Here is a 71,131-nt window from a genome sequence, read left to right on the forward strand (position 1 = left end):
GAGGTGGGAGGACATCCGCCGCGGAACAAGGAAGACCGCAGAAACACTGCTGGGGATGGCCTCCCAACCTAGGAGGGGTGCCAGTCGCACCATGACCCCCCTGATGTCCCGGATCCTGGCGGTGGCCTACCCTGAATTGGATGGGCGCTTTAAGACATCACAGCAGACACAAGGGGGTGAGTATCAGCACATTCTCCTATCTTTCTGCGCAGTGGAGGCGTCTGGGTGGGGGAGGAGGGCTGTGGGTGACATTAGGCCAGGGCGCTTTCTGTAGTGTAGTCCTCTCCCTTAGGCATGGCCCTGTGCCCCCGGCCCCCACCTCTGTAGGGTGACAAGTACAGCCATTGAAGGTCCAGCATCTCCCATGTGCGCGTTTGACGTCTCTTGGCCTGTTGCCTTAGTCAGTAGTACTGAGTAGTGTACCCCGAATGCGCGGCTTAGTGCATTAGGCACCTGTGTCTGTCCTCTCCGCCAACGGTGTTGACATTGCATGCACACAACCTGGTCTTCTTTTTTCTCCCCCCACCCTTTCTCTTCATCTTCTTGTGCATGTGTGCATTAGCATCATCAGGCGGAGGAGATATGGCATCGGAGCACGAGGGAGCTGCAGGACACAAGGCCCCGGTGGGCCCAGGAACAGACACCGAGGGCACCAGTGATCCGGAGGGCGAGGGGAGCACCACGACGGGGACCGCTGGTGAGAGCAGCGAAAGCGACACGTCCTCGGATGGGAGCTCCCTAGGGGTGGCGGCAACATCCGTGCCCCCTGCCTCTACAAGTACAGCCGCCACCCAGCGCACCAGCCCCGCCCTCCCAGCAGCCCCTCAGTCTTCGCTCCGTGCCGGTTCGCCCAGGAAGGCGCGCGTCTCCTTCGCCCCAGGCACCTCAGCCCCTGCCCCTGTTGCCCCTGCTGCCCTCAGTGCGGAGCTCATTGACCTGGTAAGGACGCTCATTGTTGGGCAGACGACCCTTCTGAATGTCATCCAGGGTGTGCAAAGGGAGGTGCAACAGAGCAATGCGTACCTGGAGGGCATTCATTCGGGTCAGGCTGCCCATCAACGAGCGTTCACTGCTCTGGCCTCAGCACTGACGGCAGCCATTGTCCCTGTTTCCAGCCTCCCTCTTCTGACTGCCTCCAGCCTGTCTCTGTCTCCTGTTCCTCAGCCTATCCCATCCACACCATCAGACCAGCCTGCACACACCTCAACACCCAAGAGCAGCTCATCCAAACACAAGCACCACAGATCCCGCAAACACTCACCCGAGCAACACCCAGATGCAGACATGCCAACAGCCACTGCCACCCCTGTGTCCCCCTCCTCCTCGTCTCCCTCCTCCCTCCCTGTGACGTCTACACTCACACCTGCATGCACCCCAACATCAGCCAGTGCTTCCATCACCACCTCACCCTCCAGTACAGTCCACACTCGTGCAGTCACCACCCCCACTGCCATGTACACGTCCCCTGTGTCCTCTCCCACTGTGTCTGTCACCCCCTCTTCCAAGACACACAAACGCAGGCAGCCACCCACCCAACAGCCATCCACCTCACGACAGCCTACAGCACCAGCACCTTCACCCAATGACAGCACACCTGACTCTCCTACAACCACCTCCTCTACCTCCACTTCCATCTCCACTTCTCCTACCCTTTACCTTGGCCCTAAAAAACTTTTCCAGGCTAACCTTAACCTCTTTCCCCCCGATGACCTCCCCCATCCATCTTCAAAGAGTCCCAAGAGCACCGCAGCCACCACCAGCCCAGCTTCGGGTGTCACTGTTGTGCCTGGGTTCTGGAGCCCACCCTTTGCCAGCAGTGACACATCGATCAGCAGCAAGGACACGTCCAGCCCCCCCCCCCGGCAAGAGGACCCGCAAAACCAAGGACCGCCGTGCGAGGACCGACAGGGCTGCCCCCAAGGAGCAATGTGCGGCCACTTCACCACCCACACCATCTGGGGGAGGCAAGGGCCCGAGAGCCCCATCAAAGGAGCGGAAGGGCAGCAGGAGCGCGGAGAAGGTGGACCCCACATGCCACATCCCAGCTGGGAAGGAGGACACTAAGGAGGCCAGGAGTCCGTCCCCGAAGGGTCCAGAAACGTCACGGTCCGAGGGCGACTGAACAGGGAGTCCAGGCCAGGTCTGGCTCCCTTGACCTGCTGGATGGGCACCGCTGAACAGGGCCCGCGGTGCAGAAGAGCACCGCTGAACAGGGCCCCGCCGTGGAGATAGGCACCGCTGAACAGGGCCCGCGGTGCAGAAGAGCACCGCTGAACAGGGCCCCGCCGTGGAGATAGGCACCGCTGAACAGGGCCCGCGGTGCAGAAGAGCACCGCTGAACAGGGCCCCGCCGTGGAGATAGGCACCGCTGAACAGGGCCCGCGGTGCAGAAGAGCACCGCTGAACAGGTCCCCGCCGTGGAGATAGGCACCGCTGAACAGGGCCCGCGGTGCAGAAGAGTACCGCTGAACAGGGCCCCACCGTCTCAAGCACCGCTCCGCTGGGCCCTTCATTTCAAGCACCGCTCCGCTGGGCCCTTCCTGTCAAGCACCGCTCCGCTGGGCCCCGCCGTCTCAAGCACCGCTCCGCTGGGCCCTTCATTTCAAGCACCGCTCCGCTGGGCCCTTCCTGTCAAGCACCGCTCCGCTGGGCCCCGCCGTCTCAAGCACCGCTCCGCTGGGCCCTTCATTTCAAGCACCGCTCCGCTGGGCCCTTCCTGTCAAGCACCGCTCCGCTGGGCCCCGCCGTCTCAAGCACCGCTCCGCTGGGCCCTTCCTGTCAAGCACCGCTCAGCTGGGCCCCGCCGTCTCAAGCACCGCTCCGCTGGGCCCTTCCTGTCAAGCACCGCTCCGCTGGGCCCCGCCGTCTCAAGCACCGCTCCGCTGGGCCCTTCCTGTCAAGCACCGCTCCGCTGGGCCCCGCCGTCTCAAGCACCGCTCCGCTGGGCCCTTCCTCTCAAGCACCGCTCCGCTGGGCCCTTCCTCTCAAGTACCGCTCCGCTGAGCCCTTCCTCTCAAGCACCGCTCCGCTGGGCCCTTCCTGTCAAGCACCGCTCCGCTGGGCCCTTCCTCTCAAGCACCGCTCCGCTGGGCCCCGCCGTCTCAAGCACCGCTCCGCTGGGCCCCGCCGTCTCAAGCACCGCTCCGCTGGGCCCTTCCTCTCAAGCACCGCTCCGCTGGGCCCTTCATTTCAAGCACCGCTCCGCTGGGCCCTTCCTGTCAAGCACCGCTCCGCTGGGCCCCGCCGTCTCAAGCACCGCTCCGCTGGGCCCTTCCTGTCAAGCACCGCTCCGCTGGGCCCCGCCGTCTCAAGCACCGCTCCGCTGGGCCCTTCCTGTCAAGCACCGCTCCGCTGGGCCCCGCCGTCTCAAGCACCGCTCCGCTGGGCCCTTCCTGTCAAGCACCGCTCCGCTGGGCCCCGCCGTCTCAAGCACCGCTGAACAGGGCACCGCCGTCTCAAGCACCGTTGATGGTTCATTGTGCCCACCATGCCTCCTCCTTGACCAGTGGAGACTGTCATCCACCTGATGGACTGTGGCTTTGCACTCCCCAGGATGGTCCAGTGGGCAATCCACCCACTGCAGAGACTTGAGAGACTGTGGCTTTGCACTCCCCAGGATGGCCCAGTGGGCAGCCCACCCACTGTAGAGACATTGAGAGACTGTGGCTTTGCACTCCCCAGGATGGTCCAGTGGGCAATCCACCCACTGCAGAGACTTGAGAGACTGTGGCTTTGCACTCCCCAGGATGGTCCCGTGGGCATGGTGGCTCCTCGTGGATCTGGTGTCGTGGACTCATGTGGCTGTGGTGCCCCCCCTTCCCTTCCCCCTGAGGTGCCTGTAGTTTTTACATCTGATGCCCCTGCAGTGTTCTCTCCAAAGGACTCAGGTCTCCTGTGTGGGCTTTGCCCTTGTTTCTCAAGACTTTGGCCCACGGACATGCTGAATTCGTAGGATGTGCAGGACTTGGTACTTCAGTTATACACTGATGTGTATGTCATTTGTTTTGTTGTGGATATCTTTCATGGTTGTACGCTAATTTTCTGGAGCTTTTTGGTACATAAATATTTATTCCAAATATGATTATGTCCTAGCATTTTTCAGGGGTGTTTGGGTGGTGTCACTGTGACTTGGTGCTCTGCATTGGTGAGTACATGATTGGGGGGGGGGGTCGCATTTGTGTGTGCCCGTAACCTTTCGTCCTCCCCCTCCCGTGTGTCGTAGGTGCAGTACTCACCGTTGTCGTCTGCGCCGGACTTCGTACTCGTGGTAGATAAGAAGGTAGACGAGAGCAGGTAGGATGTTTAATTCGGGTTCCATGCTGTCCTCCGCACTCGTGGAGTGTGTTTTGGTGAGCGTTTTCCCGTTCGTAGTCTGTTTCCGCCGTGTTTTTATCGGCGGTGCTCCCGCCCCGGAAAAGGTGGCGGATTGGTGAGTTATGATAGTGTGGGCGGTACATTGTCTGCCGCCTGCCTGTTGGCGGTGACCGCCGCGCTGTTTGTCTGTACCGCCGCGGCGGTCGGAGTGTTAAGTTGGCGGGCTGTGTTGGCGGTTCCCGCCAGGGTCAGGATTCCATTTTTTGGACCGCCAGCCTGTTGGCGGGTTGGCCGCCACTTTAACACCGACCGCCAGGGTTAGAATCACCCCCTTTGTGTTTTGGGGCATTTCTTGTCGCGGTCACTAGGCCTACCCACACAAGAGAGGTACCATTTATATCGGGACACTTAAGGGAACGCTGGGTGGAAGGAAATTTGTGGCTCCTCTCAGATTCCAGAACTCTCTGTCACCGAAATGTGAGGAAAAAGTGTTTTTTTTAACCAAATTTTTAGGTTTACAATGGATTCTGGGTAACACAACCTGGTGAGAGCCCCAAAAGTCACCCCTTCTTGGATTCCGCTAGGTCTCTAGCTTTCAAAAATGCAAAGGTTTGGTTGGTTTCCCTAGGTTCTGGCTGAGCTGGAGGCCTAAATCCACAGGTAGGCACTTTGCAAAAAACTCCTCTGCTTTCTTTGAGAAAAAGTGATATGTCCGCTTTGTGTTTTGGGGCATTTCCTGTCGTGGGCACTAGGCCTACCTTCAAAAGTGAGGTACCATTTTTATCGGGGCACTTGGGGGAACACTGGGTGGAAGGAAATTTGTGGCTCCTCTAAGAATCCAGAACTCTCTGTCACCGAAATGAGAGGAAAAAGTGTTTTTTTAGCCACATTTTGAGGTTTGCAAAGGATTCTGGGTAACATAACCTGGTGAGAGCCCCAGAAGTCACCCCATCTTGGATTCCCCTACATCTCTAGTTTTAAAAAATGCACAGGTTTGGTAGGTTTCTCTAGGTGCCGGCTGAGCTAGAGGCCAAAATCCACAGGTAGGCACTTTGCAAAAAATTAATCTGCTTTCTTTGAGAAAATGTGATATGTCCACTTTGTGTTTTGGGGCATTTCCTGTCGCAGTCACTAGGCCTACCCACACAAGAGAGGTACCATTTTTATCGGGACACTTAAGGGAACGCTGGGTGGAAGGAAATTTGTGGCTCCTCTCAGATTCCAGAACTCTCTGTCACTGAAATGTGAGGAAAAATTGTTTTTTTTAACCAAATTTTGAGGTTTACAACGGATTCTGGGTAACACAACCTGGTGAGAGCCCCAAAAGTCACCCCTTCTTGGATTCGGCTAGGTCTCTAGCTTTAAAAAATGCACAGGTTTGGTTGGTTTCCCTAGGTTCTGGCTGAGCTGGAGGCCTAAATCCACAGGTAGGCACTTTGCAAAAAACTCCTTTGCTTTCTTTGAGAAAAAGTGATATGTCCGCTTTGTGTTTTGGGGCATTTCCTGTCGTGGGCACTAGGCCTACCCACACAAGAGAGGTACCATTTTTCTCGGGACACTTGGGGAAATGCTGGGTGGAAGGAAATTTGTGGCTCCTCTCAGATTCCAGAACTCTCTGTCACCAAAATGTGAGGGAAATGTGTTTTTTTAGCCACATTTTGAGGTTTGCAAAGGATTCTGGGTAACACAGCCTATGGAGAGCCCCACAAGTCACCCCGTCATGGATTCCCCTAGGTCCCTATCTTTAAAAAATGCACAGGTTTGGTTGGTGTCCCTAGGTTCTGGCTGAGCTAGAGGCCCAAATCCACAGGTAGGCACTTTGCAAAAAAACACCTCTGCTTTCTTTGAGAAAATGTGATATGTCCACTTTGTGTTTTGGGGAATTTCCTGTCGCGGTCACTAGGCTTACCCACACAAGTGAGGTATCATTTTTATCGGAACGCTTGGGGGAACGCTGGGTGGAAGGACATTTGTGGCTCCTCTAAAAATCCAGAACTCTCTGTCACCGAAATGAGAGGAAAAAGTGTTTTTTTAACCAAATTTTGAGGTTTGCAACGGATTCTGGGTAACACAACCTGGTGAGAGCCCCAAAAGTCACCCCGTCTTGGATTCCCCTAGGTCTCTAGTTTTTAAAAATGCACAGGTTTGGTAGGTTTCCCTAGGTGCCGGCTGAGCTGGAGGCCTAAATCTACAGGTAGGCACTTTGCAAAAAACTCCTCTGCTTTCTTTGAGAAAAAGTGATATGTCTGCTTTGTGTTTTGGGGCATTTCCTGTCGTGGGCACTAGGCCTACCCACAAAAGTGAGGTACCATTTTTATCGGGACGCTTGGGGGAACACTGGGTGGAAGGAAATTTGTGGCTCCTTTAAGAATCCAGAACTCTCTGTCACCGAAATGAGAGGAAAAAGTATTTTTTAAGCCACATTTTGAGGTTTGCAAAGGATTCTGGGTAACATAACCTGGTGAGAGCCCCAGAAGTCACCCCATCTTGGATTCCCCTATGTCTCTAGTTTTAAAAAATGCAAAGGTTTGGTAGGTTTCTCTAGGTGCCGGCTGAGCTAGAGGCCAAAATCCACAGGTAGGCACTTTGCAAAAAACAAATCTGCTTTCTTTGAGAAAAAGTGATATGTCTGCTTTGTGTTTTGGGGCATTTCCTGTCGTGGGCACTAGGCCTACCCACAAAAGTGAGGTACCATTTTTATCGGGACGCTTGGGGGAACACTGGGTGGAAGGACATTTGTGGCTCCTTTAAGAATCCAGAACTCTCTGTCACCGAAATGAGAGGAAAAAGTATTTTTTTAGCCACATTTTGAGGTTTGCAAAGGATTCTGGGTAACATAACCTGGTGAGAGCCCCAGAAGTCACCCCATCTTGGATTCCCCTACGTCTCTAGTTTTAAAAAATGCAAAGGTTTAGTAGGTTTCTCTAGGTGCCGGCTGAGCTAGAGGCCAAAATCCACAGGTAGGCACTTTGCAAAAAACAAATCTGCTTTCTTTGAGAAAATGTGATATGTCCACTTTGTGTTTTGGGGCATTTCCTGTCGCGGTCACTAGGCCTACCCACACTAGAGAGGTACCATTTATATCGGGACACTTAAGGGAACGCTGGGTGGAAGGAAATTTGTGGCTCCTCTCAGATTCCAGAACTCTCTGTCACCGAAATGTGAGGAAAAAGTGTTTTTTTTAACCACATTTTTAGGTTTACAACGGATTCTGGGTAACACAACCTGGTGAGAGCCCCAAAAGTCACCCCTTCTTGGATTCCACTAGGTCTCTAGCTTTCAAATATGCACAGGTTTGGTTGGTTTCCCTAGGTTCTGTCTGACCTGGAGGCCTAAATCCACAGGCAGGCACTTTGCAAAAAACTCCTTTGCTTTCTTTGTGAAAAATTGATATGTCCTCTTTGTTTTGTGGCATTTCCTGTCGTGGGCACTAGGCCTACCCACAAAAGTGAGGTACCATTTTTATCGGGACGCTTGGGGGAACACTGGGTGGAAGGAAATATGTGGCTCCTCTAAGAATCCAGAACTCTCTGTCACCGAAATGAGAGGAAAAAGGGTTTTTTTAGCCACATTTTGAGGTTTGCAAAGGATTCTGGGTAACATAACCAGGTGAGAGCCCCAGAAGTCACCCCATCTTGTATTCCCCTACGTCTCTAGTTTAAAAAAATGCACAGGTTTGGTAGGTTTCTCTAGGTGCCGGCTGAGCTAGAGGCCAAAATCCACAGGTAGGCACTTTGCAAAAAACAACTCTGCTTTCTTTGAGAAAATGTGATATGTCCACTTTGTGTTTTGGGGCATTTCCTGTCGCGATCACTAGGCCTACCCACACAAGAGAGGTACCATTTTTCTCGGGACACTTGGGGAAATGCTGGGTGGAAGGAAATTTGTGGCTCCTCTCAGATTCCAGAACTCTCTGTCACCAAAATGTGAGGGAAAAGTGTTTTTTTAGCCACATTTTGAGGTTTGCAACGGATTCTGGGTAACACAACCTGGTGAGAGCCCCAAAAGTCACCCCTTCTTGGGTTCCGCTAGGTCTCTAGCTTTCAAAAATGCACAGGTTTGGTTGGTTTCCCTAGGTTCTAGCTGAGCTGGAGGCCTAAATCCAGAGGTAGGCACTTTGCAATAAACTCCTCTGCTTTCTTTGAGAAAAAGTGATATGTCCGCTTTGTGTTTTGGGGCATTTCCTGTCTTGGGCACTAGGTCTACCCACAAAAGTGAGGTACCATTTTTATTGGGACGCTTGGGGGAACACTGGGTGGAAGGAAATTTGTGGCTCCTCTAAGAATCCAGAACTCTCTGTCACCGAAATGTGAGGGAAAAGTGTTTTTTTAGCCACATTTTGAGGTTTGCAACGGATTCTGGGTAACACAACCTGGTGAGAGCCCCAGCAGTCACCCCATCTTAGATTCTCCTACGTCTCTAGTTTTAAAAAATGCACAGGTTTGGTAGGTTTCTCTAGGTGCTAGCTGAGCTAGAGGCCAAAATCCACAGGTAGGCACTTTGCAAAAAACAACTCTGCTTTCTTTGAGAAAATGTGATATGTCCACTTTGTGTTTTGGGGCATTTCCTGTCGCAGTCACTAGGCCTACCCACACACGAGAGGTACCATTTTTATCGGGACGCTTGGGGAAATGCTGGGTGGAAGGAAATTTGTGGCTCCTCTCAGATTCCAGAACTCTCTGTCACCAAAATGTGAGGGAAAAGTGTTTTTTTAGCTACATTTTGAGGTTTGCAAAGGATTCTGGGTAACACAGCCTATGGAGAGCCCCACAAGTCACCCCGTCTTGGATTCCCCTAGGTCCCTAGCTTTAAAAAATGCACAGGTTTGGTTGCTTTCCCTAGGTTCTGGCTGAGCTAGAGGCCCAAATCCACAGGTAGGCACTTTGCAAAAAAACATCTCTGTTTTCTTTGAGAAAACGTGATATGTCCACTTTGTGTTTTGGCGAATTTCCTGTCGCGGTCACTAGGCTTACCCACAGAAGTGAGGTATCATTTTTATCGGAACGCTTGGGGGAATGCTGGGTGGAAGGACATTTATGGCTCCTCTCAGATTCCAGAACTCTCTGTCACTGAAATGTGAGGAAAACGTGTTTTTTTAACCAAATTTTGAGGTTTACAACGGATTCTGGATAACACAACCTGGTGAGAGCCCCAAAAGTTACCCCGTCTTGGATTCCCCTAGGTCTCTAGTTTTTAAAAATGCACAGGTTTGGTAGGTTTCCCTAGGTGCCGGCTGAGCTGGAGGCCTAAATCTACAGGTAGGCACTTTGCAAAAAACTCCTCTGCTTTCTTTGAGAAAAAGTGATATGTCTGCTTTGTGTTTTGGGGCATTTCCTGTCGTGGGCACTAGGCCTACCCACAAAAGTGAGGTACCATTTTTATCGGGACGCTTGGGGGAACACTGGGTGGAAGGAAATTTGTGGCTCCTCTAAGAATCCAGAACTCTCTGTCACCGAAATGAGAGGAAAAAGTATTTTTTTAGACACATTTTGAGGTTTGCAAAGGATTCTGGGTAACATAACCTGGTGAGAGCCCCAGAAGTCACCCCATCTTGGATTCCCCTACATCTCTAGTTTTAAAAAATGCACAGGTTTGGTAGGTTTCTCTAGGTGCCGGCTGAGCTAGAGGCCAAAATCCACAGGTAGGCACTTTGCAAAAAATTAATCTGCTTTCTTTGAGAAAATGTGATATGTCCACTTTGTGTTTTGGGGCATTTCCTGTCGCAGTCACTAGGCCTACCCACACAAGAGAGGTACCATTTTTATCGGGACACTTAAGGGAACGCTGGGTGGAAGGAAATTTGTGGCTCCTCTCAGATTCCAGAACTCTCTGTCACTGAAATGTGAGGAAAAATTGTTTTTTTTAACCAAATTTTGAGGTTTACAACGGATTCTGGGTAACACAACCTGGTGAGAGCCCCAAAAGTCACTCCTTCTTGGATTCGGCTAGGTCTCTAGCTTTAAAAAATGCACAGGTTTGGTTGGTTTCCCTAGGTTCTGGCTGAGCTGGAGGCCTAAATCCACAGGTAGGCACTTTACAAAAAACTCCTTTGCTTTCTTTGAGAAAAAGTGATATGTCCACTTTGTGTTTTGGGGCCTTTACTGTCGTGGGCACTAGGCCTACCCACAAAAGTGAGGTACCATTTTTATCGGGACGCTTGGGGGAACACTGGGTGGAAGGAAATTTGTGGCTCCTCTAAAAATCCAGAACTCTCTGTCACCGAAATGAGAGGAAAAAGTGTTTTTTTAGCCACATTTTGAGGTTTGCAAGAGATTCTGGGTAACATAACCAGGTGAGAGCCCCAGAAGTCACCCCATCTTGTATTCCCCTACGTCTCTAGTTTTAAAAAATGCACAGGTTTGGTAGGTTTCTCTAGGTGCCGGCTGAGCTAGAGGCCAAAATCCACAGGTAGGCACTTTGAATAAAACAACTCTGCTTTGTTTGAGAAAATGCGATATGTCCACTTTGTGTTTTGGGGCATTTCCTGTCGCGATCACTAGGCCTACCCACACAAGAGAGGTACCATTTTTCTCGGGACACTTGGGGAAATGCTGGGTGGAAGGAAATTTGTGGCTCCTCTCAGATTCCAGAACTCTCTGTCACCAAAATGTGAGGGAAATGTATTTTTTTAGCCACATTTTGAGGTTTACAAAGGATTCTGGGTAACACAGCCTATGGAGAGCCCCACAAGTCACCCCGTCTTGGATTCCCCTAGGTCCCTATCTTTAAAAAATGCACAGGTTTGGTTGGTGTCCCTAGGTTCTGGCTGAGCTAGAGGCCCAAATCCACAGGTAGGCACTTTGCAAAAAAACACCTCTGCTTTCTTTGAGAAAATGTGATATGTCCACTTTGTGTTTTGGGGAATTTCCTGTCGCGGTCACTAGGCTTACCCACACAAGTGAGGTATCATTTTTATCGGAACGCTTGGGGGAACGCTGGGTGGAAGGACATTTGTGGCTCCTCTAAGAATCCAGAACTCTCTGTCACCGAAATGAGAGGAAAAGGTGTTTTTTTAACCAATTTTGAGGTTTGCAACGGATTCTGGGTAACACAACCTGGTGAGAGCCCCAAAAGTCACCCCGTCTTGGATTCCCCTAGGTCTCTAGTTTTTAAAAATGCACAGGTTCGGTAGGTTTCCCTAGGTGCCGGCTGAGCTGGAGGCCTAAATCTACAGGTAGGCACTTTGCAAAAAACTTCTCTGCTTTCTTTGAGAAAAAGTGATATGTCTCCTTTGTGTTTTGGGGCATTTCCTGTCGTGGGCACTAGGCCTACCCACAAAAGTGAGGTACCATTTTTATCGGGACACTTGGGGGAACACTGGGTGGAAGGAAATTTGTGGCTCCTTTAAGAATCCAGAACTCACTGTCACCGAAATGAGAGGAAAAAGTATTTTTTAGCCACATTTTGAGGTTTGTAAAGGATTCTGGGTAACATAACCTGGTGAGAGCCCCAGAAGTCACCCCATCTTGGATTCCCCTACGTCTCAAGTTTTAAAAAATGCAAAGGTTTGGTAGGTTTCTCTAGGTGCCGGCTGAGCTAGAGGCCAAAATCCACAGGTAGGCACTTTGCAAAAAACAAATCTGCTTTCTTTGAGAAAATGTGATATGTCCACTTTGTGTTTTGGGGCATTTCCTGTCGCGGTCACTAGGCATACCCACACAAGAGAGGTACCATTTATATCGGGACACTTAAGGGAACGCTGGGTGGAAGGAAATTTGTGGCTCCTCTCAGATTCCAGAACTCTCTGTCACCGAAATGTGAGGAAAAAGTGTTTTTTTTAACCACATTTTTAGGTTTACAACGGATTCTGGGTAACACAACCTGGTGAGAGCCCCAAAAGTCAACCCTTCTTGGATTCCGCTAGGTCTCTAGCTTTCAAATATGCACAGGTTTGGTTGGTTTCCCTAGGTTCTGGCTGAGCTGGAGGCCTAAATCCACAGGCAGGCAATTTGCAAAAAACTCCTTTGCTTTCTTTGAGAAAAAGTGATATGTCCGCTTTGTTTTGGGGCATTTCCTGTCGTGGGCACTAGGCCTACCCACAAAAGTGAGGTACCATTTTTATCGGGACGCTTGGGGGAACACTGGGTGGAAGGAAATATGTGGCTCCTCTAAGAATCCAGAACTCTCTGTCACCGAAATGAGAGGAAAAAGTGTTTTTTTAGCCACATTTTGAGGTTTGCAAAGGATTCTGGGTAACATAACCAGGTGAGAGCCCCAGAAGTCACCCCATCTTGTATTCCCCTACGTCTCTAGTTTTAAAAAATGCACAGGTTTGGTAGGTTTCTCTAGGTGCCGGCTGAGCTAGAGGCCAAAATCCACAGGTAGGCACTTTGCAAAAAACAACTCTGCTTTCTTTGAGAAAATGTGATATGTCCACTTTTTGTTTTGGGGCATTTCCTGTCGCGATCACTAGGCCTACCCACACAAGAGAGGTACCATTTTTCTCGGGACACTTGGGGAAATGCTGGGTGGAAGGAAATTTGTGGCTCCTCTCAGATTCCAGAAATCTCTGTCACCAAAATGTGAGGGAAAAGTGTTTTTTTAGCCACATTTTGAGGTTTGCAACGGATTCTGGGTAACACAACCTGGTGAGAGCCCCAAAAGTCACCCCTTCTGGGTTCCGCTAGGTCTCTAGCTTTCAAAAATGCACAGGTTTGGTTGATTTCCCTAGGTTCTGGCTGAGCTGGAGGCCTAAATCCAGAGGTAGGCACTTTGCAATAAACTCCTCTGCTTTCTTTGAGAAAATGTGATATGTCCACTTTGTGTTTTGGCGAATTTCCTGTCGCGGTCACTAGGCTTACCCACAGAAGTGAGGTATCATTTTTATCGGAACGCTTGGGGGAACGCTGGGTGGAAGGACATTTATGGCTCCTCTCAGATTCCAGAACTCTCTGTCACTGAAATGTGAGGAAAACGTGTTTTTTTAACCAAATTTTGAGGTTTACAACGGATTCTGGGTAACACAACCTGGTGAGAGCCCCAAAAGTTACCCCGTCTTGGATTCCCCTAGGTCTCTAGTTTTTAAAAATGCACAGGTTTCGTAGGTTTCCCTAGGTGCCGGCTGAGCTGGAGGCCTAAATCTACAGGTAGGCACTTTGCAAAAAACTCCTCTGCTTTCTTTGAGAAAAAGTGATATGTCTGCTTTGTGTTTTGGGGCATTTCCTGTCGTGGGCACTAGGCCTACCCACAAAAGTGAGGTACCATTTTTATCGGGACGCTTGGGGGAACACTGGGTGGAAGGACATTTGTGGCTCCTCTAAGAATCCAGAACTCTCTGTCACCGAAATGTGAGGGAAAAGTGGTTTTTTAACCAATTTTGAGGTTTGCAACGGATTCTGGGTAACACAACCTGGTGAGAGCCCCAAAAGTCACCCCGTCTTGGATTCCCATAGGTCTCTAGTTTTTAAAAATGCACAGGTTTGGTAGGTTTCCCCTAGGTGCCGGCTGAGCTGGAGGCCTAAATCTACAGGTAGGCACTTTGCAAAAAACTTCTCTGCTTTCTTTGAGAAAAAGTGATATGTCATCTTTGTGTTTTGGGGCATTTCCTGTCGTGGGCACTAGGCCTACCCACAAAAGTGAGGTACCATTTTTATCGGGACGCTTGGGGGAACACTGGGTGGAAGGAAATATGTGGCTCCGCTAAGAATCCAGAACTCTCTGTCACCGAAATGAGAGGAAAAAGTGTTTTTTTAGCCACATTTTGAGGTTTGCAAAGGATTCTGGGTAACATAACCAGGTGAGAGCCCCAGAAGTCACCCCATCTTGTATTCCCCTACGTCTCTAGTTTTAAAAAATGCACAGGTTTGGTAGGTTTCTCTAGGTGCCGGCTGAGCTAGAGGCCAAAATCCACAGGTAGGCACTTTGCAAAAAACAACTCTGCTTTCTTTGAGAAAATGTGATATGTCCACTTTGTGTTTTGGGGCATTTCCTGTCGCGATCACTAGGCCTACCCACACAAGAGAGGTACCATTTTTATCGGGACACTTGGGGAAATGCTGGGTGGAAGGAAATTTGTGGCTCCTCTCAGATTCCAGTACTCTCTGTCACCAAAATGTGAGGGAAAAGTGTTTTTTTAGCCACATTTTGAGGTTTGCAAAGGATTCTGGGTAACACAGCCTATGGAGAGCCCCACAAGTCACCCCGTCTTGGATTCCCCTAGGTCCCTAGCTTTAAAAAATGCACAGGTTTGGTTGGTTTCCCTAGGTTCTGGCTGAGCTAGAGGCCCAAATCCACAGGTAGGCACTTTGCAAAAAAACACCTCTGCTTTCTTTGAGAAAATGTGATATGTCCACTTTGTGTTTTGGGGAATTTCCTGTCTTGGGCACTAGGTCTACCCACAAAAGTGAGGTACCATTTTTATTCGGACGCTTGGGGGAACACTGGGTGGAAGGAAATTTGTGGCTCCTCTAAGAATCCAGAACTCTCTGTCACCGAAATGTGAGGGAAAAGTGTTTTTTTAGCCACATTTTGAGGTTTGCAACGGATTCTGGGTAACACAACCTGGTGAGAGCCCCAGAAGTCACCCCGTCTTGGATTCCCATAGGTCTCTAGTTTTTAAAAATGCACAGGTTTGGTAGGTTTCCCCTAGGTGCCGGCTGAGCTGGAGGCCTAAATCTACAGGTAGGCACTTTGCAAAAAACTTCTCTGCTTTCTTTGAGAAAAAGTGATATGTCATCTTTGTGTTTTGGGGCATTTCCTGTCGTGGGCACTAGGCCTACCCACAAAAGTGAGGTACCATTTTTATCGGGACGCTTGGGGGAACACTGGGTGGAAGGAAATATGTGGCTCCGCTAAGAATCCAGAACTCTCTGTCACCGAAATGAGAGGAAAAAGTGTTTTTTTAGCCACATTTTGAGGTTTGCAAAGGATTCTGGGTAACATAACCAGGTGAGAGCCCCAGAAGTCACCCCATCTTGTATTCCCCTACGTCTCTAGTTTTAAAAAATGCACAGGTTTGGTAGGTTTCTCTAGGTGCCGGCTGAGCTAGAGGCCAAAATCCACAGGTAGGCACTTTGCAAAAAACAACTCTGCTTTCTTTGAGAAAATGTGATATGTCCACTTTGTGTTTTGGGGCATTTCCTGTCGCGATCACTAGGCCTACCCACACAAGAGAGGTACCATTTTTATCGGGACACTTGGGGAAATGCTGGGTGGAAGGAAATTTGTGGCTCCTCTCAGATTCCAGTACTCTCTGTCACCAAAATGTGAGGGAAAAGTGTTTTTTTAGCCACATTTTGAGGTTTGCAAAGGATTCTGGGTAACACAGCCTATGGAGAGCCCCACAAGTCACCCCGTCTTGGATTCCCCTAGGTCCCTAGCTTTAAAAAATGCACAGGTTTGGTTGGTTTCCCTAGGTTCTGGCTGAGCTAGAGGCCCAAATCCACAGGTAGGCACTTTGCAAAAAAACACCTCTGCTTTCTTTGAGAAAATGTGATATGTCCACTTTGTGTTTTGGGGAATTTCCTGTCTTGGGCACTAGGTCTACCCACAAAAGTGAGGTACCATTTTTATTCGGACGCTTGGGGGAACACTGGGTGGAAGGAAATTTGTGGCTCCTCTAAGAATCCAGAACTCTCTGTCACCGAAATGTGAGGGAAAAGTGTTTTTTTAGCCACATTTTGAGGTTTGCAACGGATTCTGGGTAACACAACCTGGTGAGAGCCCCAGCAGTCACCCCATCTTGGATACCCCTACGTCTCTAGTTTTAAAAAATGCACAGGTTTGGTAGGTTTCTCTAGGTGCCGGCTGAGCTAGAGGCCAAAATCCACAGGTAGGCACTTTGCAAAAAACAACTCTGCTTTCTTTGAGAAAATGTGATATGTCCACTTTGTGTTTTGGGGCATTTCCTGTCGCGATCACTAGGCCTACCCACACAAGAGAGGTACCATTTTTCTCGGGACACTTGGGGAAATGCTGGGTGGAAGGAAATTTGTGGCTCCTCTCAGATTCCAGAACTCTCTGTCACCAAAATGTGAGGGAAATGTGTTTTTTTAGCCACATTTTGAGGTTTGCAAAGGATTCTGGGTAACACAGCCTATGGAGAGCCCCACAAGTCACCCCGTCTTGGATTCCCCTAGGTCCCTATCTTTAAAAAATGCACAGGTTTGGTTGGTGTCCCCAGGTTCAGGCTGAGCTAGAGGCCCAAATCCACAGGTAGGCACTTTGCAAAAAAACACCTCTGCTTTCTTTAAGAAAATGTGATATGTCCACTTTGTGTTTTGGGGAATTTCCTGTCGCGGTCACTAGGCTTACCCACACAAGTGAGGTATCATTTTTATCGGAACGCTTGGGGGAACGCTGGGTGGAAGGACATTTGTGTCTCCTCTAAGAATCCAGAACTCTCTGTCACCGAAATGAGAGGAAAAGGTGTTTTTTTAACCAATTTTGAGGTTTGCAACGGATTCTGGGTAACACAACCTGGTGAGAGCCCCAAAAGTCACCCCGTCTTGGATTCCCCTAGGTCTCTAGTTTTTAAAAATGCACAGGTTTGGTAGGTTTCCCTAGGTGCCGGCTGAGCTGGAGGCCTAAATCTACAGGTAGGCACTTTGCAAAAAACTTCTCTGCTTTCTTTGAGAAAAAGTGATATGTCATCTTTGTGTTTTGGGGCATTTCCTGTCGTGGGCACTAGGCCTACCCACAAAAGTGAGGGACTATTTTTATCGGGACGCTTGGGGGAACACTGGGTGGAAGGAAATTTGTGGCTCCTTTAAGAATCCAGAACTCTCTGTCACCGAAATGAGAGGAAAAAGTATTTTTTTAGCCACATTTTGAGGTTTGTAAAGGATTCTGGGTAACATAACCTGGTGAGAGCTCCAGAAGTCACCTCATCTTGGATTCCCCTACGTCTCAAGTTTTAAAAAATGCAAAGGTTTGGTAGGTTTCTCTAGGTGCCGGCTGAGCTAGAGGCCAAAATCCACAGGTAGGCACTTTGCAAAAAACAAATCTGCTTTCTTTGAGAAAATGTGATATGTCCACTTTGTGTTTTGGGGCATTTCCTGTCGCGGTCACTAGGCCTACCCACACAAGAGAGGTACCATTTATATCGGGACACTTAAGGGAACGCTGGGTGGAAGGAAATTTGTGGCTCCTCTCAGATTCCAGAACTCTCTGTCACCGAAATGTGAGGAAAAAGTGTTTTTTTTAACCACATTTTTAGGTTTACAACGGATTCTGGGTAACACAACCTGGTGAGAGCCCCAAAAGTCACCCCTTCTTGGATTCCGCTAGGTCTCTAGCTTTCAAATATGCACAGGTTTGGTTGGTTTCCCTAGGTTCTGGCTGAGCTGGAGGCCTAAATCCACAGGCAGGCACTTTACAAAAAACTCCTTTGCTTTCTTTGAGAAAAAGTGATATGTCCGCTTTGTTTTGGGGCATTTCCTGTCGTGGGCACTAGGCCTACCCACAAAAGTGAGGTACCATTTTTATCGGGACGCTTGGGGGAACACTGGGTGGAAGGAAATATGTGGCTCCGCTAAGAATCAAGAACTCTCTGTCACCGAAATGAGAGGAAAAAGTGTTTTTTTAGCCACATTTTGAGGTTTGCAAAGGATTCTGGGTAACATAACCAGGTGAGAGCCCCAGAAGTCACCCCATCTTGTATTCCCCTACGTCTCTAGTTTTAAAAAATGCACAGGTTTGGTAGGTTTCTCTAGGTGCCGGCTGAGCTAGAGGCCAAAATCCACAGGTAGGAACTTTGCAAAAAACAACTCTGCTTTCTTTGAGAAAATGTGATATGTCCACTTTGTGTTTTGGGGTATTTCCTGTCGCGATCACTAGGCCTACCCACACAAGAGAGGTACCATTTTTCTCGGGACACTTGGGGAAATGCTGGGTGGAAGGAAATTTGTGGCTCCTCTCAGATTCCAGAACTCTCTGTCACCAAAATGTGAGGGAAATGTGTTTTTTTAGCCACATTTTGAGGTTTGCAAAGGATTCTGGGTAACACAGCCTATGGAGAGCCCCACAAGTCACCCCGTCTTGGATTCCCCTAGGTCCCTATCTTTAAAAAATGCACAGGTTTGGTTGGTGTCCCTAGGTTCTGGCTGAGCTAGAGGCCCAAATCCACAGGTAGGCACTTTGCAAAAAAACACCTCTGCTTTCTTTGAGAAAATGTGATATGTCCACTTTGTGTTTTGGGGAATTTCCTGTCGCGGTCACTAGGCTTACCCACACAAGTGAGGTATAATTTTTATCGGAACGCTTAGGGGAACGCTGGGTGGAAGGACATTTGTGGCTCCTCTAAGAATCCAGAACTCTCTGTCACCGAAATGAGAGGAAAAAGTGTTTTTTTAACCAAATTTTGAGGTTTGCAACGGATTCTGGGTAACACAACCTGGTGAGAGCCCCAAAAGTCACCCCGTCTTGGATTCCCCTAGGTCTCTAGTTTTTAAAAATGCACAGGTTTGGTAGGTTTCCCTAGGTGCCGGCTGAGCTGGAGGCCTAAATCTACAGGTAGGCACTTTGCAAAAAACTCCTCTGCTTTCTTTGAGAAACAGTGATATGTCTGCTTTGTGTTTTGGGGCATTTCCTGTCGTGGGCACTAGGCCTACCCACAAAAGTGAGGTACCATTTTTATCGGGACGCTTGGGGGAACACTGGGTGGAAGGAAATTTGTGGCTCCTTTAAGAATCCAGAACTCTCTGTCACCGAAATGAGAGGAAAAAGTATTTTTTTAGCCACATTTTGAGGTTTGCAAAGATTCTGGGTAACATAACCTGGTGAGAGCCCCAGAAGTCACCCCATCTTGGATTCCCCTACGTCTCTAGTTTTAAAAAATGCACAGGTTTGGTTGGTTTCCCTAGGTCCTGGCTGAGCTAGAGGCCAAAATCCACAGGTAGGCACTTTGCAAAAAACAACTCTGCTTTCTTTGAGAAAATGTGATATGTCCACTTTGTGTTTTGGGGCATTTCCTGTCGCGGTCACTAGGCCTACCCACACAAGAGAGGTACCATTTTTATAGGGACACTTAAGGGACCGCTGGGTGGAAGGAAATTTGTGGCTCCTCTAAGATTCCAGAACTCTCTGTCACCGAAATGTGAGGAAAAAGTGTTTTTTTTAACCAAATTTTGAGGTTTACAACGGATTCTGGGTAACACAACCTGGTGAGAGCCCCAAAAGTCACCCCTTCTTGGATTCTGCTAGGTCTCTAGCTTTCAAATATGCACAGGTTTGTTTGGTTTCCCTAGGTTCTGGCTGAGCTGGAGGCCTAAATCCACAGGCAGGCACTTTGCAAAAAACTCATTTGCTTTCTTTGAAAAAAAGTGATATGTCCGCTTTGTTTTGGGGCATTTCCTGTCGTGGGCACTAGGCCTACCCACAAAAGTGAGGTACCATTTTTATCGGGACGCTTGGGGGAACACTGGGTGGAAGGAAATATGTGGCTCCTCTAAGAATCCAGAACTCTATGTCACCGAAATGAGAGGAAAAAGTGTTTTTTTAGCCACATTTTGAGGTTTGCAAAGGATTCTGGGTAACATAACCAGGTGAGAGCCCCAGAAGTCACCCCATCTTGTATTCCCCTACGTCTCTAGTTTTAAAAAATGCACAGGTTTGGTAGGTTTATCTAGGTGCCGGCTGAGATAGAGGCCAAAATCCACAGGTAGGCACTTTGCAAAAAACAACTCTGCTTTCTTTGAGAAAATGTGATATGTCCACTTTGTGTTTTGGGGCATTTCCTGTCGCGATCACTAGGCCTACCCACACAAGAGAGGTACCATTTTTCTCGGGACACTTGGGGAAATGCTGGGTGGAAGGAAATTTGTGGCTCCTCTCAGATTCCAGAACTCTCTGTCACCAAAATGTGAGGGAAAAGTGTTTTTTTAACCACATTTTGAGGTTTGCAAAGGATTCTGGGTAACACAGCCTATGGAGAGCCTCACAAGTCACCAAGTCTTAGATTCCCCTAGGTCCCTAGCTTTAAAAAATGCACAGGTTTGGTTGGTTTCCCTAGGTTCTGGCTGAGCTAGAGGCCCAAATCCACAGGTAGGCACTTTGCAAAAAAACACCTCTGCTTTCTTTGAGAAAATTTGATATGTCCACTTTGTGTTTTGGGGAATTTCCTGTCGCGGTCACTAGGCTTACCCACACAAGTGAGGTATCATTTTTATCGGAACGCTTGGGGGAACGCTGGGTGGAAGGACATTTGTGGCTCCTCTCAGATTCCAGAACTCTCTGTCACTGAAATGTGAGGAAAAAGTGTTTTTTTAACCAAATTTTGAGGTTTGCAACGGATTCTGGGTAACACAACCTGGTGAGAGCCCCAAAAGTTACCCGTCTTGGATTCCCCTAGGTCTCTAGTTTTTAAAAATGCACAGGTTTGGTAGGTTTCTCTAGGTGCTGGCTGAGCTAGAGGCCTAAATCTACAGGTAGGCACTTTGCAAAAAACTCCTCTGCTTTCTTTGAGAAAAAGTGATATCTCTGCTTTGTGTTTTGGGGCATTTCCTGTCATGGGCAGTAGGCCTACCCACAAAAGTGAGGTACCATTTTTATCGGGACGCTTGGGGGAACACTGGGTGGAAGGAAATTTATGGCTCCTCTAAGAATCCAGATCTCTCTGTCACCGAAATGAGAGGAAAAAGTATTTTTTTAGCCACATTTTGAGGTTTGCAAAGGATTCCGGGTAACATAACCTGGTGAGAGCCCCAGAAGTCACCCCATGTTGGATTCCCCTACGTCTCTAGTTTTAAAAAATGCACAGGTTTGGTAGGTTTCTCTGGGTGCCGGCTGAGCTAGAGGCCAAAATCCACAGGTAGGCACTTAGCAAAAAACAACTCTGCTTTCTTTGAGAAAATGTGATATGTCCACTTTGTGTTTTGGGGCATTTCCTGTCGCGGTCACTAGGCCTACCCACACAAGAGAGGTACCATTTATATCGGGACACTTAAGGGAACGCTGGGTGGAAGGAAATTTGTGGCTCCTCTCAGATTCCAGAACTCTCTGTCTCCGAAATGTGAGGAAAAAGTGTTTTTTTTAACCAAATTTTTAGGTTTACAATGGATTCTGGGTAAAACAACCTGGTGAGAGCCCCAAAAGTCACCCCTTCTTGGATTCCGCTAGGTCTCTAGCTTTCAAAAATGCAAAGGTTTGGTTGGTTTCCCTAGGTTCTGGCTGAGCTGGAGGCCTAAATCCACAGGTAGGCACTTTGCAAAAAACTCCTCTGCTTTCTTTGAGAAAAAGTGATATGTCTGCTTTGTGTTTTGGGGCATATCCTGTCGTGGGCACTAGGCCTATCTTCAAAAGTGAGGTACCATTTTTATCGGGACGCTTGGGGGAACACTGGGTGGAAGGAAATTTGTGGCTCCTCTAAGAATCCAGAACTCTCTGTCACCGAAATGAGAGGAAAAAGTGTTTTTTTAGCCACATTTTGAGGTTTGCAAAGGATTCTGGGTAACATAACCTGGTGAGAGCCCCCGAAGTCACCCCATCTTGGATTCCCCTACATCTCTAGTTTTAAAAAATGCAAAGGTTTGGTAGGTTTCTCTAGGTGCCGGCTGAGCTAGAGGCCAAAATCCACAGGTAGGCACTTTGCAAAAAATTAATCTGCTTTCTTTGAGAAAATGTGATATGTCCACTTTGTGTTTTGGGGCATTTCCTGTCGCAGTCACTAGGCCTACCCACACAAGAGAGGTACCATTTTTATCGGGACACTTAAGGGAACGCTGGGTGGAAGGAAATTTGTGGCTCCTCTCAGATTCCAGAACTCTCTGTCACTGAAATGTGAGGAAAAATTGTTTTTTTTAACCAAATTTTGAGGTTTACAACGGATTCTGGGTAACACAACCTGGTGAGAGCCCCAAAAGTCACCCCTTTTTGGATTCGGCTAGGTCTCTAGCTTTAAAAAATGCACAGGTTTGGTTGGTTTCCCTAGGTTCTGGCTGAGCTGGAGGCCTAAATCCACAGGTAGGCACTTTGCAAAAAACTCCTTTGCTTTCTTTGAGAAAAAGTGATATGTCCGCTTTGTGTTTTGGGGCATTTCCTGTCGTGGGCACTAGGCTACCCACAAAAGTGAGGTACCATTTTTATCGGGACGCTTGGGGGAACACTGGGTGGAAGGAAATTTGTGGCTCCTCTAAGAATCCAGAACTCTCTGTCACCGAAATGAGAGGGAAAAGTGTTTTTTTAGCCACATTTTGAGGTTTGCAAGAGATTCTGGGTAACATAACCAGGTGAGAGCCCCAGAAGTCACCCCATCTTGTATTCCCCTACGTCTCTAGTTTTAAAAAATGCACATGTTTGGTAGGTTTCTCTAGGTGCCGGCTGAGCTAGAGGCCTAAATCCACAGGTAGGCACTTTGCAAAAAACAACTCTGCTTTCTTTGAGAAAATGTGATATGTCAACTTTGTGTTTTGGGGCATTTCCTGTCGCGATCACTAGGCCTACCCACACAAGAGCGGTACCATTTTTTTCGGGACACTTGGGGAAATGCTGGGTGGAAGGAAATTTGTGGCTCCTCTCAGATTCCAGAACTCTCTGTCACCAAAATGTGAGGGAAATGTGTTTTTTTAGCCACATTTTGAGGTTTGCAAAGGATTCTGGGTAACACAGCCTATGGAGAGCCCCACAAGTCACCCCGTCTTGGATTCCCCTAGGTCCCTATCTTTAAAAAATGCACAGGTTTGGTTGGTATCCCTAGGTTCTGGCTGAGCTAGAGGCCCAAATCCACAGGTAGGCACTTTGCAAAAAAACACCTCTGCTTTCTTTGAGAAAATGTGATATGTCCACTTTGTGTTTTGGGGAATTTCCTGTCGCGGTCACTAGGCTTACCCACACAAGTGAGGTATCATTTTTTTCGGAACGCTTGGGGGAACGCTGGGTGGAAGGACATTTGTGGCTCCTCTAAGAATCCAGAACTCTCTGTCACCGAAATGAGAGGAAAAAGTGTTTTTTTATCCAAATTTTGAGATTTGCAACGGATTTTGGGTAACACAACCTGGTGAGAGCCCCAAAAGTCACCCCGTCTTGGATTCCCCTAGGTCTCTAGTTTTTAAAAATGCACAGGTTTGGTAGGTTTCCCTAGGTGCCGGCTGAGCTGGAGGCCTAAATCTACAGGTAGGCACTTTGCAAAAAACTCCTCTGCTTTCTTTGAGAAAAAGTGATATGTCTGCTTTGTGTTTTGGGGCATTTCCTGTCATGGGCACTAGGCCTACCCACAAAAGTGAGGTACCATTTTTATCGGGACGCTTGGGGGAACACTGGGTGGAAGGAAATTTGTGGCTCCTTTAAGAATCCAGAACTCTCTGTCACCGAAATGAGAGGAAAAAGTATTTTTTTAGCCACATTTTGAGGTTTGCAAAGGATTCTGGGTAACATAACCTGGTGAGAGCCCCAGAAGTCACCCCATCTTGGATTCCCCTACGTCTCTAGTTTTAAAAAATGCAAAGGTTTGGTAGGTTTCTCTAGGTGCCGGCTGAGCTAGAGGCCAAAATCCACAGGTAGGCACTTTGCAAAAAACAAATCTGCTTTCTTTGAGAAAATGTGATATGTCCACTTTGTGTTTTGGGGCATTTCCTGTCGAGGTCACTAGGCCTACACACACAAGAGAGGTACCATTTATATCGGGACACTTAAGGGAACGCTGGGTGGAAGGAAATTTGTGGCTCCTCTCAGATTCCAGAACTCTCTGTCACCGAAATGTGAGAAAAAATTGTTTTTTTTTAACCACATTTTTAGGTTTACAACGGATTCTGGGTAACACAACCTGGTGAGAGCCCCAAAAGTCACCCCTTCTTGGATTCCGCTAGGTCTCTAGCTTTCAAATATGCTCAGGTTTGGTTGGTTTCCCTAGGTTCTGGCTGAGCTGGAGACCTAAATCCACAGGCAGGCACTTTGCAAAAAACTCCTTTGCTTTCTTTGAGAAAAAGTGATATGTCCGCTTTGTTTTGGGGCATTTCCTGTCTTGGGCACTAGGCCTACCCACAAAAGTGAGGTACCATTTTTATCGGGACGCTTGGGGGAACACTGGGTGGAAGGAAATATGTGGCTCCTCTAAGAATCCAGAACTCTCTGTCACCGAAATGAGAGGAAAAAGTGTTTTTTTAGCCACATTTTGAGGTTTGCAAAGGATTCTGGGTAACATAACCAGGTGAGAGCCCCAGAAGTCACCCCATCTTGTATTCCCCTACGTCTCTAGTTTTAAAAAATGCACAGGTTTGGTAGGTTTCTCTAGGTGCCGGCTGAGCTAGAGGCCAAAATCCACAGGTAGGCACTTTGCAAAAAACAACTCTGCTTTCTTTGAGAAAATGTGATATGTCCACTTTGTGTTTTGGGGCATTTCCTGTCGCGATCACTAGGCCTACCCACACAAGAGAGGTACAATTTTTCTCGGGACACTTGGGGAAATGCTGGGTGGAAGGAAATTTGTGGCTCCTCTCAGATTCCAGAACTCTCTGTCACCAAAATGTGAGGGAAAAGTGTTTTTTTAGCCACATTTTGAGGTTTGCAACGGATTCTGGGTAACACAACCTGGTGAGAGCCCCAAAAGTCACCCCTTCTTGGGTTCCGCTAGGTCTCTAGCTTTCAAAAATGCACAGGTTTGGTTGGTTTCCCTAGGTTCTGGCTGAGCTGGAGGCCTAAATCCAGAGGTAGGCACTTTGCAATAAACTCCTCTGCTTTCTTTGAGAAAAAGTGATATGTCCGCTTTGTGTTTTGGGGCATTTCCTGTCTTGGGCACTAGGTCTACCCACAAAAGTGAGGTACCATTTTTATTGGGACGCTTGGGGGAACACTGGGTGGAAGGAAATTTGTGGCTCCTCTAAGAATCCAGAACTCTCTGTCACCGAAATGTGAGGGAAAAGTGTTTTTTTAGCCACATTTTGAGGTTTGCAACGGATTCTGGGTAACACAACCTGGTGAGAGCCCCAGCAGTCACCCCATCTTGGATTCCCCTACGTCTCTAGTTTTAAAAAATGCACAGGTTTGGTAGGTTTCTCTAGGTGCCGGCTGAGCTAGAGGCCAAAATCCTCAGGTAGGCACTTTGCAAAAAACAACTCTGCTTTCTTTGAGAAAATGTGATATGTCCACTTTGTGTTTTGGGGCATTTCCTGTCGCAGTCACTAGGCCTACCCACACACGAGAGGTACCATTTTTATCGGGACGCTTGGGGAAATGCTGGGTGGAAGGAAATTTGTGGCTCCTCTCAGATTCCAGAACTCTCTGTCACCAAAATGTGAGGGAAAAGTGTTTTTTTAGCTACATTTTGAGGTTTGCAAAGGATTCTGGGTAACACAGCCTATGGAGAGCCCCACAAGTCACCCCGTCTTGGATTCCCCTAGCTCCCTAGCTTTAAAAAATGCACAGGTTTGGTTGCTTTCCCTAGGTTCTGGCTGAGCTAGAGGCCCAAATCCACAGGTAGGCACTTTGCAAAAAAACACCTCTGTTTTCTTGGAGAAAATGTGATATGTCCACTTTGTGTTTTGGTGAATTTCCTGTCGCGGTCACTAGGCTTACCCACAGAAGTGAGGTATCATTTTTATCGGGACACTTAAGGGAACGCTGGGTGGAAGGAAATTTGTGGCTCCTCTCAGATTCCAGAACTCTCTGTCTCCGAAATGTGAGGAAAAAGTGTTTTTTTTAAAAAAAATGTTAGGTTTACAATGGATTCTGGGTAAAACAACCTGGTGAGAGCCCCAAAAGTCACCCCTTCTTGGATTCCGCTAGGTCTCTAGCTTTAAAAAATGCAAAGGTTTGGTTGGTTTCCCTAGGTTCTGGCTGAGCTGGAGGCCTAAATCCACAGGTAGGCACTTTGCAAAAAACTCCTCTGCTTTCTTTGAGAAAAAGTGATATGTCTGCTTTGTGTTTTGGGGCATATCCTGTCGTGGGCACTAGGCCTATCTTCAAAAGTGAGGTACCATTTTTATCGGGACGCTTGGGGGAACACTGGGTGGAAGGAAATTTGTGGCTCCTCTAAGAATCCAGAACTCTCTGTCACCGAAATGAGAGGAAAAAGTGTTTTTTTAGCCACATTTTGAGGTTTGCAAAGGATTCTGGGTAACATAACCTGGTGAGAGCCCCCGAAGTCACCCCATCTTGGATTCCCCTACATCTCTAGTTTTAAAAAATGCACAGGTTTGGTAGGTTTCTCTAGGTGCCGGCTGAGCTAGAGGCCAAAATCCACAGGTAGGCACTTTGCAAAAAATTAATCTGCTTTCTTTGAGAAAATGTGATATGTCCACTTTGTGTTTTGGGGCATTTCCTGTCGCAGTCACTAGGCCTACCCACACAAGAGAGGTACCATTTTTATCGGGACACTTAAGGGAACGCTGGGTGGAAGGAAATTTGTGGCTCCTCTCAGATTCCAGAACTCTCTGTCACTGAAATGTGAGGAAAAATTGTTTTTTTTAACCAAATTTTGAGGTTTACAACGGATTCTGGGTAACACAACCTGGTGAGAGCCCCAAAAGTCACCCCTTTTTGGATTCGGCTAGGTCTCTAGCTTTAAAAAATGCACAGGTTTGGTTGGTTTCCCTAGGTTCTGGCTGAGCTGGAGGCCTAAATCCACAGGTAGGCACTTTGCAAAAAACTCCTTTGCTTTCTTTGAGAAAAAGTGATATGTCCGCTTTGTGTTTTGGGGCATTTCCTGTCGTGGGCACTAGGCTACCCACAAAAGTGAGGTACCATTTTTATCGGGACGCTTGGGGGAACACTGGGTGGAAGGAAATTTGTGGCTCCTCTAAGAATCCAGAACTCTCTGTCACCGAAATGAGAGGGAAAAGTGTTTTTTTAGCCACATTTTGAGGTTTGCAAGAGATTCTGGGTAACATAACCAGGTGAGAGCCCCAGAAGTCACCCCATCTTGTATTCCCCTACGTCTCTAGTTTTAAAAAATGCACATGTTTGGTAGGTTTCTCTAGGTGCCGGCTGAGCTAGAGGCCTAAATCCACAGGTAGGCACTTTGCAAAAAACAACTCTGCTTTCTTTGAGAAAATGTGATATGTCCACTTTGTGTTTTGGGGCATTTCCTGTCGCGATCACTAGGCCTACCCACACAAGAGCGGTACCATTTTTTTCGGGACACTTGGGGAAATGCTGGGTGGAAGGAAATTTGTGGCTCCTCTCAGATTCCAGAACTCTCTGTCACCAAAATGTGAGGGAAATGTGTTTTTTTAGCCACATTTTGAGGTTTGCAAAGGATTCTGGGTAACACAGCCTACGGAGAGCCCCACAAGTCACCCCGTCTTGGATTCCCCTAGGTCCCTATCTTTAAAAAATGCACAGGTTTGGTTGGTATCCCTAGGTTCTGGCTGAGCTAGAGGCCCAAATCCACAGGTAGGCACTTTGCAAAAAAACACCTCTGCTTTCTTTGAGAAAATGTGATATGTCCACTTTGTGTTTTGGGGCATTTCCTGTCGCAGTCACTAGGCCTACCCACACAAGAGAGGTACCATTTTTATCGGGACACTTAAGGGAACGCTGGGTGGAAGGAAATTTGTGGCTCCTCTCAGATTCCAGAACTCTCTGTCACTGAAATGTGAGGAAAAATTTTTTTTTTAACCAAATTTTGAGGTTTACAACGGATTCTGGGTAACACAACCTGGTGAGAGCCCCAAAAGTCACCCCTTTTTGGATTCGGCTAGGTCTCTAGCTTTAAAAAATGCACAGGTTTGGTTGGTTTCCCTAGGTTCTGGCTGAGCTGGAGGCCTAAATCCACAGGTAGGCACTTTGCAAAAAACTCCTTTGCTTTCTTTGAGAAAAAGTGATATGTCCGCTTTGTGTTTTGGGGCATTTCCTGTCGTGGGCACTAGGCTACCCACAAAAGTGAGGTACCATTTTTATCGGGACGCTTGGGGGAACACTGGGTGGAAGGAAATTTGTGGCTCCTCTAAGAATCCAGAACTCTCTGTCACCGAAATGAGAGGGAAAAGTGTTTTTTTAGGCACATTTTGAGGTTTGCAAGAGATTCTGGGTAACATAACCAGGTGAGAGCCCCAGAAGTCACCCCATCTTGTATTCCCCTACGTCTCTAGTTTTAAAAAATGCACATGTTTGGTAGGTTTCTCTAGGTGCCGGCTGAGCTAGAGGCCTAAATCCACAGGTAGGCACTTTGCAAAAAACAACTCTGCTTTCTTTGAGAAAATGTGATATGTCCACTTTGTGTTTTGGGGCATTTCCTGTCGCGATCACTAGGCCTACCCACACAAGAGCGGTACCATTTTTTTCGGGACACTTGGGGAAATGCTGGGTGGAAGGAAATTTGTGGCTCCTCTCAGATTCCAGAACTCTCTGTCACCAAAATGTGAGGGAAATGTGTTTTTTTAGCCACATTTTGAGGTTTGCAAAGGATTCTGGGTAACACAGCCTACGGAGAGCCCCACAAGTCACCCCGTCTTGGATTCCCCTAGGTCCCTATCTTTAAAAAATGCACAGGTTTGGTTGGAATCCCTAGGTTCTGGCTGAGCTAGAGGCCCAAATCCACAGGTAGGCACTTTGCAAAAAAACACCTCTGCTTTCTTTGAGAAAATGTGATATGTCCACTTTGTGTTTTGGGGAATTTCCTGTCGCGGTCACTAGGCTTACCCACACAAGTGAGGTATCATTTTTTTCGGAACGCTTGGGGGAACGCTGGGTGGAAGGACATTTGTGGCTCCTCTAAGAATCCAGAACTCTCTGTCACCGAAATGAGAGGAAAAAGTGTTTTTTTAACCAAATTTTGAGATTTGCAACGGATTCTGGGTAACACAACCTGGTGAGAGCCCCAAAAGTCACCCCGTCTTGGATTCGCCTAGGTCTCTAGTTTTTAAAAATGCACAGGTTTGGTAGGTTTCCCTAGGTGCCGGCTGAGCTGGAGGCCTAAATCTACAGGTAGGCACTTTGCAAAAAACTCCTCTGCTTTCTTTGAGAAAAAGTGATATGTCTGCTTTGTGTTTTGGGGCATTTCCTGTCATGGGCACTAGGCCTACCCACAAAAGTGAGGTACCATTTTTATCGGGACGCTTGGGGGAACACTGGGTGGAAGGAAATTTGTGGCTCCTTTAAGAATCCAGAACTCTCTGTCACCGAAATGAGAGGAAAAAGTATTTTTTTAGCCACATTTTGAGGTTTGCAAAGGATTCTGGGTAACATAACCTGGTGAGAGCCCCAGAAGTCACCCCATCTTGGATTCCCCTACGTCTCTAGTTTTAAAAAATGCAAAGGTTTGGTAGGTTTCTCTAGGTGCCGGCTGAGCTAGAGGCCAAAATCCACAGGTAGGCACTTTGCAAAAAACAAATCTGCTTTCTTTGAGAAAATGTGATATGTCCACTTTGTGTTTTGGGGCATTTCCTGTCGCGGTCACTAGGCCTACCCACACAAGAGAGGTACCATTTATATCGGGACACTTAAGGGAACGCTGGGTGGAAGGAAATTTGTGGCTCCTCTCAGATTCCAGAACTCTCTGTCACCGAAATGTGAGAATTTTTTTTTTTTTTAACCACATTTTTAGGTTTACAACGGATTCTGGGTAACACAACCTGGTGAGAGCCCCAAAAGTCACCCCTTCTTGGATTCCGCTAGGTCTCTAGCTTTCAAATATGCTCAGGTTTGGTTGGTTTCCCTAGGTTCTGGCTGAGCTGGAGACCTAAATCCACAGGCAGGCACTTTGCAAAAAACTCCTTTGCTTTCTTTGAGAAAAAGTGATATCTCCGCTTTCTTTTGGGGCATTTCCTGTCTTGGGCACTAGGCCTACCCACAAAAGTGAGGTACCATTTTTATCGGGACGCTTGGGGGAACACTGGGTGGAAGGAAATATGTGGCTCCTCTAAGAATCCAGCACTCTGTCACCGAAATGAGAGGAAAAAGTGTTTTTTTAGCCACATTTTGAGGTTTGCAAAGGATTCTGGGTAACATAACCAGGTGAGAGCCCCAAAAGTCACCCCATCTTGTATTCCCCTACGTCTCTAGTTTTAAAAAATGCACAGGTTTGGTAGGTTTCTCTAGGTGCCGGCTGAGCTAGAGGCCAAAATCCACAGGTAGGCACTTTGCAAAAAACAACTCTGCTTTCTTTGAGAAAATGTGATATGTCCACTTTGTGTTTTGGGGCATTTCCTGTCGCGATCACTAGGCCTACCCACACAAGAGAGGTACAATTTTTCTCGGGACACTTGGGGAAATGCTGGGTGGAAGGAAATTTGTGGCTCCTCTCAGATTCCAGAACTCTCTGTCTCCAAAATGTGAGGGAAAAGTGTTTTTTTAGCCACATTTTGTGGTTTGCAACGGATTCTGGGTAACACAACCTGGTGAGAGCCCCAAAAGTCACCCCTTCTTGGGTTCCGCTAGGTCTCTAGCTTTCAAAAATGCACAGGTTTGGTTGGTTTCCCTAGGTTCTGGCTGAGCTGGAGGCCTAAATCCAGAGGTAGGCACTTTGCAATAAACTCCTCTGCTTTCTTTGAGAAAAAGGGATATGTCCGCTTTGTGTTTTGGGGCATTTCCTGTCTTGGGCACTAGGTCTACCCACAAAAGTGAGGTACCATTTTTATTGGGACGCTTGGGGGAACACTGGGTGGAAGGAAATTTGTGGCTCCTCTAAGAATCCAGAACTCTCTGTCACCGAAATGTGAGGGAAAAGTGTTTTTTTAGCCACATTTTGAGGTTTGCAACGGATTCTGGGTAACACAACCTGGTGAGAGCCCCAGCAGTCACCCCATCTTGGATTCCCCTACGTCTCTAGTTTTAAAAAATGCACAGGTTTGGTAGGTTTCTCTAGGTGCCGGCTGAGCTAGAGGCCAAAATCCTCAGGTAGGCACTTTGCAAAAAACAACTCTGCTTTCTTTGAGAAAATGTGATATGTCCACTTTGTGTTTTGGGGCATTTCCTGTCGCAGTCACTAGGCCTACCCACACACGAGAGGTACCATTTTTATCGGGACGCTTGGGGAAATGCTGGGTGGAAGGAAATTTGTGGCTCCTCTCAGATTCCAGAACTCTCTGTCACCAAAATGTGAGGGAAAAGTGTTTTTTTAGCTACATTTTGAGGTTTGCAAAGGATTCTGGGTAACACAGCCTATGGAGAGCCCCACAAGTCACCCCGTCTTGGATTCCCCTAGGTCCCTAGCTTTAAAAAATGCACAGGTTTGGTTGCTTTCCCTAGGTTCTGGCTGAGCTAGAGGCCCAAATCCACAGGTAGGCACTTTGCAAAAAAATACCTCTGTTTTCTTGGAGAAAATGTGATATGTCCACTTTGTGTTTTGGCGAATTTCCTGTCGCGGTCACTAGGCTTACCCACAGAAGTGAGGTACCATTTTTATCGGAACGCTTGGGGGAATGCTGGGTGGAAGGACATTTATGGCTCCTCTCAGATTCCAGAACTCTCTGTCACTGAAATGTGAGGAAAACGTGTTTTTTTAACCAAATTTTGAGGTTTACAACGGATTCTGGGTAACACAACCTGGTGAGAGCCCCAAAAGTTACCCCGTCTTGGATTCCCCTAGGTCTCTAGCTTTAAAAAATGCACAGGTTTGGTTGGTTTCCCTAGGTTCTGGCTGAGCTGGAGGCCTAAATCCACAGGTAGGCACTTTACAAAAAACTCCTTTGCTTTCTTTGAGAAAAAGTGATATGTCCGCTTTGTGTTTTGGGGCATTTCCTGTCGTGGGCACTAGGCCTACCCACAAAAGTGAGGTACCATTTTTATCCGGACGCTTGGGGGAACACTGGGTGGAAGGAAATTTGTGGCTCCTCTAAAAATCCAGAACTCTCTGTCACCGAAATGAGAGGAAAAAGTGTTTTTTTAGCCACATTTTGAGGTTTGCAAGAGATTCTGGGTAACATAACCAGGTGAGAGCCCCAGAAGTCACCCCATCTTGTATTGCCCTACGTCTCTAGTTTAAAAAAATGCACAGGTTTGGTAGGTTTCTCTAGGTGCCGGCTGAGCTAGAGGCCAAAATCCACAGGTAGGCACTTTGCAAAAAACAACTCTGCTTTCTTTGAGAAAATGCGATATGTCCACTTTGTGATTTGGGGCATTTCCTGTCGCGATCACTAGGCCTACCCACACAAGAGAGGTACCATTTTTCTCGGGACACTTGGGGAAATGCTGGGTGGAAGGAAATTTGTGGCTCCTCTCAGATTCCAGAACTCTCTGTCACCAAAATGTGAGGGAAATGTGTTTTTTTAGCCACATTTTGAGGTTTGCAAAGGATTCTGGGTAACACAGCCTATGGAGAGCCCCACAAGTCACCCCGTCTTGGATTCCCCTAGGTCCCTATCTTTAAAAAATGCACAGGTTTGGTTGGTGTCCCTAGGTTCTGGCTGAGCTAGAGGCCCAAATCCACAGGTAGGCACTTTGCAAAAAAACACCTCTGCTTTCTTTGAGAAAATGTGATATGTCCACTTTGTGTTTTGGGGAATTTCCTGTCGCGGTCACTAGGCTTACCCACACAAGTGAGGTATCATTTTTATCGGAACGCTTGGGGGAACGCTGGGTGGAAGGACATTTGTGGCTCCTCTAAGAATCCAGAACTCTCTGTCACCGAAATGAGAGGAAAAGGTGTTTTTTTAACCAATTTTTATGTTTGCAACGGATTCTGGGTAACACAACCTGGTGAGAGCCCCAAAAGTCACCCCGTCTTGGATTCCCCTAGGTCTCTAGTTTTTAAAAATGCACAGGTTTGGTAGGTTTCCCTAGGTGCCGGCTGAGCTGGAGGCCTAAATCTACAGGTAGGCACTTTGCAAAAAACTTCTCTGCTTTCTTTGAGAAAAAGTGATATGTCTCCTTTGTGTTTTGGGGCATTTCCTGTCGTGGGCACTAGGCCTACCCACAAAAGTGAGGTACCATTTTTATCGGGACGCTTGGGGGAACACTGGGTGGAAGGAAATTTGTGGCTCCTTTAAGAATCCAGAACTCTCTGTCACCGAAATGAGAGGAAAAAGTATTTTTTTAGCCACATTTTGAGGTTTGTAAAGGATTCTGGGTAACATAACCTGGTGAGAGCCCCAGAAGTCACCCCATCTTGGATTCCCCTACGTCTCAAGTTTTAAAAAATGCAAAGGTTTGGTAGGTTTCTCTAGGTGCCGGCTGAGCTAGAGGCCAAAATCCACAGGTAGGCACTTTGCAAAAAACAAATCTGCTTTCTTTGAGAAAATGTGATATGTCCACTTTGTGTTTTGGGGCATTTCCTGTAGCGGTCACTAGGCCTACCCACACAAGAGAGGTACCATTTATATCGGGACACTTAAGGGAACGCTGGGTGGAAGGAAATTTGTGGCTCCTCTCAGATTCCAGAACTCTCTGTCACCGAAATGTGAGGAAAAAGTGTTTTTTTTAACCACATTTTTAGGTTTACAACGGATTCTGGGTAACACAACCTGGTGAGTGCCCCAAAAGTCACCCCTTCTTGGATTCCGCTAGGTCTCTAGCTTTCAAATATGCACAGGTTTGGTTGGTTTCCCTAGGTTCTGGCTGAGCTGGAGGCCTAAATCCACAGGCAGGCACTTTGCAAAAAAACTCCTTTGCTTTCTTTAAGAAAAAGTGATATGTCCGCTTTGTTTTGGGGCATTTCCTGTCGTGGGCACTAGGCCTACCCACAAAAGTGAGGTACCATTTTTATCGGGACGCTTGGGGAACACTGGGTGGAAGGAAATATGTGGCTCCTCTAAGAATCCAGAACTCTCTGTCACCGAAATGAGAGGAAAAAGTGTTTTTTTAGCCACATTTTGAGGTTTGCAAAGGATTCTGGGTAACATAACCAGGTGAGAGCCCCAGAAGTCACCCCATCTTGTATTCCCCTACGTCTCTAGTTTTAAAAAATGCACAGGTTTGGTAGGTTTCTCTAGGTGCCGGCTGAGCTAGAGGCCAAAATCCAAAGGTAGGCACTTTGCAAAAAACAACTCTGCTTTCTTTGAGAAAATGTGATATGTCCACTTTGTGTTTTGGGGCATTTCCTGTCGCGATCACTAGGCCTACCCACACAAGAGAGGTACAATTTTTCTCGGGACCCTTGGGGAAATGCTGGGTGGAAGGAAATTTGTGGCTCCTCTCAGATTCCAGAACTCTCTGTCACCAAAATGTGAGGGAAAAGTGTTTTTTTAGCCACATTTTGAGGTTTGCAACGGATTCTGGGTAACACAACCTGGTGAGAGCCCCAAAAGTCACCCCTTCTTGGGTTCCGCTAGGTCTCTAGCTTTCAAAAATGCACAGGTTTGGTTGGTTTCCCTAGGTTCTGGCTGAGCTGGAGGCCTAAATCCAGAGGTAGGCACTTTGCAATAAACTCCACTGCTTTCTTTGAGAAAATGTGATATGTCCACTTTGTGTTTTGGCGAATTTCCTGTCGTGGTCACTAGGCTTACCCACACAAGAGAGGTACCATTTATCTCGGGACACTTAAGGGAACGCTGGGTGGAAGGAAATTTGTGGCTCCTCTCAGATTCCAGAACTCTCTGTCACTGAAATGTGAGGAAAAAGTGTTTTTTTTAACCAAATTTTTAGGTTTACAACGGATTCTTGGTAACACAACCTGGTGAGAGCCCCAAAAGTCACCCCTTCTTGGATTCCGCAAGGTCTCTAGGTTTAAAAAATGCAAAGGTTTGGTTGGTTTCCCTAGGTTCTGGCTGAGCTGGAGGCCTAAATCCACAGGTAGGCACTTTGCAAAAAACTCCTCTACTTTCTTTGAGAAAAAGTGATATGTCCGCTTTGTGTTTTGGGGCATTTCCTGTCGTGGGCACTAGGCCTACCCACAAAAGTGAGGTACCATTTTTATCGGGACGCTTGGCGGAACACTGGGTGGAAGGAAATTTATGGCTCCTCTAAGAATCCAGAACTCTCTGTCACCGAAATGAGAGGAAAAAGTGTTTTTTTAGCCACATTTTGAGGTTTGCAAAGGATTCTAGGTAACATAACCTGGTGAGAACCCCAGAAGTCACCCTATCTTGTATTCTCCTAAGTCTCTAGTTTTAAAAAATGCACAGGTTTGATGGGTTTCTCTAGGTGCCGGCTGAGCTAGAGGCCAAAATCCACAGGTAGGCACTTTGCTAAAAACAACTCTGCTTTCTTTGAGAAAATGTGATATGTCCACTTTGTGTTTTGGGGCATTTTCTGTCGCGGTCACTAGGCCTACCCACACAAGAGAGGTACCATTTTTATCGGGACACTTAAGGGAACGCTGGGTGGAAGGAAATTTGTGGCTCCTCTCAGATTCCAGAACTCTCTGTCACCGAAATGTGAGGAAAAAGTGTTTTTTTTAACCAAATTTTGAGGTTTACAACGGATTCTGGGTAACACAACCTGGTGAGAGCCCCAAAAGTCACCCCTTCTTGGATTCCGATAGGTCTCTAGCTTTCAAATATGCACAGGTTTGGTTGGTTTCCCTAGGTTCAGGCTGAGCTGGAGGCCTAAATCCACAGGCAGGCACTTTTCAAAAAACTCCTTTGCTTTCTTTGAGAAAAAGTGATATGTCCGCTTTGTGTTTTGGGGCATTTCCTGTCGTGGGCACTAGGCCTACCCACAAAAGTGAGGTACCATTTTTATCGGGACGCTTGGGGGAACACTGGGTGGAAGGAAATTTGTGGCTCCTCTAAGAATCCAGAACTCTCTGTCACCGAAATGAGAGGAAAAAGTGTTTTTTTAGCCACATTTTGAGGTTTGCAAAGGATTCTGGGTAACATAACCTGGTGAGAGCCCCAGAAGTCACCCCATCTTGTATTCCGCTACGTCTCTAGTTTAAAAAAATGCACAGGTTTGGTAGGTTTCTCTAGGTGCCGGCTGAGGTAGAGGCCAAAATCCACAGGTAGGCACTTTGCAAAAAACAACTCGGCTTTCTTTAAGAAAATGTGATATGTCCACTTTGTGTTTTGGGGCATTTCCTGTCGCGATCACTAGGCCTACCCACACAAGAGAGGTACCATATTTCTTGGGACACTTGGGGAAATGCTGGGTGGAAGGAAATTTGTGGCTCCTCTCAGATTCCAGAACTCTCTGTCACCAAAATGTGAGGGAAAAGTGTTTTTTTAGCCACATTTTGAGGTTTGCACAGGATTCTGGGTAACACAGCCTATGGAGAGCCCCACAAGTCACCCCGTCTTGGATTCCCATAGGTCCCTAGCTTTAAAAAATGCACAGGTTTGGTTGGTTTCCCTAGGTTCTGGCTGAGCTAGAGGCCCAAATCCACAGGTAGGCACTTTGCAAAAAAACACCTCTGCTTTCTTTGAGAAAATGTGATATGTCCACTTTGTGTTTTGGGAAATTTCCTGTCGCGGTCACTAGGCTTACCAACACAAGTGAGGTATCATTTTTATCGGAACGCTTGGGGGAACGCTGGGTGGAAGGACATTTGTGGCTCCTCTCAGATTCCAGAACTCTCTGTCACTGAAATGTGAGGAAAAAGTGTTTTTTTTAACCAAATTTTGAGGTTTACAACGGATTCTGGGTAACACAACCTGGTTAGAGTCCCAAAAGTCACCCCTTCTTGGATTCGGCTAGGTCTCTAGCTTTAAAAAATGCACAGGTTTGGTTGGTTTCCCTAGGTTCTGGCTGAGCTGGAGGCCTAAATCCACAGGTAGGCACTTTGCAAAAAACTCCTCTGCTTTCTTTGAGAAAAAGTGATATGTCCGCTTTGTATTTTGGGGCATTTCCTGTCGTAGGCACTAGGCCTACCCACACAAGAGAGGTACCATTTTTCTCGGGACACTTGGGGAAATGCTGGGTGGAAGGAAATTTGTGGCTCCTCTCAGATTCCAGAACTCTCTGTCACCAAAATATGAGGGAAATGTGTTTTTTTAGCCACAGTTTGAGGTTTGCAAAGGATTCTGGGTAACACAGCCTATGGAGAGCCCCACAAGTCACCCCGTCTTGGATTCCCTAGGTCCCTATCTTTAAAAAATGCAAAGGTTTGGTTGGTGTCCCTAGGTTCTGGCTGAGCTAGAGGCCCAAATCCACAGGTAGGCACTTTGCAAAAAAACACCTCTGCTTTCTTTGAGAAAATGTAATATGTCCACTTTGTGTTTTGGGGAATTTCCTGTCGCGGTCACTAGGCTTACCCACACAAGTGAGGTATCATTTTTATCGGAACGCTTGGGGGAACGCTGGGTGGAAGGACATTTGTGGCTCCTCTAAGAATCTAGAACTCTCTGTCACCGAAATGAGAGGAAAAAGTGTTTTTTTAACCAAATTTTGAGGTTTGCAACGGATTTTGGGTAACACAACCTGGTGAGAGCCCCAAAAGTCACCCCGTCTTGGATTCCCCTAGGTCTCTAGTTTTTAAAAATGCACAGGTTTGGTAGGTTTCCCTAGGTGCCGGCTGAGCTGGAGGCCTAAATCTACAGGTAGGCACTTTGCAAAAAACTCCTCTGCTTTCTTTGAGAAAAAGTGATATGTCTGCTTTGTGTTTTGGGGCATTTCCTGTCGTGGGCACTAGGCCTACCCACACAAGAGAGGTACCATTTATATCGGGACACTTAAGGGAACGCTGGGTGGAAGGAAATTTGTGGCTCCTCTCAGATTCCAGAACTCTCTGTCACCGAAATGTGAGGAAAAAGTGTTTTTTTTAACCAAATTTTTAGGTTTACAACGGATTCTGGCTAACACAACCTGGTGAGAGCCCCAAAAGTCACCCCTTCTTGGATTCCGCTAGGTCTCTAGCTTTCAAAAATGCACAGGTTTGGTTGGTTTCCCTAGGTTCTGGCTGAGCTGGAGGCCTAAATCCACAGGTAGGCACTTTGCAAAAAACTCCTCTGCTTTCTTTGAGAAAAAGTGATATGTCTGCTTTGTGTTTTGGGGCATTTCCTGTCGTGGGCACTAGGCCTACCCACAAACGTTAGGTACCATTTTTATCGGGACGCTTGGGGGAACACTGGGTGGAAGGAAATTTGTGGCTCCTCTAAGAATCCAGAACTCTCTGTCACCGAAATGAGAGGAAAAAGTGTTTTTTTAGCCACATTTTGAGGTTTGCAAAGATTCTGGGTAACATAACCTGGTGAGAGCCCCAGAAGTCACCCCATCTTGGATTCCCCTACGTCTCTAGTTTTAAAAAATGCACATGTTTGGTTGGTTTCCCTAGGTTCTGGCTGAGCTAGAGGCCAAAATCCACAGGTAGGCACTTTGCTAAAAACAACTCTGCTTTCTTTGAGAAAATGTGATATGTCCACTTTGTGTTTTGGGGCATTTTCTGTCGCGGTCACTAGGCCTACCCACACAAGAGAGGTACCATTTTTATCGGGACACTTAAGGGAACGCTGGGTGGAAGGAAATTTGTGGCTCCTCTCAGATTCCAGAACTCTCTGTCACCGAAATGTGAGGAAAAATTGTTTTTTTTAACCAAATTTTGAGGTTTACAACGGATTCTGGGTAACACAACCTGGTGAGAGCCCCAAAAGTCACCCCTTCTTGGATTCCGATAGGTCTCTAGCTTTCAAATATGCACAGGTTTGGTTGGTTTCCCTAGGTTCAGGCTGAGCTGGAGGCCTAAATCCACAGGCAGGCACTTTTCAAAAAACTCCTTTGCTTTCTTTGAGAAAAAATGATATGTCCGCTTTGTGTTTTGGGGCATTTCCTGTCGTGGGCACTAGGCCTACCCACAAAAGTGAGGTACCATTTTTATCGGGACGCTTGGGGGAACACTGGGTGGAAGGAAATTTGTGGCTCCTCTAAGAATCCAGAACTCTCTGTCACCGAAATGAGAGGAAAAAGTGTTTTTTTAGCCACATTTTGAGGTTTGCAAAGGATTCTGGGTAACGTAACCTGGTGAGAGCCCCAGAAGTCACCCCATCTTGTATTCCGCTACGTCTCTAGTTTTAAAAAATGCACAGGTTTGGTAGGTTTCTCTAGGTGCCGGCTGAGGTAGAGGCCAAAATCCACAGGTAGGCACTTTGCAAAAAACAACTCTGCTTTCTTTGAGAAAATGTGATATGTCCACTTTGTGTTTTGGGGCATTTCCTGTCGCGATCACTAGGCCTACCCACACAAGAGAGGTACCATTTTTCTCGGGACACTTGGGGAAATGCTGGGTGGAAGGAAATTTGTGGCTCCTCTCAGATTCCAGAACTCTCTGTCACCAAAATGTGAGGGAAAAGTGTTTTTTTAGCCACATTTTGAGGTTTGCACAGGATACTGGGTAACACAGCCTATGGAGAGCCCCACAAGTCACCCCGTCTTGGATTCCCATAGGTCCCTAGCTTTAAAAAATGCACAGGTTTGGTTGGTTTCCCTAGGTTCTGGCTGAGCTAGAGGCCCAAATCCACAGGTAGGCACTTTGCAAAAAAACACCTCTGCTTTCTTTGAGAAAATGTGATATGTCCACTTTGTGTTTTGGGGAATTTCCTGTCGCGGTCACTAGGCTTACCAACACAAGTGAGGTATCATTGTTATCGGAACGCTTGGGGGAACGCTGGGTGGAAGGACATTTGTGGCTCCTCTCAGATTCCAGAACTCTCTGTCACTGAAATGTGAGGAAAAAGTGTTTTTTAACCAAATTTTGAGGTTTACAACGGATTCTGGGTAACACAACCTGGTGAGAGCCCCAAAAGTCACCCCTTCTTGGATTCGGCTAGGTCTCTAGCTTTAAAAAATGCACAGGTTTGGTTGGTTTCCCTAGGTTCTGGCTGAGCTGGAGGCCTAAATCCACAGGTAGGTACTTTGCAAAAAACTCCTTTGCTTTCTTTGAGAAAAAGTGATATGTCCGCTTTGTGTTTTGGGGCATTTCCTGTCGTGGGCACTAGGCCTACCCACAAAAGTGAGGTACCATTTTTATCGGGACGCTTGGGGGAACACTGGGTGGAAGGAAATTTGTGGCTCCTCTAAGAATCCAGAACTCTCTGTCACCGAAATGAGAGGAAAAAGTGTTTTTTTAGCCACATTTTGAGGTTTGCAAAAGATTCTGGGTAACATAACCAGGTGAGAGCCCCAGAAGTCACCCCATCTTGTTCTCCCCTCCGTCTCTAGTTTTAAAAAATGCACAGGTTTGGTAGGTTTCTCTAGGTGCCGGCTGAGCTAGAGGCCAAAATCCACAGGTAGGCACTTTGCAAAAAACAACTCTGATTTCTTTGAGAAAATGTGATATGTCCAATTTGTGTTTTGGGGCATTTCCTGTCGCGATCACTAGGCCTACCCACACAAGAGAGGTACCATTTTTCTCGGGACACTTGGGGAAATGCTGGGTGGAAGGAAATTTGTGGCTCCTCTCAGATTCCAGAACTCTCTGTCACCAAAATGTGAGGGAAATGTGTTTTTTTAGCCACATTTTGAGGTTTGCAAAGGATTCTGGGTAACACAGCCTGTGGAGAGCCCCACAAGTCACCCCGTCTTGGATTCCCCTAGGTCCCTATCTTTCAAAAATGCACAGGTTTGGTTGGTGTCCCTAGGTTCTGACTGAGCTAGAGGCCCAAATCCACAGGTAGGCACTTTGCAAAAAAACACCTCTGCTTTCTTTGAGAAAATGTGATATGTCCACTTTGTGTTTTGGGGAATTTCCTGTCGCGGTCACTAGGATTACCCACACAAGTGAGGTATCATTTTTATCGGAACGCTTGGGGGAACGCTGGGTGGAAGGACATTTGTGGCTCCTCTAAGAATCCAGAACTCTCTGTCACCGAAATGAGAGGAAAAAGTGTTTTTTTAGCCACATTTTGAGGTTTGCAAAGGATTCTGGGTAACATAACCTGGTGAGAGCCCCAGAAGTGACCCCATCTTGGATTCCCCTACGTCTCTAGTTTTAAAAAATGTACAGGTTTGGTAGGTTTCCCTAGGTGCCGGCTGAGCAAGAGGCCAAAATCCACAGGTAGGCACTTTGCAGAAAACACTTCTGCTTTCTTTGAGAAAATTTGATATGTCCACTTTGTGTTTTGGGGCATTTCCTGTCGCGGTCACTAGGCCTACCCACACAAGTGAGGTATCATTTTTATCGGAACGCTTGGGGGAACGGTGGGTGGAAGGAAATTTGTGGCTCCTCTCAGATTCCAGAACTCTCTGTCACCAAAATGTGAGGGAAAAGTGTTTTTTTAGCCACATTTTGAGGTTTGCAAAGGATTCTGGATAACACAGCCTATGGAGAGCCCCACAAGTCACCCCCTCTTGGATTCCCCTCGGTATCTAGTTTTTAAAAATGCAAAGGCTTGGTAGGTTTCCCTAGGTTCTGGCTGAGCTGGAGGCCTAAATCCAGAGGTAGGCACTTTGCAAAAAACTCCTCTGCTTTCTTTGAGAAAAAGTGATATGTCCGCTTTGTGTTTTGGGGCATTTCCTGTCTTGGGCACTAGGCCTACCCACAAAAGTGAGGTACCATTTTTATCGGGACGCTTGGGGAAACACTAGGTGGAAGGAAATTTGTGGCTCCTCTAAGAATCCAGAACTCTCTGTCACCGAAATGAGAGGAAAAAGTGTTTTTTTTAGCCACATTTTGAGGTTTGCAAAGGATTCTGGGTAACATAACCTGGTGAGAGCCCCAGAAGTCAACCCATCTTGGATTTCCCTACATCTCTAGTTTTAAAAAATGCACAGGTTTGATAGGTTTCTCTAGGTGCCGGCTGAACTAGAGGCCAAAATCCACAGGTAGGCACGTTGCAAAAAACAACTCTGCTTTTTTTGAGAAAATGTGATATGTCCACTTTGTGTTTTGGGGCATTGCCTGTCGCAGTAACTAGGCCTACCCACACACGAGAGGTACCATTTTTATCGGGACGCTTGGGGAAATGCTGGGTGGAAGGAAATTTGTGGCTCCTCTCAGATTCCAGAACTCTCTGTCACCAAAATGGGAGGGAAAAGTGTATTTTTAGCCACATTTTGAGGTTTGCAAAGGATTCTGGGTAACACAGCCTATGGAGAGCCCCACAAGTCACCCCCTCTTGGATTCCCCTAGGTCCCTAGCTTTAAAAAATGCACAGGTTTGGTTGCTTTCCCTAGGTTCTGGCTGAGCTAGAGGCCCAAATCCACAGGTAGGCACTTTGCAAAAAAACACCTCTGCTTTCTTTGAGAAAATGTGATATGTCCACTTTGTGTTTTGGGGCATTTCCTGTCGCGGTCACTAAGCTTACCAACACAAGTGAGGTATCATTTTTATCGGAACGCTTGGAGGAACGCTGGGTAGAAGGACATTTGTGGCTCCTCTAAGAATCCAGATCTCTCTGTCACCGAAATGAGAGGAAAAAGTGTTTTTTTAACCAAATTTTGAGGTTTGCAACGGATTCTGGGTAACACAACCTGGTGAGAGCCCCAAAAGTCACCCCGTCTTGGAGTCTCCTAAGTCTCTAGTTTTTAAAAATGCACAGGTTTGGTAGGTTTCCCTAGGTGCCGGCTGAGCTGAAGGCCTAAATCTACAGGTAGGCACTTTGCAAAAAACTCCTCTGCTTTCTTTGAGAAAAAGTGATATGTCCACTTTGTGTTTTGGGGCATTTCCTGTCGTGGGCACTAGGCCTACCCACAAAAGTGAGGTACCATTTTTATCGGGACGCTTGGAGGAACACTGGGTGGAAGGCAATTTGTGGCTCCTCTATGAATCCAGAACTCTCTGTCACCGAAATGAGAGGAAAAAGTGTTTTTTTAGCCACATTTTAAGGTTTGCAAAGGATTCTGGGTAACATAACCTGGTGAGAGCCCCAGAAGTCACCCCATCTTGGATTCCCCTGCATCTCTAGTTTTAAAAAATGCTCAGGTTTGGTAGGTTTCTCTAGGTGCCGGCTGAGCTAGAGACCAAAATCCACTGGTAGACACTTTGCAAAAAACAACTTTGCTTTCTTTGAGAAAATGGGATATGTCCACTTTGTGTTTTGGGGCATTTCCTGTCGCGGTCACTAGGCCTACCCACACAAGAGAGGTACCATTTTTATCGGGACACTTAAGGGAACGCTGGGTAGAAGGAAATTTGTAGCTCCTCTCAGATTCCAGAACTCTCTGTCACCGAAATGTGAGGAAAAAGTGTTTTTTTAGCCAAATTATGAGGTTTGCAGAGGATTCTGGGTAACAGAACCTGGTGAGAGCTCCACAAGTCACCTCATCTAGATTTCCCCTAGGTCCCTAGCTTTCAAAAATGCACAGGTTTGGTTGGTTTCCCTAGGTTCTGGTGAGCTAGAGGCCAAAATCCACATGTAGGCACTTTGCAAAAAACACCTCTGTTTTCTGTGGAAAAATTTGATGTGTCCAGGTTGTGTTTTGGGGCATTTCCTGTCGCGGTCACTAGGCCTACCCCCACAAGTGAGGTATCATTTTTATCGGAACGCTTGGGGGAACGCTGGGTGGAAGGACATTTGTGGCACCTCTCAGATTCCAGAACCCTCTGTCACCGAAATGTGAGGAAAAAGTGTTTTTTTAAACAAATTTTGAGGTTTCAACGGATTCTGGGTAACACAACCTGGTGAGAGCCCCAAAAGTCACCCCGTCTTGGATTCCCCTAGGTCTCTAGTTTTTAAAAATTCACAGGTTTGATAGGTTTCCCTAGGTGCCGGCTGAGCTGGAGGCCTAAATCTACAGGTAGGCACTTTGCAAAAAACTCCTCTGCTTTCTTTGAGAAAAAGTGATATGTCCGCTTTGTGTTTTGGGGCATTTCCTGTCGTGGGCACTAGGCCTACCCACAAAAGTGAGGTACCATTTTTATCGGGACGCTTGGGGGAACACTGGGTGGAAGGAAATTTGTGGCTCCTCTAAGAGTCCAGAACTCTCTGTCACCGAAATGAGAGGAAAAAGTGTTTTTTAGCCACATTTTGAGGTTTTCAAAGGATCTGGGTAACATAACCTGGTGAGAGCCCCAGAAGTCACCCCATCTTGGATTCCCCTACTTCTCTAGTTTTAAACAATGCACAGGTTTGGCAGGTTTCTCTAGGTGCCGGCTGAGCTAGAGGCCAAAATCCACAGGTAGGCACTTTGCAAAAAACAACTCTGCTTTCTTTGAGAAAATGTGATATGTCCATTTTGTGTTTTGGGGCATTTCCTGTCGCAGTCACTAGGCCTACCCACACAAGAGAGGTACCATTTTTCTCGGGACGCTTGGGGAAATGCTGGGTGGAAAGAAATTTGTAGCTCCTCTCAGATTCCAGAACTCTCTGTCACCAAAATGTGAGTGAAAAGTGTTTTTTTAGCCACATTTTGAGGTTTGGAAAGGATTCTGGGTAACACAACTTATGGAGAGCCCCACAAGTCACCCCGTCTTGGATTCCCCTACGTATCTAGTTTTTAAAAATGCAAAGGCTTGGTAGGTTTCCCTAGAAGCCGGCTGAGGTAGAGGCCTAAATCCATAGGTAGGCACTTTGCAAAAAACACCTCTGCTTTCTTTGAGAAAATGTGACATGTCCACTTTGTTTTTTGGGGCATTTCCTGTCGCGGGCACTAGGCCAACCCACAAAAGTGAGGTACCATTTTTATCGGGAGACTTAAGGGAACGCTGGGTGGAAGGACATTTGTGGCTCCTCTAAGAATCCAGAACTCTCTGTCACTGAAATGTGAGGAAAAAGTATTTTTTTAGCCACATTTTGAGGTTTGCAAAGGATTCTGGGTAACAGAACCTGGTGAGAGCCCCACAAGTCACCTCATCTTGGATTCCCCTAGGTCTCTAGCTTTAAAAAATGCACAGGTTTGGTAGGTTTCTCTAGGTGCCGGCTGAGCTAGAGGCCAAAATTCCACAGGTAGGCACTTTGCAAAAAACAACTCTGCTTTCTTTGAGAAAAAGTGATATCTCTGCTTTGTGTTTTGGGGCATTTCCTGTCATTGGCACTAGGCCTACCCACAAAAGTGAGGTACCATTTTTATCGGGACGCTTGGGTGAACACTGGGTGGAAGGAAATTTGTGGCTCCTCTAAGAATTCAGAACTCTCTGTCACCGAAATGAGAGGAAAAAGTGTTTTTTTAGCCACATTTTGAGGTTTGCAAAGGATTCTGGGTAACATAACCTGGTGAGAGCCCCAGAAGTCACCCCATCTTGGATTCCCCTACGTCTCTAGTTTAAAAAAATGCACAGGTTTGGTAGGTTTCTCTAGGTGCCGGCTGAGCTAGAGGTCAAAATCCACAGGTAGGCACTTTGCAAAAAACAACTCTGCTTTCTTTGAGAAAAAGTGATTTGTCCGCTTCGTGTTTTGGGGCATTTCCTGTCGTGGGCACTAGGCCTACCCACAAAAGTGAGGTACCATTTTTATCGGGACGCTTGGGGGAACACTGGGTGGAAGGAAATTTGTGGCTCCTCTATGAATCCAGAACTCTCTGTCACCGAAATGAGAGGAAAAAGTGTTTTTTTAGCCACATTTTGAGGTTTGCAAAGGATTCTGGGTAACATAACCTGGTGAGAGCCCCAGAAGTCACCCCATCTTGGATTCCCCTGCGTCTCTATTTTAAAAAAATGCACAGGTCTGGTAGGTTTCTCTAGGTGCCGGCTGAGCTAGAGGCCAAAATCCACAGGTAGACACTTTGCAAAAAACAACTCTGCTTTCTTTGAGAAAATGTGATATGTCCACTTTGTGTTTTGGGGCATTTCCTGTCGCGGTCACTAGGCCTACCCACTCAAGAGAGGTCCCATTTTTATCGGGACACTTAAGGGAACGCTGGGTAGAAGGAAATTTGTGGCTCCTCTCAGATTCCAGAACTCTCTGTCACCGAAATGTGAGGAAAAAGTGTTTTTTTAGCCAAATTATGAGGTTTGCAGAGGATTCTGGGAAACAGAACCTGGTGAGAGCCCCACAAGTCACCTCATCTAGATTGCCCCTAGGTCCCTAGCTTTCAAAAATGCACAGGTTTGGTTGGTTTCCCTAGGTTCTGGTGAGCTAGAGGCCAAAATCCACAGGTAGGCACTTTGCAAAAAACACCTCTGTTTTCTGTGGAAAAATTTGATGTGTCCAGGTTGTGTTTTGGGGCTTTTCCTGTCGCGGGCACTAGGCCCACCCACACAAGTGAAGTACCATTTTTATCGGGACACTTGGGGGAACGCTGGGTGGAAAGAAATTTGTGGCTTCTCTCAGATTCCAGAACTCTCTGTCACCGAAATGTGAGGAAAAAGTGTTTTTTTCATCCAGATTTTGAGGTTTGCAGAGGATTCTGGGTAACAGAACCTGGGGAGAACCCCACAAGTCACCTCATCTTGGAATTCCCCTAGGTCTCTAGTTTTTAAAAATGCGCAGTTTTGTAGGTTGCCATAGGTGCCGGCTCAGCTAGAGGCCAAAATCCACAGGTAGGCACTTTGCAAAAAACACCTCTGCTTTCTTTGAGAAAAAGTCATATGTCCACTTTGTGTTTTGGGGCATTTCCTGTCGCGGGCACTAGGCCTACCCACAAAAGTGAGGTACCATTTTTATCGAGACACTTAAGGGAACGCTGGCTGGAAGGAAATTTGTGGCTCCTCTCAGATTCTAGAACTCTGTCACCGAAATGTGAGGAAAAAGTGTTTTTTTAACCAAATTTTGAGGTTTGCAACGGATTCTGGGTAACACAACCTTGTGAGAGCCCCAAAAGTCACCCCTTCTTGGATTCCCCTAGGTCTCTAGTTTTTAAAAATGCAGAGGTTTGGTAGGGTTCCCTAGGTGCCGGCTGAGCTGGAGGCCTAAATCCAAAGGTAGGCACTTTGCAAAAAACTCCTCTGCTTTCTTTGAGAAAAAGTGATATGTCCGCTTTGTGTTTTGGGGCATTTCCTGTCGTGGGCACTAGGTCTACCCACAAAAGTGAGGTACCATTTTTATCAGGACGCTTGGGGGAACACTGGGTGGAAGGAAATTTGTGGCTCCTCTAAGAATCCAGAACTCTCTGTCACCGAAATGAGAGGAAAAAGTGTTTTTTTAGCCACATTTTGAGGTTTTCAAAGGATCTGGGTAACATAACCTGGTGAGAGCCCCAGAAATCACCCCATCTTGGATTCCCCTACTTCTCTAGTTTTAAAAAATGCACAGGTTTGGTAGGTTTCTCTAGGTGCCGGCTGAGCTAGGGGCCAAAATCCACAGGTAGGCACTTAGCAAAAAACATCTCTGCTTTCTTTGAGAAAATGTGATATGTCCACTTTGTGTTTTGGGGCATTTCCTGTCACGGTCACTAGGCCTACCCACACAAGAGAGGTACCATTTTTCTCGGGACGCTTGGGGAAATGCTGGGTGGAAAGAAATTTGTGGCTCCTCTCAGATTCCAGAACTCTCTGTCACCAAAATGTGAGTGAAAAGTGTTTTTTTAGCCACATTTTGAGGTTTGCAAAGGATTCTGAGTAACACAACCTATGGAGAGCCCCACAAGTCACCCCGTCTTGGATTCCCCTACGTATCTAGTTTTTAAAAATGCAAAGGCTTGGTAGGTTTCCCTAGAAGCCGGCTGAGGTAGAGGCCTAAATCCATAGGTAGGCACTTTGCAAAAAACACCTCTGCTCTCTTTGAGAAAATGTGACATGTTCACTTTGTTTTTTGGGGCATTTCCTGTCGCGGGCACTAGGCCTACCCACAAAAGTGAGGTACCATTTTTATCGGGAGACTTAAGGGAACGCTGGGTGGAAGGACATTTGTGGCTCCTCTAAGAATCCAGAACTCTCTGTCACTGAAATATGAGGAAAAAGTGTTTTTTTAGCCACATTTTGAGGTTTGAAAAGGATTCTGCGTAACAGAACCTGGTGAGAGCCCCACAAGTCACCTCATCTTGGATTCCCCTAGGTCTCTAGCTTTAAAAAATGCACAGGTTTGGTTGGTTTCCCTAGGTTCTGGCTGAGCTAGAGGCCCAAATCCACAGGTAGGCATTTTGCAAAAAAACACCTCTGCTTTCTTTGAGAAAATGTGATATGTCCACTTTGTGTTTTGGGGCATTTCCTGTCGCGGTCACTAGGCCTACCCACACAAGTGAGGTATCATTTTTATCGGAACGCTTGGGGGAACGCTGGGTGGAAGGACAATTGAGGCTCCTCTCAGATTCCAGAACTCTCTGTCACCGAAAAGAGATGAAAAAGTGTTTTTTTAGCCACATTTTCAGGTTTGCAAAGGAATCTGGGTAACATAACCTGGTGAGAGCCCCAGAAGTCACCCCATCTTGGATTCCCCTACGTCTCTAGTTTTAAAAAATGCACAGATTTGGTAGGTTTCTCTAGGTGCCAGCTGAGCTAGAGGCCAAAATCCACAGGTAGGCACTTTGCCAAAAACAACTCTGCTTTCTTTGAGAAAAAGTGATATGTCCGCTTTGTGTTTTTTGGGCATTTCCTGTCGTGGGCACTAGGCCTACCCACAAAAGTGAGGTACCATTTTTATCGGGACGCTTGGGTGAACACTGGGTGGAAGGAAATTTGTGGCTCCTCTAAGAATTCAGAACTCTCTGTCACCGAACTGAGAGGAAAAAGTGTTTTTTTAGCCACATTTTGAGGTTTGCAAAGGATTCTGGGTAACATAACCTGGTGAGAGCCCCAGAAGTCACCCCATCTTGGATTCCCCTACGTCTCTAGTTTAAAAAAATGCACAGGTTTGGTAGGTTTCTCTAGGTGTCGGCTGAGCTAGAGGCCAAAATCCACAGGTAGGCACTTTGCAAAAAACAACTCTGCTTTCTTTGAGAAAAAGTGATATGTCCGCTTTGTGTTTTGGGGCATTTCCTGTCGTGGGCACTAGGCCTACCCACAAAAGTGAGGTACCATTTTTATCGGGACGCTTGGGGGAACACTGGGTGGAAGGAAATTTGTGGCTACTCTAAGAATCCAGAACTCTCTGTCACCGAAATGAGAGGAAAAAGTGTTTTTTTAGCCACATTTTGAGGTTTGCAAAGGATTCTGGGTAACATAACCTGGTGAGAGCCCCAGAAGTCACCCCATCTTGGATTCCCCTACGTCTCTAGTTTAAAAAAATGCACAGGTTTGGTAGGTTTCTCTAGGTGCCGGCTGAGCTAGAGGTCAAAATCCACAGGTAGGCACTTTGCAAAAAACAACTCTGCTTTCTTTGAGAAAAAGTGATATGTCTGCTTCGTGTTTTGGGGCATTTCCTGTCGTGGGCACTAGGCCTACCCACAAAAGTGAGGTACCATTTTTATCGGGACGCTTGGGGGAACACTGGGTGGAAGGAAATTTGTGGCTCCTCTATGAATCCAGAACTCTCTGTCACCGAAATGAGAGGAAAAAGTGTTTTTTTAGCCACATTTTGAGGTTTGCAAAGGATTCTGGGTAACATAACCTGGTGAGAGCCCCAGAAGTCACCCCATCTTGGATTCCCCTGCGTCTCTATTTTAAAAAAATGCACAGGTCTGGTAGGTTTCTCTAGGTGCCGGCTGAGCTAGAGGCCAAAATCCACAGGTAGACACTTTGCAAAAAACAACTCTGCTTTCTTTGAGAAAATGTGATATGTCCACTTTGTGTTTTGGGGCATTTCCTGTCGCGGTCACTAGGCCTACCCACTCAAGAGAGGTCCCATTTTTATCGGGACACTTAAGGGAACGCTGGGTAGAAGGAAATTTGTGGCTCCTCTCAGATTCCAGAACTCTCTGTCACCGAAATGTGAGGAAAAAGTGTTTTTTTAGCCAAATTATGAGGTTTGCAGAGGATTCTGGGAAACAGAACCTGGTGAGAGCCCCACAAGTCACCTCATCTAGATTGCCCCTAGGTCCCTAGCTTTCAAAAATGCACAGGTTTGGTTGGTTTCCCTAGGTTCTGGTGAGCTAGAGGCCAAAATCCACAGGTAGGCACTTTGCAAAAAACACCTCTGTTTTCTGTGGAAAAATTTGATGTGTCCAGGTTGTGTTTTGGGGCTTTTCCTGTCGCGGGCACTAGGCCCACCCACACAAGTGAAGTACCATTTTTATCGGGACACTTGGGGGAACGCTGGGTGGAAAGAAATTTGTGGCTTCTCTCAGATTCCAGAACTCTCTGTCACCGAAATGTGAGGAAAAAGTGTTTTTTTCATCCAGATTTTGAGGTTTGCAGAGGATTCTGGGTAACAGAACCTGGGGAGAACCCCACAAGTCACCTCATCTTGGAATTCCCCTAGGTCTCTAGTTTTTAAAAATGCGCAGTTTTGTAGGTTTCCATAGGTGCCGGCTGAGCTAGAGGCCAAAATCCACAGGTAGGCACTTTGCAAAAAACACCTCTGCTTTCTTTGAGAAAAAGTCATATGTCCACTTTGTGTTTTGGGGCATTTCCTGTCGCGGGCACTAGGCCTACCCACAAAAGTGAGGTACCATTTTTATCGAGACACTTAAGGGAACGCTGGCTGGAAGGAAATTTGTGGCTCCTCTCAGATTCTAGAACTCTGTCACCGAAATGTGAGGAAAAAGTGTTTTTTTAACCAAATTTTGAGGTTTGCAACGGATTCTGGGTAACACAACCTTGTGAGAGCCCCAAAAGTCACCCCTTCTTGGATTCCCCTAGGTCTCTAGTTTTTAAAAATGCAGAGGTTTGGTAGGGTTCCCTAGGTGCCGGCTGAGCTGGAGGCCTAAATCCAAAGGTAGGCACTTTGCAAAAAACTCCTCTGCTTTCTTTGAGAAAAAGTGATATGTCCGCTTTGTGTTTTGGGGCATTTCCTGTCGTGGGCACTAGGTCTACCCACAAAAGTGAGGTACCATTTTTATCAGGACGCTTGGGGGAACACTGGGTGGAAAGAAATTTGTGGCTCCTCTAAGAATCCAGAACTCTCTGTCACCGAAATGAGAGGAAAAAGTGTTTTTTTAGCCACATTTTGAGGTTTTCAAAGGATCTGGGTAACATAACCTGGTGAGAGCCCCAGAAATCACCCCATCTTGGATTCCCCTACTTCTCTAGTTTTAAAAAATGCACAGGTTTGGTAGGTTTCTCTAGGTGCCGGCTGAGCTAGGGGCCAAAATCCACAGGTAGGCACTTTGCAAAAAACATCTCTGCTTTCTTTGAGAAAATGTGATATGTCCACTTTGTGTTTTGGGGCATTTCCTGTCACGGTCACTAGGCCTACCCACACAAGAGAGGTACCATTTTTCTCGGGACGCTTGGGGAAATGCTGGGTGGAAAGAAATTTGTGGCTCCTCTCAGATTCCAGAACTCTCTGTCACCAAAATGTGAGTGAAAAGTGTTTTTTTAGCCACATTTTGAGGTTTGCAAAGGATTCTGAGTAACACAACCTATGGAGAGCCCCACAAGTCACCCCGTCTTGGATTCCCCTACGTATCTAGTTTTTAAAAATGCAAAGGCTTGGTAGGTTTCCCTAGAAGCCGGCTGAGGTAGAGGCCTAAATCCATAGGTAGGCACTTTGCAAAAAACACCTCTGCTCTCTTTGAGAAAATGTGACATGTTCACTTTGTTTTTTGGGGCATTTCCTGTCGCGGGCACTAGGCCTACCCACAAAAGTGAGGTACCATTTTTATCGGGAGACTTAAGGGAACGCTGGGTGGAAGGACATTTGTGGCTCCTCTAAGAATCCAGAACTCTCTGTCACTGAAATATGAGGAAAAAGTGTTTTTTTAGCCACATTTTGAGGTTTGAAAAGGATTCTGGGTAACAGAACCTGGTGAGAGCCCCACAAGTCACCTCATCTTGGATTCCCCTAGGTCTCTAGCTTTAAAAAATGCAACAGGTTTGGTTGGTTTCCCTAGGTTCTGGCTGAGCTAGAGGCCCAAATCCACAGGTAGGCATTTTGCAAAAAAACACCTCTGCTTTCTTTGAGAAAATGTGATATGTCCACTTTGTGTTTTGGGGCATTTCCTGTCGCGGTCACTAGGCCTACCCACACAAGTGAGGTATCATTTTTATCGGAACGCTTGGGGGAACGCTGGGTGGAAGGACAATTGTGGCTCCTCTCAGATTCCAGAACTCTCTGTCACCGAAAAGAGATGAAAAAGTGTTTTTTTAGCCACATTTTCAGGTTTGCAAAGGAATCTGGGTAACATAACCTGGTGAGAGCCCCAGAAGTCACCCCATCTTGGATTCCCCTACGTCTCTAGTTTTAAAAAATGCACAGATTTGGTAGGTTTCTCTAGGTGCCAGCTGAGCTAGAGGCCAAAATCCACAGGTAGGCACTTTGCCAAAAACAACTCTGCTTTCTTTGAGAAAAAGTGATATGTCCGCTTTGTGTTTTTTGGGCATTTCCTGTCGTGGGCACTAGGCCTACCCACAAAAGTGAGGTACCATTTTTATCGGGACGCTTGGGTGAACACTGGGTGGAAGGAAATTTGTGGCTCCTCTAAGAATTCAGAACTCTCTGTCACCGAACTGAGAGGAAAAAGTGTTTTTTTAGCCACATTTTGAGGTTTGCAAAGGATTCTGGGTAACATAACCTGGTGAGAGCCCCAGAAGTCACCCCATCTTGGATTCCCCTACGTCTCTAGTTTAAAAAAATGCACAGGTTTGGTAGGTTTCTCTAGGTGTCGGCTGAGCTAGAGGCCAAAATCCACAGGTAGGCACTTTGCAAAAAACAACTCTGCTTTCTTTGAGAAAAAGTGATATGTCCGCTTTGTGTTTTGGGGCATTTCCTGTCGTGGGCACTATGCCTACCCACAAAAGTGAGGTACCATTTTTATCGGGACGCTTGGGGGAACACTGGGTGGAAGGAAATTTGTGGCTCCTCTAAGAATCCAGAACTCTCTGTCACCGAAATGAGAGGAAAAAGTGTTTTTTAGCCACATTTTGAGGTTTTCAAAGGATCTGGGTAACATAACCTGGTGAGAGCCCCAGAAGTCACCCCATCTTGGATTCCCCTACTTCTCTAGTTTTAAAAAATGCACAGGTTTGGTAGGTTTCTCTAGGTGCCGGCTGAGCTAGAGGCCAAAATCCACACGTAGGCACTTTGCAAAAAACAACTCTGCTTTCTTTGAGAAAATGTGATATGTCCATTTTGTGTTTTGGGGCATTTCCTGTCGCGGTCACTAGGCCTACCCACACAAGAGAGGTACCATTTTTCTCGGGACGCTTGGGGAAATGCTGGGTGGAAAGAAATTTGTGGCTCTTCTCAGATTCCAGAACTCTCTGTCACCAAAATGTGAGTGAAAAGTGTTTTTTTAGCCACATTTTGAGGTTTGCAAAGGATTCTGGGTAACACAACCTATGGAGAGCACCACAAGTCACCCCGTCTTGGATTCCCCTACGTATCTAGTTTTTAAAAATGCAAAGGGTTGGTAGGTTTCCCTAGAAGCCGGCTGAGGTAGAGGCCTAAATCCATAGGTAGGTACTTTGCAAAAAACACCTCTGCTCTCTTTGAGAAAATGTGACATGTTCACTTTGTTTTTTGGGGCATTTCCTGTCGCGGGCACTAGGCCTACCCACAAAAGTGAGGTACCATTTTTGTCGGGAGACTTAAGGGAACGCTGGGTGGAAGGACATTTGTGGCTCTTCTAAAAATCCAGAACTCTCTGTCACTGAAATGTGAGGAAAAAGGTTTTTTTTAGCCACATTTTGAGGTTTGCAAAGGATTCTGGGTAACAGAACCTGGTGAGAGCCCCACAAGTCACCTCATCTTGGATTCCCCTAGATCTCTAGCTTTAAAAAATGCACAGGTTTGGTAGGTTTCTCTAGGTGCCGGCTGAGCTAGAGGCCCAAATCCACAGGTAGGCATTTTGCAAAAAAACACCTCTGCTTTCTTTGAGAAAATGTGATATGTCCACTTTGTGTTTTGGGGCATTTCCTGTCGCGGTCACTAGGCCTACCCACACAAGTGAGGTATCATTTTTATCGGAACGCTTGGGGGAACGCTGGGTGGAAGGACAATTGTGGCTCCTCTCAGATTCCAGAACTCTCTGTCACCGAAAAGAGATGAAAAAGTGTTTTTTTAGCCACATTTTGAGGTTTGCAAAGGAATCTGGGTAACATAACCTGGTGAGAGCCCCAGAAGTCACCCCATCTTGGATTCCCCTACGTCTCTAGTTTTAAAAAATGCACAGATTTGGTAGGTTTCTCTAGGTGCCGGCTGAGCTAGAGGCCAAAATCCACAGGTAGGCACTTTGCCAAAAACAACTCTGCTTTCTTTGAGAAAAAGTGATATGTCCGCTTTGTGTTTTTTGGGCATTTCCTGTCGTGGGCACTAGGCCTACCCACAAAAGTGAGGTACCATTTTTATCGGGACGCTTGGGTGAACACTGGGTGGAAGGAAATTTGTGGCTCCTCTAAGAATTCAGAACTCTCTGTCACCGAACTGAGAGGAAAAAGTGTTTTTTTAGCCACATTTTGAGGTTTGCAAAGGATTCTGGGTAACATAACCTGGTGAGAGCCCCAGAAGTCACCCCATCTTGGATTCCCCTACGTCTCTAGTTTAAAAAAATGCACAGGTTTGGTAGGTTTCTCTAGGTGTCGGCTGAGCTAGAGGCCAAAATCCACAGGTAGGCACTTTGCAAAAAACAACTCTGCTTTCTTTGAGAAAAAGTGATATGTCCGCTTTGTGTTTTGGGGCATTTCCTGTCGTGGGCACTAGGCCTACCCACAAAAGTGAGGTACCATTTTTATCGGGACGCTTGGGGGAACACTGGGTGGAAGGAAATTTGTGGCTCCTCTAAGAATCCAGAACTCTCTGTCACCGAAATGAGAGGAAAAAGTGTTTTTTAGCCACATTTTGAGGTTTTCAAAGGATCTGGGTAACATAACCTGGTGAGAGCCCCAGAAGTCACCCCATCTTGGATTCCCCTACTTCTCTAGTTTTAAAAAATGCACAGGTTTGGTAGGTTTCTCTAGGTGCCGGCTGAGCTAGAGGCCAAAATCCACACGTAGGCACTTTGCAAAAAACAACTCTGCTTTCTTTGAGAAAATGTGATATGTCCATTTTGTGTTTTGGGGCATTTCCTGTCGCGGTCACTAGGCCTACCCACACAAGAGAGGTACCATTTTTCTCGGGACGCTTGGGGAAATGCTGGGTGGAAAGAAATTTGTGGCTCTTCTCAGATTCCAGAACTCTCTGTCACCAAAATGTGAGTGAAAAGTGTTTTTTTAGCCACATTTTGAGGTTTGCAAAGGATTCTGGGTAACACAACCTATGGAGAGCACCACAAGTCACCCCGTCTTGGATTCCCCTACGTATCTAGTTTTTAAAAATGCAAAGGGTTGGTAGGTTTCCCTAGAAGCCGGCTGAGGTAGAGGCCTAAATCCATAGGTAGGTACTTTGCAAAAAACACCTCTGCTCTCTTTGAGAAAATGTGACATGTCCACTTTGTTTTTTGGGGCATTTCCTGTCGCGGGCACTAGGCCTACCCACAAAAGTGAGGTACCATTTTTGTCGGGAGACTTAAGGGAATGCTGGGTGGAAGGACATTTGTGGCTCTTCTAAAAATCCAGAACTCTCTGTCACTGAAATGTGAGGAAAAAGGTTTTTTTTAGCCACATTTTGAGGTTTGCAAAGGATTCTGGGTAACAGAACCTGGTGAGAGCCCCACAAGTCACCTCATCTTGGATTCCCCTAGGTCTCTAGCTTTAAAAAATGCACAGGTTTGGTAGGTTTCTCTAGGTGCCGGCTGAGCTAGAGGCCAAAATCCACAGGTAGGCACTTTGCAAAAAACAACTCTGCTTTCTTTGAGAAAAAGTGATATGTCTGCTTTGTGTTTTTGGGGCATTTCCTGTCGTGGGCACTAGGCCTACCCACAAAAGTGAGGTACCATTTTTATCGGGACGCTTGGGTGAACACTGGGTGGAAGGAAATTTGTGGCTCCTCTAAGAATTCAGAACTCTCTGTCACCAAAATGAGAGGAAAAAGTGTTTTTTTTTAGCCACATTTTGAGGTTTGCAAAGGATTCTGGGTAACATAACCTGGTGAGAGCCCCAGAAGTCACCCCATCTTGGATTCCCCTACGTCTCTAGTTTAAAAAAAGGCACAGGTTTGGTAGGTTTCTCTAGGTGCCGGCTGAGCTAGAGGCCAAAATCCACAGGTAGGCACTTTGCAAAAAACAACTCTGCTTTCTTTGAGAAAAAGTGATATGTCCGCTTTGTGTTTTGGGGTTTTTCCTGTCGTGGGCACTAGGCCTACCCACAAAAGTGAGGTACCATTTTTATCGGGACGCTTGGGGGAACACTGGGTGGAAGGAAATTTGTGGCTCCTCTATGAATCCAGAACTCTCTGTCACCGAAATGAGAGGAAAAAGTGTTTTTTTAGCCACATTTTGAGGTTTGCAAAGGATTCTGGGTAACATAATCTGGTGAGAGCCCCAGAAGTCACCCCATCTTGGATTTCCCTGCGTCTCTAGTTTTAAAAAATGCACAGGTTTGGTCGGTTTCTCTAGGTGCCGGCTGAGCTAGAGGCCAAAATCCACAGGTAGGCACTTTGCAAAAAACAACTCTGCTTTCTTTGAGAAAATGTGATATGTCCACTTTGTGTTTTGGGGCATTTCCTGTCGCGGTCACTAGGCCTACCCACACAAGAGAGGTACCATTTTTCTCGGGATGCTGGGTGGAAAGAAATTTGTGGCTCCTCTCAGATTCCAGAACTCTCTGTCACCAAAATGTGAGTGAAAAGTGTTTTTTTAGCCACATTTTGAGGTTTGCAAAGGATTCTGGGTAACACAACCTATGGAGAGCCCCACAAGTCACCCCGTCTTGGATTCCCCTACGTATCTAGTTTTAAAAAATGCAAAGGCTTGGTAGGTTTCCCTAGAAGCCGGCTGAGGTAGAGGCCTAAATCCATAGGTAGGTACTTTGCAAAAAACACCTCTGCTCTCTTTGAGAAAATGTGACATGTCCACTTTGTTTTTTGGGGCATTTCCTGTCGCGGGCACTAGGCCTACCCACAAAAGTGAGGTACCATTTTTGTCGGGAGACTTAAGGGAACGCTGGGTGGAAGGACATTTGTGGCTCTTCTAAGAATCCAGAACTCTCTGTCACTGAAATGTGAGGAAAAAGGTTTTTTTTAGCCACATTTTGAGGTTTGCAAAAGATTCTGGGTAACAGAACCTGGTGAGAGCCCCACAAGTCACCTCATCTTGGATTCCCCTAGGTCTCTAGCTTTAAAAAATGCACAGGTTTGGTAGGTTTCTCTAGGTGCCGGCTGAGCTAGAGGCCAAAATCCACAGGTAGCCACTTTGCAAAAAACAACTCTGCTTTCTTTGAGAAAAAGTGACATGTCTGCTTTGTGTTTTGGGGCATTTCCTCTCGTGGGCACTAGGCCTACCCACAAAAGTGAGGTACCATTTTTATCGGGACGCTTGGGTGAACACTGGGTGGAAGGAAATTTGTGGCTCCTCTAAGAATTCAGAACTCTCTGTCACCGAAATGAGAGGAAAAAGTGTTTTTTTAGCCACATTTTGAGGTTTGCAAAGGATTCTGGGTAACATAACCTGGTGAGAGCCCCAGAAGTCACCCCATCTTGGATTCCCCTACATCTCTAGTTTAAAAAAATGCACAGGTTTGGTAGGTTTCTCTAGGTGCCGGCTGAGCTAGAGGCCAAAATCCACAGGTAGGCACTTTGCAAAAAACTCCTCTGCTTTCTTAGAGAAAAAGTGATATGTCCGCTTTGTGTTTTGGGGCATTTCCTGTCGTGGGCACTAGGCCTACCCACAAAAGTGAGGTACCATTTTTATCGGGACGCTTCGGGGAACACTGGGTGGAAGGAAATTTGTGGCTCCTCTATGAATCCAGAACTCTCTGTCACCGAAATGAGAGGAAAAAGTGTTTTTTTAGCCACATTTTGAGGTTTGCAAAGGATTCTGGGTAACATAACCTGGTGAGAGCCCCAGAAGTCACCCCATCTTGGATTTCCCTGCGTCTCTAGTTTTAAAAAATGCACAGGTTTGGTAGGTTTCTCTAGGTGCCGGCTGAGCTAGAGGCCAAAATCCACAGGTAGACACTTTGCAAAAAACAACTCTGCTTTCTTTGAGAAAATGTGATATGTCCACTTTGTGTTTTGGGGCATTTCCTGTCGCGGTCACTAGGCCTACCCACACAAGAGAGGTACCATTGTTATCGGGACACTTAAGGGAACGCTGGGTAGAAGGAACTTTGTGGCTCCTCTCAGATTCCAGAACTCTCTGTCACCGAAATGTGAGGAAAAAGTGTTTTTTTAGCCAAATTATGAGGTTTGCAGAGGGTTCTGGGTAACAGAACCTGGTGAGATCCCCACAAGTCACCTCATCTAGATTGCCCCTAGGTCCCCAGCTTTAAAAAATGCACAGGTTTGGTTGGTTTCCCTAGGTTCTGGTGAGCTAGAGGCAAAAATCCACAGGTAGGCACTTTGCAAAAAACACCTCTGTTTTCTGTGGAAAAATTTGATGTGTCCAGGTTGTGTTTTGGGGCTTTTCCTGTCGCGGGCACTATGCCCACCCACACAAGTGAAGTACCATTTTTATCGGGACACTTGGGGGAACGCTGGGTGGAAAGAAATTTGTGGCTTCTCTCAGATTCCAGAACTCTCTGTCACCGAAATGTGAGGAAAAAGTGTTTTTTTCATCCAGATTTTGAGGTTTGCAGAGGATTCTGGGTAACAGAACCTGGGGAGAACCCCACAAGTCACCTCATCTTGGAATTCCCCTAGGTCTCTAGTTTTTAAAAATGCGCAGTTTTGTAGGTTTCCATAGGTGCCGGCTGAGCTAGAGGCCAAAATCCACAGGTAGGCACTTTGCAAAAAACACCTCTGCTTTCTTTGAGAAAAAGTCATATGTCCACTTTGTGTTTTGGGGCATTTCCTGTCGCGGGCACTAGGCCTACCCACAAAAGTGAGGTACCATTTTTATTGAGCCACTTAAGAGAACGCTGGGTGGAAGGAAATTTGTGGCTCCTCTCAGATTCTAGAACTCTCTGTCACCAAAATGTGAGGAAAAAGTTTTTTTTTAACCAAATTTTGAGGTTTGCAACGGATTCTGGGTAACACAACCTTGTGAGAGCCCCAAAAGTCACCCCTTCTTGGATTCCCCTAGGTCTCTAGTTTTTAAAAATGCACAGGTTTGGTAGGTTTCCCTAGGTGCCGGCTGAGCTGGAGGCCTAAATCCAAAGGTAGGCACTTTGCAAAAAACTCCTCTGCTTTCTTTGAGAAAAAGTGATATGTCCGCTTTGTGTTTTGGGGCATTTCCTGTCGTGGGCACTAGGCCTACCCACAAAAGTGAGGTACCATTTTTATCAGGACGCTTGGGGGAACACTGGGTGGAAGGAAATTTGTGGCTACTCTAAGAATCCAGAACTCTCTGTCACCGAAATGAGAGGAAAAAGTGTTTTTTTAGCCACATTTTGAGGTTTGCAAAGGATCTGGGTAACATAACCTGGTGAGAGCCCCAGAAGTCACCCCATCTTGGATTCCCCTACTTCTCTAGTTTTAAAAAATGCACAGGTTTGGTAGGTTTCTCTAGGTGCCGGCTGAGCTAGAGGCCAAAATCCACAGGTAGGTACTTTGCAAAAACCAACTCTGCTTTCTTTGAGAAAATGTGATATGTCCACTTTGTGTTTTGGGGCATTTCCTGTCGCGGTCACTAGGCCTACCCACACAAGAGAGGTACCATTTTTCTCGGGACGCTTGGGGAAATGCTGGGTGGAAGGAAATTTGTGGCTCCTCTCAGATTCCAGAACTCTCTGTCACCAAAATGTGAATGAAAAGTGTTTTTTTAGCCACATTTTGAGGTTTGCAAAGGATTCTGGGTAACACAATCTACGGAGAGCCCCACAAGTCACCCCGTCTTGGATTCCCCTACGTATCTAGTTTTTAAAAATGCAAAGGCTTGGTAGGTTTCCCTAGAAGCCGGCTGAGGTAGAGGCCTAAATCCATAGGTAGGCACTTTGCAAAAAACACCTCTGCTCTCTTTGAGAAAATGTGACATGTCCACTTTGTTTTTTGGGGCATTTCCTGTCGCGGGCACTAGGCCTACCCACAAAAGTGAGGTACCATTTTTATCGGGAGACTTAAGGGAACGCTGGGTGGAAGGACATTTGAGGCTCCTCTAAGAATCCAGAACTCTCTGTCACTGAAATGTGAGGAAAAAGTGTTTTTTTAGCCACATTTTGAGGTTTGCAAAGGATTCTGGGTAACAGAACCCGGTGAGAGCCCCACAAGTCACCTAATCTTGGATTCCCCTAGGTCTCTAGCTTTAAAAAATGCACAGGTTTGGTTGGTTTCCCTAGGTTCTGGCTGAGCTAGAGGCCCAAATCCACAGGTAGGCATTTTGCAAAAAAACACCTCTGCTTTCTTTGAGAAAATGTGATATGTCCACTTTATGTTTTGGGGCATTTCCTGTCGCGGTCACTAGGCCTACCCACACAAGTGAGGTATCATTTTTATCGGAACGCTTGGGGGAACGTTGGGTGGAAGGACAATTGTGGCTCCTCTCAGATTCCAGAACTCTCTATCACCGAAATGAGATGAAAAAGTGTTTTTTTAGCCACATTTTGAGGTTTGCAAAGGAATCTGGGTAACATAACCTGGTGAGAGCCCCAGAAGTCACCCCATCTTGGATTCCCCTGCGTCTCTATTTTTAAAAAATGCACAGGTTTGGTAGGTTTCTCAAGGTGCCGGCTGAGCTAGAGGCCAAAATCCACAGGTAGACACTTTGCAAAAAACAACTCTGCTTTCTTTGAGAAAATGTGATATGTCCACTTTGTGTTTTGGGGCATTTCCTGTCGCGGTCACTAGGCCTACCCACACAAGAGAGGTACCATTTTTATCGGGACACTTAAGGGAACGCTGGGTAGAAGGAAATTTGTGGCTCCTCTCAGATTCCAGAACTCTCTGTCACCGAAATGTGAGGAAAAAGTGTTTTTTTAGCCAAATTATGAGGTTTGCAGAGGATTCTGGGTAACAGAACCTGGTGAGAGCCCCAGAAGTCACCTCATCTTGGATTCCCCTAGGTCTCTAGCTTTAAAAAATGCACAGGTTTGGTTGGTTTCCCTAGGTTCTGGCTGAGCTAGAGGCCCAAATCCACAGGTAGGCACTTTGCAAAAAACAACTCTGCTTTCTTTGAGAAAAAGTGATATGTCCGCTTTGTGTTTTGGGGCATTTCCTGTTGTGGGCACTAGGCCTACCCACAAAAGAGAGGTACCATTTTTATCGGGACGCTTGGGGGAACACTGGGTGGAAGGAAATTTGTGGCTCCTCTATGAATCCAGAACTCTCTGTCACCGAAATGAGAGGAAAAAGTGTTTTTTTAGCCACATTTTGAGGTTTGCAAAGGATTCTGGGTAACATAACCTGGTGAGAGCCCCAGAAGTCACCCCATCTTGGATTCCCCTGCATCTCTATTTTTAAAAAATGCACAGGTTTGGTAGGTTTCTCTAGGTGCCGGCTGAGCTAGAGGCCAAAATCCACAGGTAGACACTTTGCAAAAAACAACTCTGCTTTCTTTGAGAAAATGTGATATGTCCACTTTGTGTTTTGGGGCATTTCCTGTCGCGGTCACTAGGCCTACCCACACAAGAGAGGTACCATTTGTATCGGGACACTTAAGGGAACGCTGGGTAGAAGGAAATTTGTGGCTCCTCTCAGATTCCAGAACTCTCTGTCACCGAAATGTGAGGAAAAAGTGTTTTTTTAGCCAAATTATGAGGTTTGCAGAGGATTCTGGGTAACAGAACCTGGTGAGAGCCCCAGAAGTCACCTCATCTAGATTTCCCCTAGGTCCCTAGCTTTAAAAAATGCGCAGGTTTGGTTGGTTTCCCTAGGTTATGGTGAGCTAGAGGCCAAAATCCACAGGTAAGCACTTTGCAAAAAACACCTCTGTTTTCTGTGGAAAAATTTGATGTGTCCAGGTTGTGTTTTGGGGCTTTTCCTGTCGCAGTCACTAGGCCCACCCACACAAGTGAAGTACCATTTTTTTCGGGACACTTCGGGGAACGCTGGGTGGAAGGACATTTGTGGTTTCTCTCAGATTCCAGAACTCTCTGTCACTGAAATGTGAGGAAAAAGTGTTTTTTTCATCCAGATTTTGAGGTTTGCAGAGGATTCTGGGTAACAGAACCTGGGGAGAACCCCACAAGTCACCTCATCTTGGAATTCCCCTGGTCTCTAGTTTTTAAAAATGCAAAGGCTTGGTAGGTTTCCCTAGAAGCCGGCTGAGGTAGAGGCCTAAATCCATAGGTAGGCACTTTGCAAAAAACACCTCTGCTCTCTTTGAGAAAATGTGACATGTCCACTTTGTTTTTTGGGGCATTTCCTGTCGCGGTCACTAGGCCTACCCACACAAGAGAGGTACCATTTTTCTCGGGACGCTTGGGGAAATGCTGGGTGGAAAGAAATTTGTGGCTCCTCTCAGATTCCAGAACTCTCTGTCACCAAAATGTGAATGAAAAGTGTTTTTTTAGCCACATTTTGAGGTTTGCAAAGGATTCTGGGTAACACAACCTACGGAGAGCCCCACAAGTCACCCCGTCTTGGATTCCCCTACGTATCTAGTTTTTAAAAATGCAAAGGCTTGGTAGGTTTCCCTAGAAGCCGGCTGAGGTAGAGGCCTAAATCCATAGGTAGGCACTTTGCAAAAAACACCTCTGCTCTCTTTGAGAAAATGTGACATGTCCACTTTGTTTTTTGGGGCATTTCCTGTCGCGGGCACTAGGCCTACCCACAAAAGTGAGGTACCATTTTTATCGGGAGACTTAAGGGAACGCTGGGTGGAAGGACATTTGAGGCTCCTCTAAGAATCCAGAACTCTCTGTCACTGAAATGTGAGGAAAAAGTGTTTTTTTAGCCACATTTTGAGGTTTGCAAAGGATTCTGGGTAACAGAACCTGGTGAGAGCCCCACAAGTCACCTAATCTTGGATTCCCCTAGGTCTCTAGCTTTAAAAAATGCACAGGTTTGGTTGGTTTCCCTAGGTTCTGGCTGAGCTAGAGGCCCAAATCCACAGGTAGGCATTTTGCAAAAAAACACCTCTGCTTTCTTTGAGAAAATGTGATATGTCCACTTTATGTTTTGGGGCATTTCCTGTCGCGGTCACTAGGCCTACCCACACAAGTGAGGTATCATTTTTATCGGAACGCTTGGGGGAACGTTGGGTGGAAGGACAATTGTGGCTCCTCTCAGATTCCAGAACTCTCTATCACCGAAATGAGATGAAAAAGTGTTTTTTTAGCCACATTTTGAGGTTTGCAAAGGAATCTGGGTAACATAACCTGGTGAGAGCCCCAGAAGTCACCCCATCTTGGATTCCCCTGCGTCTCTATTTTTAAAAAATGCACAGGTTTGGTAGGTTTCTCTAGGTGCCGGCTGAGCTAGAGGCCAAAATCCACAGGTAGACACTTTGCAAAAAACAACTCTGCTTTCTTTGAGAAAATGTGATATGTCCACTTTGTGTTTTGGGGCATTTCCTGTCGCGGTCACTAGGCCTACCCACACAAGAGAGGTACCATTTTTATCGGGACACTTAAGGGAACGCTGGGTAGAAGGAAATTTGTGGCTCCTCTCAGATTCCAGAACTCTCTGTCACCGAAATGTGAGGAAAAAGTGTTTTTTTAGCCAAATTATGAGGTTTGCAGAGGATTCTGGGTAACAGAACCTGGTGAGAGCCCCAGAAGTCACCTCATCTTGGATTCCCCTAGGTCTCTAGCTTTAAAAAATGCACAGGTTTGGTTGGTTTCCCTAGGTTCTGGCTGAGCTAGAGGCCCAAATCCACAGGTAGGCATTTTGCAAAAAAACACCTCTGCTTTCTTTGAGAAAATGTGATATGTCCACTTTGTGTTTTGGGGCATTTCCTGTCGCGGTCACTAGGCCTACCCACACAAGTGAGGTATCATTTTTATCGGAACGCTTGGGGGAACGCTGGGTGGAAGGACAATTGTGGCTCCTCTCAGATTCCAGAACTCTCTGTCACCGAAAAGAGATGAAAAAGTGTTTTTTTAGCCACATTTTCAGGTTTGCAAAGGAATCTGGGTAACATAACCTGGTGAGAGCCCCAGAAGTCACCCCATCTTGGATTCCCCTACGTCTCTAGTTTTAAAAAATGCACAGATTTGGTAGGTTTCTCTAGGTGCCAGCTGAGCTAGAGGCCAAAATCCACAGGTAGGCACTTTGCCAAAAACAACTCTGCTTTCTTTGAGAAAAAGTGATATGTCCGCTTTGTGTTTTTTGGGCATTTCCTGTCGTGGGCACTAGGCCTACCCACAAAAGTGAGGTACCATTTTTATCGGGACGCTTGGGTGAACACTGGGTGGAAGGAAATTTGTGGCTCCTCTAAGAATTCAGAACTCTCTGTCACCGAACTGAGAGGAAAAAGTGTTTTTTTAGCCACATTTTGAGGTTTGCAAAGGATTCTGGGTAACATAACCTGGTGAGAGCCCCAGAAGTCACCCCATCTTGGATTCCCCTACGTCTCTAGTTTAAAAAAATGCACAGGTTTGGTAGGTTTCTCTAGGTGCCGGCTGAGCTAGAGGCCAAAATCCACAGGTAGACACTTTGCAAAAAACAACTCTGCTTTCTTTGAGAAAATGTGATATGTCCACTTTGTGTTTTGGGGCATTTCCTGTCGCGGTCACTAGGCCTACCCACACAAGAGAGGTACCATTTGTATCGGGACACTTAAGGGAACGCTGGGTAGAAGGAAATTTGTGGCTCCTCTCAGATTCCAGAACTCTCTGTCACCGAAATGTGAGGAAAAAGTGTTTTTTTAGCCAAATTATGAGGTTTGCAGAGGATTCTGGGTAACAGAACCTGGTGAGAGCCCCAGAAGTCACCTCATCTAGATTTCCCCTAGGTCCCTAGCTTTAAAAAATGCGCAGGTTTGGTTGGTTTCCCTAGGTTATGGTGAGCTAGAGGCCAAAATCCACAGGTAAGCACTTTGCAAAAAACACCTCTGTTTTCTGTGGAAAAATTTGATGTGTCCAGGTTGTGTTTTGGGGCTTTTCCTGTCGCGGTCACTAGGCCCACCCACACAAGTGAAGTACCATTTTTTTCGGGACACTTCGGGGAACGCTGGGTGGAAGGACATTTGTGGTTTCTCTCAGATTCCAGAACTCTCTGTCACTGAAATGTGAGGAAAAAGTGTTTTTTTATCCAGATTTTGAGGTTTGCAGAGGATTCTGGGTAACAGAACCTGGGGAGAACCCCACAAGTCACCTCATCTTGGAATTCCCCTGGTCTCTAGTTTTTAAAAATGTGCAGTTTTGTAGGTTTCCATAGGTGCCGGTTGAGCTAGAGGCCAAAATCCACAGGTAGGCACTTTGCAAAAAACAACTCTGCTTTCTTTGAGAAAACGTGATATGTCCACTTTGTGTTTTGGGGCATTTCCTGTCGCGGTCACTAGGCCTACTCACACAAGAGAGGTACCATTTTTCTCGGGACGCTTGGGGAAATGCTGGGTGGAAGGAAATTTGAGGCTCCTCTCAGATTCTAGAACTCTCTGTCACCGAAATGTGAGGCAAAAGTGTTTTTTTAGCCATATTTTGAGGTTTGCAAAGGATCTGGGAAACATAACCTGGTGAGAGCCTCAGAGGTCACCCCATCTTGGATTCCCCTATGTCTCTAGTTTTAAAAAATGCACAGGTTTGGTAGGTTTCTCTAGGTGCCGGCTGAGCTAGAGGCCAAAATCCACAGGTAGGCACTTTGCAAAAAACAACTCTGCTTTCTTTGAGAAAATGTGATATGTCCACTTTGTGTTTTGGGGCATTTCCTGTCGCGGTCACTAGGCCTACCCACACAAGAGAGGTACCATTTTTCTCGGGACGCTTGGGGAAATGCTGGGTGGATAGAAATTTGTGGCTCCTCTCAGATTCCAGAACTCTCTGTCACCAAAATGTGAGGGAAATGTGTTTTTTTAGCCACATTTTGAGGTTTGCAAAGGATTCTGGGTAACACAACCTATGGAGAGCCCCACAAGTCACCCCGTCTTGGATTCCCCTACGTATCTAGTTTTTAAAAATGCAAAGGCTTGGTAGGTTTCCCTAGAAGCCGGCTGAGGTAGAGGCCTAAATCCACAGGTAGGCACTTTGCAAAAAACACCTCTGCTCTCTTTGAGAAAATGTGACATGTCCACTTTGTGTTTTGGGGCATTTCCTGTCGCGGGCACTAGGCCTACCCACAAAAGTGAGGTACCATTTTTATCTGGAGACTTAAGGGAACGCTGGGTGGAAGGAAATTTGTGGCTCCTCTAAAAATCCAGAACTCTCTGTCACTGAAATGTGAGGAAAAAGTGTTTTTTTAGCCACATTTTGAGGTTTGCAAAGGATTCTGGGTAACAGAACCTGGTGAGAGCCCCACAAGTCACCTCATCTTGGATTCCCCTAGGTCTCTAGCTTTCAAAAATGCACAGGTTTGGTTTGTTTCCCTAGGTTCTGGCTGAGCTAGAGGCCCAAATCCACAGGTAGGCATTTTGCAAAAAAACACCTCTGCTTTCTTTGAGAAAATGTGATGTGTCCACTTTGTGTTTTGGGGCATTTCCTGTCGCGGTCACTAGGCCTACCCACACAAGTGAGGTATCATTTTTATCGGAACGCTTGGGGGAACGGTGGGTGGAAGAACAATTGTGGCTCCTCTCAGATTCCAGAACTCTCTGTCACCGAAATGTGAGGAAAAAGTGTTTTTTTAACCAAATTTTGAGGTTTGCAACGGGTTCTGGGTAACACAACCTGGTGAGAGCCCCAAAAGTCACCCCGTCTTGGATTCCCCTAGGTCTCTAGTTTTTAAAAATGCACAGGTTTGGTAGGTTTCCCTAGGTGCCGGCTGAGCTGGAGGCCTAAATCCACGGGTAGGCACTTTGCAAAAAACTCCTCTGCTTTCTTTGAGAAAAAGTGATATGTCCGCTTTGTGTTTTGGGGCATTTCCTGTCGTGGGCACTAGGCCTACCCACAAAAGTGAGGTACCATTTTTATCGGGACGAATGGGGGAACACTGGGTGGAAGGAAATTTGTGGCTCCTCTAAGAATCCAGAACTGTCTGTCACCGAAATGAGAGGAAAAAGTTTTTTTTTAGCCACATTTTGAGGTTTGCAAAGGAATCTGGGTAACATAACTTGGTGAGAGCCCCAGAAGTCACCCCATCTTGGATTCCCCTACGTCTCTAGTTTTAAAAAATGCACAGGTTTGGTAGGTTTCTCTAGGTGCCGGCTGAGCTAGAGGCCAAAATCCACAGATAGGCACTTTGCAAAAAACAACTCTGCTTTCTTTGAGAAAATGTGATATGTCCACTTTGTGTTTTGGGGCATTTCCTGTCGCCGTCACTAGGCCTACCCACACAAGAGAGGTACCATTTTTCTCGGGACGCTTGGGGAAATGCTGGGTGGAAGGAAATTTGTGGCTCCTCTCAGATTACAGAACTCTCTGTCACCAAAATGGGAGGGAAAAGTGTATTTTTAACCACATTTTGAGGTTTGCAAAGGATTCTGGGTAACACAGCCTATGGAGAGCCCCACAAGTCACCCCCTCTTGGATTCCCCTAGGTCCCTAGCTTTAAAAAATGCACAGGTTTGGTTGCTTTCCCTAGGTTCTGGCTGAGCTAGAGGCCCAAATCCACAGGTAGGCACTTTGCAAAAAAACACCTCTGCTTTCTTTGAGAAAATGTGATATGTCCACTTTGTGTTTTGGGGCATTTCCTGTCGCGGTCACTAAGCTTACCAACACAAGTGAGGTATCATTTTTATCGGAACGCTTGGAGGAACGCTGGGTAGAAGGACATTTGTGGCTCCTCTAAGAATCCAGATCTCTCTGTCACCGAAATGAGAGGAAAAAGTGTTTTTTTAACCAAATTTTGAGGTTTGCAACGGATTCTGGGTAACACAACCTGGTGAGAGCCCCAAAAGTCACCCCGTCTTGGAGTCTCCTAGGTCTCTAGTTTTTAAAAATGCACAGGTTTGGTAGGTTTCCCTAGGTGCCGGCTGAGCTGAAGGCCTAAATCTACAGGTAGGCACTTTGCAAAAAACTCCTCTGCTTTCTTTGAGAAAAAGTGATATGTCCACTTTGTGTTTTGGGGCATTTCCTGTTGTGGGCACTAGGCCTACCCACAAAAGTGAGGTACCATTTTTATCGGGACGCTTGGAGGAACACTGGGTGGAAGGCAATTTGTGGCTCCTCTATGAATCCAGAACTCTCTGTCACCGAAATGAGAGGAAAAAGTGTTTTTTTTAGCCACATTTTAAGGTTTGCAAAGGATTCTGGGTAACATAACCTGGTGAGAGTCCCAGAAGTCACCCCATCTTGGATTCCCCTGCATCTCTAGTTTTAAAAAATGCTCAGGTTTGGTAGGTTTCTCTAGGTGCCGGCTGAGCTAGAGACCAAAATCCACTGGTAGACACTTTGCAAAAAACAACTTTGCTTTCTTTGAGAAAATGGGATATGTCCACTTTGTGTTTTGGGGCATTTCCTGTCGCGGTCACTAGGCCTACCCACACAAGAGAGGTACCATTTTTATCGGGACACTTAAGGGAACGCTGGGTAGAAGGAAATTTGTAGCTCCTCTCAGATTCCAGAACTCTCTGTCACCGAAATGTGAGGAAAAAGTGTTTTTTTAGCCAAATTATGAGGTTTGCAGAGGATTCTGGGTAACAGAACCTGGTGAGAGCTCCACAAGTCACCTCATCTAGATTTCCCCTAGGTCCCTAGCTTTCAAAAATGCACAGGTTTGGTTGGTTTCCCTAGGTTCTGGTGAGCTAGAGGCCAAAATCCACATGTAGGCACTTTGCAAAAAACACCTCTGTTTTCTGTGGAAAAATTTGATGTGTCCAGGTTGTGTTTTGGGGCATTTCCTGTCGCGGTCACTAGGCCTACCCCCACAAGTGAGGTATCATTTTTATCGGAACGCTTGGGGGAACGCTGGGTGGAAGGACATTTGTGGCACCTCTCAGATTCCAGAACCCTCTGTCACCGAAATGTGAGGAAAAAGTGTTTTTTTAAACAAATTTTGAGGTTTCAACGGATTCTGGGTAACACAACCTGGTGAGAGCCCCAAAAGTCACCCCGTCTTGGATTCCCCTAGGTCTCTAGTTTTTAAAAATTCACAGGTTTGATAGGTTTCCCTAGGTGCCGGCTGAGCTGGAGGCCTAAATCTACAGGTAGGCACTTTGCAAAAAACTCCTCTGCTTTCTTTGAGAAAAAGTGATATGTCCGCTTTGTGTTTTGGGGCATTTCCTGTTGTGGGCACTAGGCCTACCCACAAAAGTGAGGTACCATTTTTATCGGGACGCTTGGGGGAACACTGGGTGGAAGGAAATTTGTGGCTCCTCTAAGAGTCCAGAACTCTCTGTCACCGAAATGAGAGGAAAAAGTGTTTTTTAGCCACATTTTGAGGTTTTCAAAGGATCTGGGTAACATAACCTGGTGAGAGCCCCAGAAGTCACCCCATCTTGGATTCCCCTACTTCTCTAGTTTTAAACAATGCACAGGTTTGGCAGGTTTCTCTAGGTGCCGGCTGAGCTAGAGGCCAAAATCCACAGGTAGGCACTTTGCAAAAAACAACTCTGCTTTCTTTGAGAAAATGTGATATGTCCACTTTGTGTTTTGGGGCATTTCCTGTCGCAGTCACTAGGCCTACCCACACAAGAGAGGTACCATTTTTCTCGGGACGCTTGGGGAAATGCTGGGTAGAAAGAAATTTGTGGCTCCTCTCAGATTCCAGAACTCTCTGTCACCAAAATGTGAGTGAAAAGTGTTTTTTTAGCCACATTTTGAGGTGTGGAAAGGATTCTGGGTAACACAACTTATGGAGAGCCCCACAAGTCACCCCGTCTTGGATTCCCCTACGTATCTAGTTTTTAAAAATGCAAAGGCTTGGTAGGTTTCCCTAGAAGCCAGCTGAGGTAGAGGCCTAAATCCATAGGTAGGCACTTTGCAAAAAACACCTCTGCTCTCTTTGAGAAAATGTGACATGTCCACTTTGTTTTTTGGGGCATTTCCTGTCGCGGGCACTAGGCCTACCCACAAAAGTGAGGTACCATTTTTATCGGGAGACTTAAGGGAACGCTGGGTGGAAGGACATTTGTGGCTCCTCTAAGAATCCAGAACTCTCTGTCACTGAAATGTGAGGAAAAAGTATTTTTTTAGCCACATTTTGAGGTTTGCAAAGGATTCTGGGTAACAGAACCTGGTGAGAGCCCCACAAGTCACCTCATCTTGGATTCCCCTAGGTCTCTAGCTTTAAAAAATGCACAGGTTTGGTAGGTTTCTCTAGGTGCCGGCTGAGCTAGAGGCCAAAATTCCACAGGTAGGCACTTTGCAAAAAACAACTCTGCTTTCTTTGAGAAAAAGTGATATATCTGCTTTGTGTTTTGGGGCATTTCCTGTCGTTGGCACTAGGCCTACCCACAAAAGTGAGGTACCATTTTTATCGGGACGCTTGGGTGAACACTGGGTGGAAGGAAATTTGTGGCTCCTCTAAGAATTCAGAACTCTCTGTCACCGAAATGAGAGGAAAAAGTGTTTTTTTAGCCACATTTTGAGGTTTGCAAAGGATTCTGGGTAACATAACCTGGTGAGAGCCCCAGAAGTCACCCCATCTTGGATTCCCCTACGTCTCTAGTTTAAAAAAATGCACAGGTTTGGTAGGTTTCTCTAGGTGCCGGCTGAGCTAGAGGTCAAAATCCACAGGTAGGCACTTTGCAAAAAACAACTCTGCTTTCTTTGAGAAAAAGTGATATGTCCGCTTCGTGTTTTGGGGCATTTCCTGTCGTGGGCACTAGGCCTACCCACAAAAGTGAGGTACCATTTTTATCGGGACGCTTGGGGGAACACTGGGTGGAAGGAAATTTGTGGCTCCTCTATGAATCCAGAACTCTCTGTCACCGAAATGAGAGGAAAAAGTGTTTTTTTAGCCACATTTTGAGGTTTGCAAAGGATTCTGGGTAACATAACCTGGTGAGAGCCCCAGAAGTCACCCCATCTTGGATTCCCCTGCGTCTCTATTTTAAAAAAATGCACAGGTCTGGTAGGTTTCTCTAGGTGCCGGCTGAGCTAGAGGCCAAAATCCACAGGTAGACACTTTGCAAAAAACAACTCTGCTTTCTTTGAGAAAATGTGATATGTCCACTTTGTGTTTTGGGGCATTTCCTGTCGCGGTCACTAGGCCTACCCACTCAAGAGAGGTCCCATTTTTATCGGGACACTTAAGGGAACGCTGGGTAGAAGGAAATTTGTGGCTCCTCTCAGATTCCAGAACTCTCTGTCACCGAAATGTGAGGAAAAAGTGTTTTTTTAGCCAAATTATGAGGTTTGCAGAGGATTCTGGGAAACAGAACCTGGTGAGAGCCCCACAAGTCA

This window comes from Pleurodeles waltl, chromosome 8 (genome assembly GCF_031143425.1).
Source record: "Pleurodeles waltl isolate 20211129_DDA chromosome 8, aPleWal1.hap1.20221129, whole genome shotgun sequence".
In the NCBI taxonomy this organism is placed as follows: domain Eukaryota; kingdom Metazoa; phylum Chordata; class Amphibia; order Caudata; family Salamandridae; genus Pleurodeles; species Pleurodeles waltl.